This window comes from Lepisma saccharinum, chromosome 30, assembly GCF_977018435.1.
Source record: "Lepisma saccharinum chromosome 30, izLepSacc3.1, whole genome shotgun sequence".
In the NCBI taxonomy this organism is placed as follows: Eukaryota; Metazoa; Arthropoda; class Insecta; order Zygentoma; family Lepismatidae; genus Lepisma; species Lepisma saccharinum.
The window spans coordinates 10688202-10760290 of NC_139258.1; the positions used below are offsets into that span (position 1 = coordinate 10688202).

A 72089-nucleotide genomic window follows, 5' to 3' on the forward strand; every position below is an offset into this window, starting at 1 on the left:
CATGCGCACTTCCGTCCATGGTCTCAGCTAAGGCAGCTAGACAGTACATTCTGACTTGGGAGCAGCGAAAAAATCTTAACACTAAGGGGCGCGGTGAAACAAAAAAGTGTGGGAACCCCTGCTATACTCTATTCCGGGAATCTGTGAAGGAAGGCCGTGCATAACAGTAGAGAAGGAGAGAAAGCGAGTGGGCCGAGCACTACACGCTGCTGGGAAGGCTAGTAACTGCAATCGCTCTCCCCCTCTACGCAATCGCCCGACCCTGTGGCCGAGTGGTTAGCACATCGCGCTGCGACGCCAAGGGTCCCGGGTTCGAATCCCGGTCGGGCTTGGTTGTTTGTGAATGTCCATTCATCAATTTCATCATTTCATCACTCATCCCCATCTTCGCAAATTAGCCAAGAGGCACAAAACGCGAAGTTAAATAAACTAAATCAATCAATCAATCAACCACTACGCAATCCCGTTCCCTCTCAAGCATTCATAGGTCGATCCCTCTGGAGTCGCTACTTGAGCAGAGACTTGCGTTATGTGTGTTGCATAAATCTACGGCGACTCTTCCCAAGCTCTTCCGTCCGTGGCAGTGTTGCCAACTTATCTCTCTTGGAGCCAGATCTAGTTCTTTCGTGTACTCGTTCGGCTGTGAACTGGGACTCCCACCCCAGTGCCCCACTGTGATGCCATCACTGGTTCCGGTCCCCATAGACCAACTTTTGCCATGATTATACATTTTGCACGTGACGTGATATTGTTATATTGGCTGCGTCGCCCCATCATCCCCTCTTAACTCCCCAGCTACTTCTTTATATCGCCGTGTTTGACGTGAAATTGACATAATATTGTTATCAGGGAATACTTAATTTTCAATTTCATACGACCATCCGTGGATTATTGAGATGGGCGATGCCGCCGGATCTAGATGTTGAAAACCAAGAATAAATTTTCATCAATTTAATGTTAACGATAATAGCAGTGCTCTCACCCCTTTGACAACGAACATTTCCCTAGGAGGCACTTTATCCACCCTTCGTAAATCTAGCTCCTTGAAAGTCAGTTTTAACTCCATTTAAGATGAATTTTAGTTATTTTATGCGCATCAGATTTGGCAACACTGCAAGGTCAAAAGCATTGATCATATGGGAGTATGATTTGATTCGTTCTCTTGGGAATATAAAACGTCCGTTGGAATAGAAAAAGATGTCAAAGGGAAGAGGGCAGTTTGAAGATGCATTTCCCCAGCGGAAAAGTTGAAACTTCCATTTGATTAGCCGTAGCTTGATGTTGAAGTTGATTCCCCATAAGGAATACATGGGATTCCAAAAATTCTTATTCATCATATTTTTGAAACATTGTGCCAGCTTAATAATCAACATAAGAAAAACGCTTCCACTTGCAACATGGAGAGAAATTCCTACCCTTGGCTACACGCAGGTTTTTTTTAGTAGCAGTGCCCATTCGGGCGATATTGAAATAAAGATAACAGTATGGTATAGTGAAAACACATTTCACTCGTTTATTTCCTAATTATTTACATTTGTACTTACCTGTTACGCATAGCGGAACATTTCTCAACGTGGGAATTTGCTTTTTCACTGAAAAAAGCGTAATTTTTCACATTACAAGTATTTATTGTTCGTTGCTAATTCGCGGTCAAATCTTGACTCACGTTATCTATCGTCAGCTGATATGCAGTGTTTCCAACTTATTAACCGAAAAATGCCGCACAAACTATTCACAGAAGGCTTTTAAGCTAAAATTGATTCACAAACCATTCACGGAAGGTTAGGTTAGGCAAACAGAAAATTAAATTAAAAAAAAAAAAACGCTCACACGTCATCTTGTAAAACTACCGCGTGGTTGCTACACTGACAGGGGTTTATATAATCGAACGCACGGAACATTTGATACACGTAGTCGACGATAATGGTGGCACGAGCTATCGTGCATCGGAGATACATTAATGTCGAAAAATACATGATTTACCGGCCGAATAAGTTGAACGAAGGAGAAAACACTTCCACCAGCTTCCAAAGTCTACAGAAACTCAATTCCGTAAGTAGTTTCTCCTGTAAATTTGAAGAAATGTGTTTTCACTATACCATTCTGTTACCGAAATAAATGCACAATTGGTGCGTAACTGTATCTCCTCCCCTTAATAGCAAATTTTCAATGGCACCGGCCTCATCTTGTCCAGGCGTGTTTGACCCTGAAATTATACTTCCCCGCATGAATCCCACAGGATGTTATGGGACCAGCCTCTTAGATTTGCGGTATTTACCGATGAACTGCAACTTTAGTTGTCTTGTATGAAGCGTCCTTTAATGAAATTAAGTAATAAAATAATCCGTGTGAGGCTTCGCCAATGATACGTACATAAGTGACAAATTAGCCTTTGTATAACTTACTTGTGCGTTTAATTTTAAACCTACCTTTCGGTATTTATTGCGATGTGTAACCGGGTAGTCAAAAAAAAGGGCAATGAAATGTGAAGTTGGCACCTTCAAAGCAATAATCTTGCTACAACTGGAATTTCAAACGTTCTTCAGATGCAAAGAGCGGCAAAGAGCACAGAGAAGTAGAAAGTAAAACAAAATTGACGACTCCTCTTCTGTCGTAGTTATTTTCCAGTGCTCTGCATTCTTTCCAAAAGCCTTATTCAACTAGAGAAGGGCCACGCCTCTCCAGGTCAAAGCAAAAACCTCTAAAAGCGAGCAGAAGCCGGCCATAACTTTGACAACTCTGATATTTTTACAGCCGTTGTTACGTCCGGTGAAGTGGGGACACGAGTTTTTTCTCCTCTTTCTTCCCGGACTTGGGATGAAGCTATGTGACGTGTTTAATTGCAGCGCACGCTTTCGCTCAGCGACTGTTGGGCGTGTTGGATGGACCCAACTCTTGTCATGGGCTGTTAGGCCTTGAAATTGCACAACAGCCGCCGTATAGGGCTATGCAAGGGCAACAGCAATCATTCAGGCTTCTTGGGAAATCTCCGAGCAATATTGTCCACGAATGTTGTGCAACAGTGGACATCAAATAAATTCGTAAATGAAGCTAAACGACCAATAGCCGTACATTTTGATTATAGACGTCGAGGGAAGCGTGCAGTAGAAGAACGGACAAGAGATAATTTTGAGCTCTATTAAGTTAGGGATGAAGCAGGGTTGCCGACACAGCATGTTTGTTACCAGATCTTTTGAATTCTGGATAATTCCTAACGAATTCCAACTTCCATTATGATCTAACTTTCACAGTAGGTCCCACGTTGTGCACATGTTTTGGAATAGTTTTCCTGTTGCTTATTTCGACATATCATTGAAATATACCCATAATCGTTGTCATGAGATCTGTTCAACTGATGCGTAAAGTTACCAGGAAAAACCATGTTCACATCACTTTATTTTACGCAGCGTGTGGTTCGAGAATTAAGAGGAAACGCCATTGACCATTTCTGCTTAACATCAGAACAATTCCATTCCCTTAAGGAAATGTATGTAAGGGAATTATTAATGAAAATAACGATGTACGATTTGTGTCATAATATTTATGCATTTTACTGTACATGGAGTCCGTGTCGCTTGCGCCGAGGTTTCTTATCGGTTCATTTCCGCCGCGACATATGTCAAGACCTTCCTTGGTGGGTTTTCCCACAATCCGGAGTGTCATTACCGCCGCGCGCACAGCTGCAGCTGTGTTTATCTTCGATTGAAAAGGAAGGTGATTGTAAGATGATATGAGGGATCTACATTGGGAAATTAGTATTTATGTAAAACTGAGACTTGTAAGAGACGACAAGATGGCTGAGAATATGAAAATACCAATACATCGAAATGGACAAATGTGTTGAGTGTGTTCTTTCATAGAACAGAAGCTCAGGCGATCTTCGAGGATGCCTTCGAGCATTTGCATACCTACAAGAATTCAAATAACGTTTGTACTGTTCTTGTGCAAGTGTATCGAAATATTGTGTTTATTTATACGTTTATATATTTATATATTACTTATATAATGTTTGCAAAAAATAACACTGTATTTACAATGTTTTTTTTTGACGATTAACGATAAATGATTAATAGTTAATAGGCTGATGCTGATTTATGTATTTTGTGTTGTGGAATAAAATTGATACAAGTAATCCTGTGTAACGTCTTTTGAAATAAGTAAACAAAAGTCATATTTGACTCTGTGGATAGGTTTAACATTTCAGTGTAAACACAGCTGTGCATGTCATAAACACACGTTTGATTTTATGTTTTAAGTCCACTTTATGCACTATGCACCATGTGCCCATAAACACACGTGCGCGCGGCGGTAATGACACTCGGGATTGTGGGAAAACCCACCAAGGAAGATGCTTCTGTTCACTTAGAAATTTCTCAGTTGATGTAGCAATGTCACCGTCAGAGGCAAAACCACGAATATTTGTCTGGTATTTGCAAATACCAGGATAAACGTACCAATAATAATAATAACAACAATAAGAATGGCATTATTATTATTTATTATTACTACTACTAGTAGTAGTAGAATCAAAGACGTTATTATCTTCATAAATTACGCAAAAATGGGTAGAAGTCTGTGCTAAAGCATTTGTTTGGAACAAACTACTTGAAATATTTTTTCAACATCGTCAATTTCACATTAGCTAATAATGGAAAACAAGCATAAACTGTATTTTTGAATGGCAGAAAATGAATGATAAATGCATTCGGAACATAATTCTTTTTTGTACAAATAACATGTAGAACTTTAATGTACGACATATGTTTTACACATACGAAACATGGAGCGACATAAAATAAGAAAATACATATGCAACATGCTAACACTAAATTGTGCACGTATTCAAAGTTTATTCAATACATATAGCCTATACAAAACATATTATTTAAATACATTATATTACAGAAGCGAGCAAGAAAATATTTAGGTCCAATTTTTGGAATTGAAAACAATATTGATTTAAAAGGGCGGAAATAATTTCACTGGTCGCCATGGCAACTTGTTTCATTTAGATTGCTCGACATCCATGGCCGACTCCCACCGCCCCCTAGCTACGGGTCTGAAGTTGATGAGACTGAGAAGAGGAGGCATTGCGAGCGAAGCTAGCAAGAAAATTTTACGAAATGTATTTTTATTTACATAAAATTTGAAATCGAGGGGGGCAATTGCTCCTCTGTGCCCCCGCTGCAGGTGCCCTTAGCAGTCAATGATTTGAATTGACTTCCCTCGAAGGTTGGGGGGAAGAAATTCTCCACTGTGGTTGCGCCACTGGTCACCGTATGCCAGAGACAATAGAGATAATAAATTTATGGTGAATTTTTATTTGTACCTTTTTATATAATTTCTATATCGCAGTATTTAAACAAAAAAGGTTTCATTTCTTGTCTTATCGGTTCATTTCCGCCGCGACATATGTCAAGACCTTCCTCGGCTGGTTTTCCCACAATCCAGAGTGTCATCACCGCCGCGCGCACGTGTGTTTATGGGCACATGGTGCATAGTACATAAAGTGGACTTAAAACATGAAATCAAACGTTTGTTTATGACGATGCACAGCTGTGTTTACACTGAGAAGTTAAACCTATCCAGAGAGTCAAATATGACTTTTCTTTACTTATTTCAAAAGACGTTACACAGGATTACTTGTATCAATTTTATTCCACAACAGAAAATACATAAATCAGTATCAGCTTATTAACTATTAATCATTTATCGTTAATCGTAAAAAAAAAAACATTGTAAATACAGTATTGTTAAAATATTGGAAGCATTCTACAAGTACTACGTAAATGTACACTTTGGAAGCAACATAAAAGTGCCAGCCTATTACACTTAATTATTATACACTACATAAAATCGTCAAAAACATTATAAATACAGTGTAAGTTTTTGCAAACATTATATAAGTAATAGCTACGTATATATAAACACAATATTTCGATACATTTGCACAACAACAATACAAATGTTATTTGAATTCTTGTAGGTATGCAAATGCTCGAAGGCATTCCACGCGTTGTGTCTATCATTTCCGTATTCTCAGCCATCTTGTCTCTCCCAAGTCTCAGTTTTACATAAATACTAATTTCCCAATGTATATCCCTCATATATACTTTCATCTTACATTCATTTACCAATCACCTTCCTTTTCAATCGAAGATAAACACAGCTGGTGCTGGGCAACGTGATAAACACACATATGCGCGCGGCGATAATGACACTCCAGATTTTGGGAAAACCCACCAAGGAAGGTCTTGACATATGTCGCGGCAGAAATGAACCGATAAGAAGCCTCGGCGCAAATGACACGGACTCAATGGAGTCTGTTAGACATCCATGCCCAGGTCAGGATTCGAACCCGGGATCCCTGGCGTCGTAGAGTGATGTGCTAACCACTCTGCCACGGGGGCCGGCAATGATATGTAAAAAAAATTACTAAAATATGTAAAATACGAGCCAAAAGCTAATATATCTACAAATATGGAAAATAGAAACTGAATTTTCTGAATCTACATGCCATGATGCGCAAAGATAGTACAAAATATAACTGATTTCAGCTTCGTCCATAAATATGTAATTACATATAAATCTGTTCCTTGGTAATAAGATATAGAAATCCACGAGATCTATTTTGCCCTGTCAACTACGAAGAAAATATCATCATACATTTCAAGTGTTTGCAAATCAATGTGTGGACAATTTTCAATCCACACTTAGATATTTCCTTAGAATATCAACTTTTAGAGAAATTTATTCAAAAACAGCATCATGATCAGACTACCGGTGAAATATTTTTCTTATTCATCCTGCAACACAATTACATGGTAAGAGTTAAGTTTCAGAAAAAAAAAAACAATAAACTTATTTCAGTATTGTCTGATGCAATCATATAAGTCTTTCGCGACTTATTTTGTCCATTAAAATTCATAAATTCATACATATATAAATGAATTATTTGCAAAAACAAAGAAAGTATGTTGTTGCAATATAAGAACAAGATTAAAATTTAGTCTAATTGCATGCACGTATATGTTATTCGAACAAGTACATTCGTCTCACTTAGACTCTGCAAGTTTGTATCTCTATACAGCGTGTTTGCAGAAGATACAACTCAACCTACAAGTGTATCAATACGCTGTATAAAACACACACGCCTAATTACTAAATTCGTTGACCCTCTACAAACATGCAGAAATTGTTTGCGATATAATATCTAAAATATCTTCGTTTTCTTTATTGTGAGTAATGTACTGCGGTTCTTTTCTTCAAACTAAACTTTCTTCACAGATCATAGTTTGTAACTCTGAGTGGTTAAACATCTGAAGAAGGCATCGAAAAAAGAACAAAAGCATTTTTTGCTCAATTGGTGGTTTGTGATGGCACAGGAGGTGAAGAGGTTGTTCTGCCGGGGGAAAATAGCCCCAAGAACCGTCATTATTAGATAAGCAGGAAAACTGCTGTCTCCAAATAATATCTGTTTGCACAGCGAACCGCTGATGTTACATTTGACCCCCGGTCACTGGATTCCCACAGTTGTAATGGTTGGCGAAAGGATAGTGGAACTGTATCGGTGAAAGCCGGTAGAAATATTCTCACACTATCCGACTTCCTCTCCCCCATCATTCTTCTTGCATTCTTTGAGGGACCCCGTGGGAAACTATCCACGCGGGGGAGGATAGCATTCAATCAGCCCCCCTCCCCCCACCATGAGCCTCACGTAACCCCCTTTAACCTAAAATCATGTCATTGCCTGAAGCTGCGATCCTTTAGAGCTCTGTGATTATGGGCTTGTAAAACAAAAAACACGCGATCGGACGGCAAGTGCTGCCACCTCTCCCTCGGATTGAAGTTCCGAGGATCGCTGCGGCGGGCCTTTCCTTCCTACAGAAATCATTTTCTCATTACGGGAGGTCGTTTAGGAAGCTGCTTCGGTTTTTTGAAATTGTTACGTTTCCTAAAACGGAGATGGACGTTTGTAATGTTGTTAATCCTAATCGCTAATGTAGACGTAGGCACCATGTCTGTGTTGACTGTCGCATCAAGTTACAGTTGAGAGTTACTGTTGCAGGAAAAACGAAACAATTGGATTGTCTGCATATCGTCCGCGTTTGCATTATCTGCCAAAGCTTTACATATAGAGTTGGGGCTCGTGATGTGCTTTTAGCGTTCGAAAAATATCGATAACCAGTTTTGTTTTTGATGTAGATTCGAAGTACATGAAGAATTATGGAATGCCTCTCTATTGACACGCTTTCGCGAAATAATTGGAAATCAACGCATATCTGGGAGATTATTATAATTACAATATGATTACTTCTGCACTTACTAATACTTTTAACAAAGTTAAGCAGAAATGCATTAACCGGGATTAGATTTACTGAACACTTTAGTTGGTCGACACCGGAAATCTGATCTGAGGCTTGTTAATGACAAAGCAATAACGTTAAACTGTTGGACAAAACGAGGTCATTCTAGGTGTATTTCACAAATTTATACTAATCCTCTCACCTTGTAATCAAGAGTCATTCTTGCTTATACTCTGTCCCGGGAATCTCTGGACCGAGCGAACGAAAGAATATGTCTGCGCAAGTAGTGACTCGAGAGGCCTCAACCAATGAACACGTGCGAGTGAACGAGATTGCGTGGAGGGGGAAAGCGACTGCAGCTCCGGCCTGTTTGTATCAGCGTGTACTGCTTCGCTCCGCCCACCTCCGTTCTATCCTTCTGCGCCTATAGGCGCCGACTCCATGGGGCTTGGGGGGCGGGGCTCGAGCCCCCCCGATGGTAACGATGAGGGTGCAGAGCCCCCAAATAATTTTGCTTAAGAGGATCTAATGTATTATTTTTGCTTCTCTTGTAAAGTTTACTCTGAATTGTGCCACACGAACTTAACTTTAAATGCACATGTGAAATGTTCTAGATCTAGACCATCAACTTTGGTGGTGGGGGGGGGGGGCTATGACCAGAGACAGCAAAACATGACTTAGGCTATTACTATATACTAAAGTCTATAATTATGAGTATTGTTAACATTTTTACTAAAAAGAGTTTCAAAAGACGATGTGCATGAACTAGGGGAGTGGATGGGAGTTCGGGCTACAAATGGCTCTCACATGACATTCAGAACGAGATCTGTTTTGCGCTCCGTGGTAGCAGATATTAAAAGTTGGGAATATTTTGCTAGGTATTATGGTTGACGAAACTTGTGACATATCCATCCGTGAATAATTGACATTCTGCATTCGAACTGTGAATGAAAATTTTGATATTTTTGAGGAATTCATTGGCTTTTACGAGATTCAGAACACTAAGGCCAAAACTTAAAAAAGGGAGGGAGTGAGTCATTCATTAATTTATTTCAGTGATGAGACCCTCCAATAATTTTGACAAGTCCGCGGCCCTGTCTGCGCGAGACGTATTAAGCCTATGCAATAGTTCGAATTCCCCTTTGAAAATCTAATTTAAGTACAGTCACGGACAGTTCTGGGTTGTAATGAATGCATTAACTTTCAATGGAATCGTTACAACCCAGCAGTGTCCGTGACTGTACAAGTTGGACCGAAAAACGTACCTTTATGTAATTGTTTTGAAGTGAATATTACACACACGCGCGCGCGCACAGAGAGAATTTAATATGGCGAAAAATCACATTATATTTTCAGTGTTAAATTTTATCCCTCGCATCATATTCTGTGCCCCTCAGAAAAATTCCATATCCGCCTATATGCTCTGAGCCGAATTCGTGAAAATTAATTCGCGATTGTTATTCTTCTGTTTCCCAACAAATAATTTCTTGTAAACTATTGACTGTTCAGTTATCATGATGGACTCGCCTTTATGCGCTCCAGCTTGGAAGTAGCAGCAGTTTGTCGACTTCCGGAATTGTATAGACTTAGTGCAGAGGTTAATTGAGATTAACCTACAGTTTTAAGTTAAAACTAAACTTATGTAATATGTCCATGGCTATACCAAGAATCAAATTTAGCAAATACAAGGGCGAGATCGAAAGATGTTTTTTTTAGAGGATTTGTATGTGTGTGTGTGAGAGAGAGAGTAAACTTTTCAACATTTCTTGGAATCATATAACAATAGGTGGGTTTCATGTGACCTCAGGATCCACTTAGCCGCAATGTTTGCGGCCAATTTTGTTTGTCGTTTACAAGGAAATATCCACCACGTAGCGTTCGTTACAGCTGCATGAACTATACATTTGTTTCAAATAACGAATGTTCATATTGAATTCCGTATTCCTACAAGATCTGACCTCAATCATGGCGCCGTCACCTTGTAATCAAGGGGTTCCGGGTTCGATACCCGGTGGTGGCACATAGTGGTTCGGATCCTACTTTAAACTGCAGGTCCAATCCCAATTAGCCTATCTGCATAAATGTAGACTAAAACGATACTCAAACAAACTCAATCATGGCTGCTCGAAGCCAGAATGTAACAGTTTGTGACGTAAGTGAAACACACATGTACTCATTACCACATACACGATGCAATCAATTAGTTTGAACTAGTCTGTGACACATAATGACATCTTTCACAACGATTCAAGAAAATCCTTGCAAACTTTTTTTGCTCAATCATTCTGAAAGTTCAATAAAATTTTCATACGAAATTTGCAGCACGTTACTACAGTTTGTCCACTGTGAATCCTGCATTGAAAGCAGACACGAAGATACCAAATTAGGTCTAAAGTATAAAACCACCATAGACATTTGTGTGGGATGCTTTCCTCGAGGGTATTTAGCACCAGGAGTTCTGCCACTGAAATCGATTCCTCAGGCGATTCAAAGACCACACAATTACATGTCCTGAACAAAATTGTGAGATTCCTAAACTCAAGGTTACTGTAAAAACTGACTTCTTTTACTACCCAACATTTCTTGGACTTCAAATGTCTACTTGCTCATTATTAACGCACGACAAAACTTCCACAGAACAAAGCCACTTCTTTCTTCCTTTTCTTTCTCCCTCCCTGTTCACTGGAAATAACACAGGGAGAGCAGTTTCACTAAATTATGAAGCCAGTAGTCAGTCTTTATTCCATTCGGCATTTGGGTTCTTTCTGAAACAAAATGTAACAGTTTAACCACAGGTTAGCTCAGGGGACGCTGGAAAAAAGGTAGATGCACTAATGGCCAGCGCTTGAACATTATAACAGGGTTCGGAAAACGGCCACGTTAGAAAAAAGGGAAAAGTAATAACATACACATATAAATATATACTAAATGTTAAGAGTAAGAAAGTTGTGGATCACTGACCTACTGATATTTGGAACGTCCCGTGCCACAAATACCACGATCAACATCGTAAAAAGTGTATAATATCTTATCAGGTAAAGAAGCTTGGGAAAGTGACATTTTCAGTCCCGCCGCTTGGTGTCACTACCAGAAAATACTAAACTCACAAACTTAGGACTCATTCACCGTATTAACGCAACACACTCGGTTAATCTAGCAATGTCCATGAGCACTGCAGAAGTTTCAATACATAACAGAAGTTAATTCTGTTCAGTATGTCTTTTCTAAATAAAATATCAGCATGCCCTGAATCTATTCGATTAACAGTCGTTTCTGTCTATATTTTCCATTTAACTAACGGTAAACACAAGGTAACTACAATAACAGAACCAACCACTATCTCTGACGTGAGTAGTTGTGCAGTGCAATGCATAAACATTACTAGTCAAATTGTCTATTATTTTCATTTTCCTTGCATCGTGATTCAGAGGGATGTAGTTGTTCGGATGCTAGATGCGTCAAGGAAATGTTTGGCGTTTAGTTTCAAGTTTTTGAACAACGCACTGAGTACAACTAATTGAATGAGAAATTAATGATGGATAATTTGTTTGTTAATATTTTATGCAATTTCTTCTGTACTGGTCACAATAAATGGTAATAGTTGCTTTTGTCTTCCTGAGTTGAAATTCTGATGACGATTTGGTTATCTTTCGATTTGTATAGTTTAGTGGAATCCGATGCGAACTGATAAATATGTCATTACGCCTGTGCATATTATGGCTCGGCAGGTCCGTTCTCGAAAATCCGAAAAACCGCTAGGATATTTCAAAATCTGAAGAATTGCATCTGCCTAGAATTCCATCTACAAGGTGGCCCGTAAGTCTCTACCCATTCATATATCTTATTTATGTAGTGTAGAGAGTTTTCTGTGTGCTGTTGCGCATAATATTATGCGATGCCATCTTTTGTGAGACATTTTCCGCAACATAGCAGGATTATTATGTTATGTTATGTATTCTTCGGTTAGTCTCATTATGCCCTCTGCGTGCGTGAATATCCCAATGACACTTTTCCTAACAAATGGATAGGTCGTGCTTCTGAAATATCCCCGGCGCCTATGAAATGGCCCGCAAGAAGTCCGGACTTGACAACGTGTGATAAGTCTCTTTGGGGATACATAAAGGACATTGTGTCGAAACAACGTTATAATTCCAATGATGAGTTGAGGGCAGCTGTTACAGGGCATTTGGAACAATAACCCCCTGCTATGTTGCGAAAAATGTCTCACAGAACATGGTGTCGCATAATATTATGCAGCGAGAATGAAGGACAGAACACAGACGCACTGGAAACACAAAATATGTGAATGGGTATGGACTTACGGGCCACCCTGTAGAGCATTCAAGTGAATCTTCGTATGGTTTGTACAGTCACGGACACTTCTTGGGTTGTTGCGATTCCATTGAGAGTCAATGGGATTGGTCCGTGACTGTACATACGTACGACATCCAATTACCAAATAGTCATAAAAAATGTTGAGACATCCACGGTATTTAAAAGCAAAATTAAAATACTACTTTTGGAAAATATATTCGATTAAAGAATTTCAGAGAATAAATCGTTTATCTTGTAAATTTATGCTGAGAACTTTATGTAATTTTGCCACAAAATATGTTTTTGTGTAATTATGCATTGGTTTTGTTATATGATTGTATTGATACGATAACAGCTATGCGCTGTCGAAATGTTATAAATTCATAATCTACAAGCAAAATGTCCCTCAGTGCTGTCCGTGATATTTTCAGTGTTACAAATTGTAAATAAACTTGAACTAATTTCTTTTGTGTTTCTGCAAAATGTATGATAGTGCTAACTCGTGTATAGATTACAAACATAACGCCCAACGTAGCTGTAAAAACATGACCTGCTCATCTGACAAAAAAAGCAGATTGGGTGACGAGAGAAAACAGGAAATCAAGCTGTGATTGTTCTTCGATTGGCACCACTGTGTCTGGTCCGATTCCAAAACAAAGAAACAGAGGTAACAATCCACTGATGTTATCTGTTTAAGCAGTGTTTCCACCTTGCACATACACACAAAAAAAAACGTAACAAGACAGGAAGGAGATCATTCCATTACGACCGTAACTGTTCATTTCTTCCCCCACTTCTCAATGCGAGCACGGGCCAGAAAGATATCTCGGGGGCTGACGACTAACACGCAATCAGCTGCGGTTCAATCGAATGATTGCATGAGCGAGGACAGCAATTTTAGCAGCGGCTCGTGCATACGTTAACACCTGGACCCCATTCAGTTGGCTTCGATTCACGTTCCCTCGGGAAACATGAATATTCAGTTGCGGTGTAAGATTTCGTCCCAAGGGTGGGATAACTACAGTGTACTCCTAAAATCGCCACAGATAAGCTAAAAGGCGTGACGCATTTGAATATGTGAATCGCCTTCGAGTTTATTCCTTATTTGCTTAGTAATTTAAAACTTGTACCTCCAGAACAGGGTAGTCTCGCTGAGAGTACATTTCAGTGATTTGGAACTTGTAGATCCGCTGTGGAATTAATGAAGCAAGGATTTCCAGGTCTACGTCCTTCAATTCTGTGATTAACGTGAATTGACTAAACAAATCAACAAATGAACCAATAATAATTTGGTATAGCCAATCACAGGGTTTGAACTTGCAATAACTTCCGTGACGGAGTGGTTAACACAACGCGCTAAGATGCCAGGTTCGAATTCCGGCCTGGGCATGAGTGTCCTTAGTGAGTCTCCGTTCATCAATATCATCACTCACCTTCACGATTAGCCAAAGTGGCAGAAAAGCTAAGTAAAATAAATCAAATCAATTAAACTCGCAATATTTTCTCAAAATAGTACAGTCTAATGCACCATCATGCCTATTCAGTTAGTTTTATGCCACACAAGGTTAAGTAATTGGAACATAGAACTGTCATTCTGAGTTGGCAGCACTGCATATCAATTCACATCGTTCAAAGAATAAACGTCTGTTCAATTTTTGTGATTTTTTAACCCATTTCTTCAGCACTGTTACGTTAATGATGATATATTAGACCAAAGGACAGACGCAATGACGCAGTGAAACGAACCTGGAACCTTCGATATCAAATCGTGAGTCGAACACTCAACGAATGAATAGCTAGGCTATAAATAAGTTTGAAAAGGGGGAAAAAATGGTCTTGCAAAACTGTTGTTTCGGTCTACAAGGATGTCTGGAACTCTTGTCTTCTGTCTATTCGGGATAAGTTTAAAAGATTTATAAATCTTGCTATAACGGTACTTTTTATACTATGATTATAGCTTTCGTGCCGTATAATCTTACTCCAGGACCTTGATCAAATAAATCACAAAGAAATCTGATTGGTTTGATTTTTTCTCGTATGAGCTACTCTCTTGCCGCACTTCAAATCATTATTTTTATCTTGTGCAACAAGTATGAGTGATTTAACAAGATGTTTTCTCTGAAGTCCGCGCTCTCTTTGTAAATAATGAATGGATGTTCTTTTTTCTGTTCACATGTGCTGTAGTACGTGTTTCTACGTGCAGTGGCTGGTCGTACGTGGAACCTTATAATGAAGGTGAAATAATGAACGCTTCATGATGACGTGTTCAGTGATGGTCTAATGTGGCGCCACGCGTCGGCTAATAACTCAACTTGCCTTTTTCGCCGATCGAGCGGGCAGCTGGCCTAGCCATCCTCCCACGAAATGGCGCCAGAGTTTGGAAGTCGTGAGCACAGTTCGAACACTGAAACCGCAAACGGGTCAAAGGTCGATTTGAGGATAATAAAACCACTCTTCACATGTACGCAATGGAAGTCGAAGCTTTTCCTGTTTCCCCGTAGAGGAAGCACGGTAATCAGAAGTTGTAACAACAGGGGGTGATGATCCGAGCGAGCGTTTCGGAAGGTACCCCCAAAACCAAGAAACCCACCCTTGGTCTTTCATTGAAGGCTTTCCTAGAAGTCTGCGGGGAAATGTCTAATTATTGCTTTCGGTGGCAAGACTCCGTAAAACTAGAAATTCCCACGGAACGTAGCCCTAGTGTACCTGTCTGGGGTTTGGTCGTAAAAACCGCTGTTTTCCTACAAGTAACGGAAAAAAGAGTGGGGGTTTCGAACAGAGGGATGAAATGGCGAAATTATCTGTTACTGGGGCGCCTTCGAGGCGTCAGCTGAGACTTTCAACCTTTCCCGAAGCGACCTTGCTAATCCCGAAAGGAAAGACGCGTAATTCTATACCTTAAAGCGCCTCTTCGTTTAATAGTGTGGGAATCATGCTCTTGCGAGCAACGTAATGATTTCTTTTCATAGTGTGATGGGGATTTATGATTCGTTCTTTCCGAAAGTAGAGCTTGCGAGGTGAAAGATCCCAAGTTAGGAATGAGTAATAAACGGGGAAGAACACGAAATCCAAAAAAGTTCTGACGAAACGGGTCAGGGTCGTTGGGCTGAATTTGCTCTTTTCATAAATTTCTCCTTCAAGTGAAAGTAACGTATTCCCTATCGAACCCCATCATTCAGTGACGTCACGTGAGACGATCCCAATGTTAATAATTGAGTGTATGCAACTGTGTATGATATTTATCAGTTACAAGAGCGTTGATGTAATATTAATGCAAATGATATAGATGATTATGGCTGAAACTACCAAAGTGAACATTACATAATTCTGCTCTGTTTCATCTTGTTGATGAAACAAATGAATTCAATTGTAATTTAATGAACTCTTTCTTACGAGTGGGGGTGATTTTTATTTCATTAGAACGAATACATTGGTGTTCAAAGTACAGTGGGATCCATGAGTATTACCGTGCAAATTGTCCATGACTATTTTCATTAATTTTTCTCTTACATCCTATGTGTTTTTAAACGCTGGATTTTTATGTATGCTGGTGCAGAAGTTATCAACAGCTTGCTTAATTTTTTTTTAATTCTTGAAGCTCTCATTGCCTCAAATAAAATGCACGAACATGGTGATGGACAATTTGCACGGTAATACTCGTGGATCCCACTGTACAACTTATACAATTGAATCTTCCGTTGGGTGTTGACTCTGCATTAAGAATATGAAAGCTTGTGCTACTAGATGCATATTAACATATTTTGTTCTCCTTATATTACTTAGTTCAGTGCAAAGTTATTAGAAATATAGAGGTTGGGCAGATGAATTGTTTTTGGTAATGTAAGGACGGTTAAAGGTGAATGTATGCATGAGACTTGAAAATTTGTGACGTGAGGGAAAAGATAAATCTGACAACTCTCTGTGTCTTCTTTGGATGATAAGGTTAAAGGATTTTTGCTGATTCGCCTAAGGCAAGGAAGCCAGGCTTCGTTTGCATGCTAAATTTGCACGCTTTGTTGCAAACGCAGTTTCTAAAATGGAACGAAGCACTGAAATATTGAACAAAGAAGACTTCTTTGTTTTGTTTCGCTTATTTTCTTGTTGTTGTAAGGTAAAGGTAAAGTTTCCACTGCGTATAGCACCGTGTCATGAAGGCACATTTAGGGGATGTGTGGGTGGGGGGGGGGGGCACGCTCCGGCCGCCTTTATCCCTCCCCAGGTACCCATTGATTTGAAGCTGGGTGAGCCCAAGGGTCGCTCTATGCGGGAACAAGGTAGGAAAATTCCGACGTTGTTGTTGTAATAATATTAACAAATGGAGACTTGTATAGTGGGATGCACTAAACTCCGTACCAGCTAACTGTAGACCAGGCGAACGAGAGCAAGTCTCTGCGCAAGTAGTGACGCGAGGCGGCTCCACCAATGAACAGTGAGAGAAACGGGATTGCGTAATGGGCGAAGGGAGTTACCCGATTTCCTTGCTTCGCTCTGCAAGTGTTGCAAACTTTTGTAAATTATAATACCGAACGCACATGGCAAACGGACCGTATTTTTGTCTCCAATTGGTTTAAGAATTTCTTAGGGAAATATTAGGGATAAAACTGCAAGAGCAAATTTTGACAAGCCGTGCATTTAGCGTACGGATTAAGGTCTGGATCGTACGGTTGGCAACACTGCACTTTCACCATTCGATTTTCCACCTCCTGCTCTGCCGATATGCGCGGCCCTGCTCTGCAGATAGCTAGGACAGGGTATAGTATTGCTCGGCCAATTGTCCATGGCTACTTTCAATAGTTTTTCTCTTGTATCTACAATTTTAAGGAATACATTTTAGAGTATGATATTACACAGCCTGTCAGCAGTTCGTTACAATTCTTCAAGCTCTCATTGGGTGAAAAACGAACTGCATGAACATGCTGATGGACAATTTGCTTCGTAATACTTATGCAACCCATTGTACCATAGACATAAATAAAACACTTGAAAGTCTTCATGTATTCATTTTATTAAAATTAATGATCGCTGCTTCTGTGTAATTTTGTTTGTAAGGAAGTTTCCAGCAGAAAGTAACTGTAACTGAGTTAATTTTTTAAATGAGTAACTGTAACTCGGTTACTCTTTGAACCGGGTAACCCTGTAACTCAGTTACTTCCAAAAAGAAAAGTGCTTTTGTTCCAATCTTTTGAGCAGGACGCTACTATAAAACTTGCGCCATCATCCCACGCAGTGGTGTCAACTCCTAGCAACCCGCTACCGCTTCACTACACCCTCTACCGCCCTCAGGATCATCAAAAACCTGCAATTTCTAAAACAGGACGATCAGGGGCGTGTCTGTTTCGAGATGAGTTCCAGCACCCACGGACACCCTGTGTGTTGAAGGTCGCCGCCTATTCTTTGTTAATTGCCAGATTTTTAATTATTCCCCCACCCAGAACTTCTGAAAAGCCACACTGGTTAAAAATCTACAGAATAGATCTTTCCGGACATGTTTCGTCAAACCCACCTTCCACTCATTTACTCTTTGGACGCTGACGTCATTCTCTTCCCACTTCAGTGAAGGCTTTTTCCAATAAGGTCCAGGCTGGCTTCTTCCTGACCCCAGATGATCCCTTGCATTAAAATGCAGCAGGTTATTTATGAATGGGTGGATTCCTTTATGGCCATATTGTTCCGTCTGCCGCGCGAGACATTGGCAGGGGTTGCTAAGCACAACTTGGTAGGTCATACGGGGAATTACAACGGCAATAAATCGACTGCTACATAGACGATTCGAGCTAGTGCTGCAATAACGGAAGCTTCTGTGATGTGTGTACAATAGCGTAAGATTTCGTTTCAGGGTTGTTTTCTTTCACCTCTCTGGCCAACGCCTTCTCATACGTAACCAGGCCTGCGCAGATATTTGTTCCTACGCAACGTCATCAGTGGTAGGTCACGGCACTGAAGAATGAATAAATCCTATTACATTCAATCTCTTCTCGAATTGCCTGTATTTTTCTTGAGTTTTGTCTTTCTTGAAATAATGAATAAACACCCTTAGTGTGTCCGAATCGTGAGTAAATTAAGCGATGGGAGGGGGGAATGCCTTCTCGGAAACGTCTAAAAGTAACAAAATCACTATTTAATGAAATGTCTTTTTTATTGTTAATATTTTTGATATAAGTAAAATACCAATGACTTATTTCGCTTTCAAATATTAAAAACATATTACATATAACCTGCCTGGATTTTTGGCGTGACGTCAGTGATCATTTTAATACATTATTTTCATTCAAGAAAGTGCTTAAATCTGAAACACGCCTACCTACATTGCAACATTGAAGAACATAAAAATTCATTTATTCGTTTTTTTTTTATTTATTTCGTTATACAATACACTTGTTTATACATTCACACCTTCCTCTTTGTTATAAACTTATAAATATAGCTGGTGTTTAATATGTCAGTATTAAGCCGCCCTTATAAATAGACAGCTGATGCTATTTTGTTTTTCTGTCAATCGAAAGTGGCGCCCTCCACTTGGTAAAGCTCGTGAATACCCAAAACAGGTCTGATAAGCCTTTCCTAAAGTCGCAACCTTGGTGCCAATGACGTCACATTCAGTCGAAACATTTTATTGCAAAGGGAGAGATTTCTCACCCCTTGAACATCCAGTCTTCGTGTGCGTTAAGGGATAATTTGGCAGAAGGCTCGAGCATTTCTCGGTAGACCAATTAACGCGTCTCACCTGTTTTCCCACGGACAAAGTGAAATTTCTCCCCCTTCCACCTCTTCCTGATGGAAAGAAGGGAGCTGCTCACATTTTATTAAACTAATTCCCGAACGAATGGAAAACCGCAACTTAGTCGCCTGCAAACTCCCCGCAGCCTTGTTATTAGGGGTCGTAAACCGGAAGGGGGAGTTCGCATCGCCGTGTTTGACCGACAGTGGCTCCATTCCTTGATTACGGCCAAAGACATAACAGGGAGATTTTAGTGTCTCTGACGTTTTGCAACATTCGGCTTCAGTGCATGAGAAATTGCAACCTTCTTCCATCTTTTTACTCTTTGGATTTTCTCTTTCTTTTTTACTCGCTGTTGCCTGGTTGATTGCAGATGTTTAAGGTGAAATTTGTACAGGTGGATACGTCCCACTGATCTTGTAAATTAGCACTGAATGAACACCAGGGGGGTATTTTATTTAGAGGGCGATTGAGCATTAAATTGAGGGGGTATCCAAATCATTTGTATTTTTTGTAGAATATAAATATTTTATTTGTATTTTCCTTGTGAGAGCTGTACGCACTACATAAATTTTACTTTACACACACTTACTCTTTCCTTACAGTCATGAATTAATATTGTACCCTCTTTATGTTAGTAGTTGATCAGATATAATAAAATTAGACATAATAAGTATAGTTTAGCAATCAAATGAAGTTATGTGTCTGGTTTCTTTGGTGTCCAGTCTCTATATACCTCTATTCCAATCTTTCACTTCCCACACAAACTCACCCTTGCACTATTTCTCGGGCTGCCTTTCACACTCCCATTCTCCCCTCTTCTATATGTGATAAGGGGTGTTTACACTTTACGTTACACTATTGTAACAAGTTAAATTTGCACTGAAGATAAAATCCACGTAATTATTGTTATGGTTTACTAAAATAATTAGCTATATTTACCTCAAGAAAATGGGGGGGGGGGGTGAGTTCTTTGAAAGGGGAACCGTATTATTATCGCCCTGGGCTTAAAAATTTCTAGCTAGGGTTCTGTAATGTCTCGTGAAACAATAATTGAATCGATCATACGGCTGGAGCATGTTATTTCGTTTACCAAGGTTGAATTGTTTATCTTAGTTGTGTAATAATTTGTGTTAGTCTCAAATTGTGAGTTTTTTAAACCCACTCACAAACACTATTTATATGCATATTTACATAATTTAACACCTACGATTCACAATTTCTTCTTTATTTTTGCTACCTATTGCCTCTAGTTACAACAACCACATATCCGTGATTGTATGTACACAGTGTTTCTTTAAATTTTCCCCTCCATACCACATCCTACACCCAGCACTTGCTTTAGGAAGCTAGATTGTATGGAGTTTACGGTTTTCACTCCCTCCATATTTGGTCAATTTCCTGTGGTATTCCATGTTTGAAGCACTTTTTCTTAAGATAGAATTTTGACATTTTATACGATTTCAATTGTATTTTTGCTCCTGTTGTGTTTTTGAGGTAACTGAATTGTGAATACTCTAAGAAACATATGAAAGTGTAACTGTATATTATTAAATTCTCTCTAATTAGTTGAATTTGCAAAAAAGAAGGATTTCCATAATTAGGCACTTTTCTCTAATAATAATAATAATTAACATTAGGTATTGCAGTATTTACAAAATACCCTTAATATCCATTCATAATGTTTTACACACGCACAACCCGAAACGTGTCAATTGACATATTTTGACTCCAATAACACATTAACGTGCATAAACTCAAATGATGCACCTTTTAGTGTGTCATAGATAACAAAATTACACATTTAGATGTGTCAGTTGATGCATTAAAAGTGAAATACCTATCAAGAAATGCTTTGAAATCCATGAAAATTAATCTGATAAATTAGACTTGTTTATGAGGATCAATGTCAACGAACGATGCGCTCAATTCATTCGAACAAACAATAATGCACGGAAAGTGGCTATGTTGGATAATACTCTTCACTCACTGGAGTAACTAACTTTATGAAAAGCATTAGCCTGACCTAGCCACACCTAACTTGAGTGGAAAATGTGTTCACGGAAGTTTCTGATACTAACTCAGTCTTGGATACGAACAAGCCTTTATTTCCCTCGTCGCCTGTGCTTCTGACCTGTTCCTTAATTAAATTCGAAGGAACGTGGAAGCGAGGTTTATTACGAAAGCGGGAAGGACGCCTCGAGTCGTTTGTCTTTGGTAATAAGACGCCAACCGCGTCCCCGCCCTCCAAAAGCTTCCACAAAGCAATGTGGAGACCCAATCCGCCCCTTCGTCGTTGATTTCTGACTGTGCAGTGGTGCCGAAAGTAAATAAATCCCATCGTTGTTGGTCAATTTATTTATCCAGAGAAGGCAACGATTATATTGATGACACAGATAACTTTAAAGTTGGAAAATAAGCTCGTGGCCGTGCGGGAAAATCTCTTTTCATTACGAACTCTCCGCCAGGTGGCAACCTAATCGATTAAACGAATCGCAATCATTTCGTAATACTGGTATCCAGTATGACTTCAAAACTAACTGGGTATAAAACTAGTGTATCAAAAGATAAATTTAGGGAAGCTCTTTCTTCCTAAATAACACGATAAAGATAAAGTATTAGTTATATTTGTTCGAAATTTGTATTTGACTTTGTGTATCGGTGCTGAAAGTAAAGAAATCTCGTAATTTTATATGCAAAATATTATATATATTGATACCACAGAGTACTGTTCAGATGGAGAACTTGAAGCTTGAAGCTCGTCATGCGGGAATTTTTCTTCATTTCAAACTCTCCGTCAGATGGCAACCGAGTCGATTACACGAATCGTAATAATTGTGTGATAGTGACATCCAATATGACTTTAAAAACTCACTGCGTAAGATTATTGTATCGAAGGATAAATTTATTGTATAGCGATGAATATTTAGTAATGAAGTTAAACGTTATTCAGTTTTTGTTAGCCTAATGGTTAACGATGTCGCTTTTTTTTTGCAAGCGGCCTATATCCTTGCTACTAGTTACTATTTGCACGCTGATTAGATGAAGGTACTGAACGACGCACACACGTACGGACAAGAGACAGAATGCAAACTCCATAGAGAATTAGATTGACTGTTGGTCAAGATACCTGAAGAATGCAGTTTACTGCGTGGAAAGGTGGAGCGAGTAGCTTCACCAGTGGCGTCGCCAGGATTTTCGAAGCGGGGGTTACGTATACCTTTGTTTTTAGTAGTCAACTCTCATTTTGCCATATTTTCGTATACCTTTGACTCCTTTTATTTTAAAGAAATAGGGCCAGAGGGAAGGCTTATGACCCCCACCAACCTCCCTTGGGCACGCCACTGGCCTTCACCATATACTCCCTTGTTGCGATAATTCGTGAGATAACGAAAAGCCTGTGGTTGGTTGCAATGGCCAGTTGGACTAAGGATTTCTCTCACAAAGATCATGAAGCAATTTTTTTATTTGTATTTGCTCATTTTTGTGTTGTATTCAAAGTAAAGCTATTAGATGAAATTGTTGCACGCCTCTAACCCAAAACTTTAGATGGGGGAAATCACGAGTCTTAGGGATGGTTTCGTGACTAGGCCGAGAATATTCTCCTCAAAATCGAGACGAGACGTAAAACAGAATAACAATTGAAAATTTTACCTAAATTGTACCATCATTTTATCGTGGGTCTTATGCAGACAAACCAAGCATATATCTACCTGAGATGTTGTATATTTTGCGTATCGTAATTGTAAAATCAACTTAATAGTGACAGCTGTTATCCTGTGCAGCGCAGTTGCATACAGAATAAAATGCGGTTTTCTCTAAAAGTTATAGTTATTTGTTGTATATGTTTGCTTATACTATATTTGAAGCCATATTTCGACGCTACGAACTCTGAAAAACAGCAATTTTATCCTGGATATGAATACAGCCTCTATACACCACAAGTCAGCACAGGTCACAATTGTCGGTACTGGATCGGCTTTGTAATACTGTAAACAAAATATATGACTCCTTGTATTGCATTAATCTCTCAGACAAGAGCAGCCCTCGAGCCCGAAATACGTCCGCTCTAATAAAGACAATTTTATTGTATTATTGTTATTATTACTATTCATAATTAGTCTGGTAGATATCTGTCTAGTGCACAGAGATTAAAGTTTGTTTGGAGTAACTTAAAAATAGTTTCTAGTTACCAAACAGTCTCGATTTTACAAAGTTTGATCTTGTTCTTGGCTTCTTCACAGCACCTCGAAAGATCCACACACAGTACCTGGGAATATAAATATCATGGTAACATTTTCATAAATGTAGATGGATACACTGCTTAATTATAACGTTGTTATTATCCTCTTAGCGCATGTAAAATTAAGAAATCAGAAACCCCGAATCGTTTCACATGATGAATCGCAATGTTGCCACTGCATTTCCACTGTGACATTTGAGAAGTGATTCCCTCTGAACCGAAAGGTCAAGGGTCGTTAGGGGGATTCGTTACGCTGCAAGATATAGGCCATGGAAACCAAAAGCGCTCGGGAAATGAACTGTGGAAGATTTATGAAGCTTTGTCGGATAGCTTCTGAGTAAAGATCGGTTCGCGAAACTTCCATTAACTACAAAATCTTACCTGTTCCATTAGAACGAACATGATAGAACAGGAAACGAAGCAACTCTACCAAGATGACTACATGAAAGGTTGGTCCTTTCAGGATATTCAACGAATACGAATGACGTCACTTGGAGGGTTACGGCTCAAGGCTTCTGCAAAATGGCTTCCACTGGGAAAATTACTTTCAGAATAGCCAGAAATGAAAGTGATATATGATAAATATATTGGAGAATTTAGCAAGGGACAAGTACTACTCAAGAGCGCCGACTTTCCAAAATTTCTGTGGGTGCATATAAATGGCGGATAGATCTGTAATTATCAAGTATTGTATACTTTAAACAACTTACATACACAATGATTGCAAGAGGCAATGATATTATCAACACACTACTAAAAGAAAATACCACATTCATACAAATTAAAATGAAAAAATCTGCATAAATGCAAATAATTTTAATTGTATTGCAGAATGAACTATGCAAGGATTTTGTTGTGAACAGAAACTACAAAATGACTAACTTTGTGTACCAAGTAATAATAATAATAATCATGACATCTTAACTTTCAATATAAAACACATTCCTTCTTACGTCATTTGCACTTATGAATTTGTTTGCAATTTTGGTAATGTCAATATTTTAGTCATTTCTTTATGAACATGCAAAACTGCCAAATCATTCAATATTATTTGGGTCATTGTTGACCGCAAAATCGTTTTCAATCGTCTAAGTGCTGAAAATGATCGCTCAGAGGTACAAGAAGTAACAGGTATAGTTAAAATCACCCGTACAAACTTCACAAATTCTGTGATCATTTCACGCATGCGACCACTGTTTTCTCTACTTGAAATATTTGTAATGTCTGACAAGTTGTCCACTTTTTCTTTGTTCGTTCTGCACACATCTAGAAACATGTCCCTGTCCAATGTTAGCTTGTCTTTATCAAAGTCTGTCCCATCTCAATGTTTTAATTGCTTATTATTTTTTGATAATGGCAAGTGAGAAATATTTATTTTATTTTGTTTTTATCAAACTAAAAATCTTGTGGGTGCGGCGCACCCACAAGATTATTTATGTGGGTGCTCGAGCCCCGGAGCACCCACGTAGTCGGCGCGCATGGTACTACTAACTAATTAACTCTCTAGCCTTATCAAACCCGAAGGTTTATGCCTTCAGCAACACAAGCCTTCCACCTGTCCCTATCCTGGGCAAGAGCAATTTAATCTTACCGATTTCCTTTAGGTCCATCTCAACGTTATCCCTTGCGTCTTGGCCTTCCTACTGGTCTCTTACCATCAGGTTTCCCAACAGGCTTCCTATCCCATTCTGCTTGATTTAATTATTCTAATAATATCTGGAGATGAATACAAATTATGCAGTTCTAAATTATGTAACCTTCTCCACTCACCTGTCTCCTTATCCCTTTTAGGTCCAAATATTTTTCTATGGATTTTATTTTCAAATAAAACAACAACATTGAAAATCAACTTAAATTTTGGAGAATATCTATAAGTTTTTTTTTTAATATTAGGGTCTTTTAAATTATTGAACTAGACAAAATCAATGTTACGCGACTCAACAGTTGCTTCATACAGCAAAGTTTCAACCGCTGGACCGTGGTTTGGTACCGTAATCTGGCATCTCTTATATCGGGCCACGAGAAACAGTTTTCCTACAACCAACATTACTAGAATCAAATTAATAATTTAGTTTTCCGAGCATAAAATTTCCCAATTACACTTGATTGCAATTTTTCTGTATTCAAAAATGCAACATGCCAAACAAAATAGCACTTACCAGATTAATTTAATGATGTTGACCTGAAAATACCAGTAGATTTCATTAGATCAGTGGTGGACAGTGCTCGAAGTGAGGGGGATCCTCCTAGGTAGCAAAATTTTCGCAACGCATCCCCTCCTCCCCAAAGCTGTAACATGTTAAACCATAGAAGCATACCCCAGCTAGCTCCTAGGCTTGTCCAAACATCACTCCAGTTAAGAATTTACTCTTCAAGCGCTTAAACCCAATTTTATACTTCTCGACAAGCCTGCACATAATAGAACTATTACTCTTTATGATTATGTCATAATTCATTTTTTTTCAAATCTCAAGGGTACATATTAATTAACGTATATATGTTTTTAAAAATGGAAAGGCTGCCGAGTAGAAGGTTGAGAGCCACTGTTACAAGGGGCATGCATGACACAAGACTATGATATTTAGCAAAAGAAGGTTCAACAATGATCGAACGTTTAGATTCTAAATGAAATTCCAAATTTCTTCAAGTTTGAGCTTGATAAATAATTGTTTATCATCTGGTTTACGTTTATGGATCTTTTATAACACTGTGTTCCAAAGGCGATCATTTATTCGCTAAATCGTTGAACCTTAGATAATAACCTCTAATTCACATTAAAGATTGGACAATTATTCCATTTCACCGATCCACACTGTGGAATTGTATTCAGCTACTAACAGATTATTTCGTCGACTGACTTCATTCCACCCTTCACAGGAACATAAAGGTTTGTTCTAATTAACTAACTAACTCTCTAGCCTTCTTGAACCCGAAGGTTCATGGCTGCAGCAACACAGGCCTTCCATCTGTCCCTATCTTGAGCAAGATCTATATACTCTTTTCCATCCCTACCAAATTCCTTTACGTCCATCTCAACATTATACCGCCATCTTCGTATTAGTCTTCCTACTGGTCTCTTACCATCAGGTTTCCCAACAACAATCCTGTAAACTCTTCTTTCCTCTCTTCTTCATTTAATCATTCTAATAATATCTGGACATGAATACAAATTATGTACTTCTAAATTATGTAACCTTCTCCACTCACCTGTCTCCTCATCCCTTTTAGGCCCAAATATTTTCCTAACGATCTTATTTTCAAATACTCTCAATTTATGTTCCTCTTTCAATGTAATGAACCAAGTTTCGCATCTATATAATATTACAGGCAAGATTACTGTTTTGTATATTTTAACTTCTAGTTTCTTAGATATTAAACGAGAAGATAAAAGTTTATGAAGAGAAAAGTAACATGCATTTCCTGAATTAAGCCTACTTTTTATTTACTATTTAATATCATTGAATTTGGAAACTGGTTCAAACGAGTTATCAATATTTTGATTATTCTAACACTTGGTTTCGGCCTGTAAGCATATATTTAGTTTTCTCTTTGCTAACTTCCAAACCTATCTCTTTTGTTGCTTTGAAAAATATTTTAGCATTGTTCTTAATTGTATTTACATTAATTAAGAATAATGCAAAAAATATTTAATATAATATTCTAAATTACATACAACAAACAAATTATAAATTCATTTTTCCTTTGGTAGTTCACACCAATTTGAATTACTAAATAATTACAAAATGTTCTCAAGACTGCCACTGACATCCATCAGGAAGATCATGTCAATAAAACCAAAATTACACTGTTATCTGTCAATTTATGCACCAAGAGTGCATCAACTTTGATTTAATGCCTTTCCACTTGTGATTCTCAAAAAGATTAACCAAATCTGTCTTCTGTGATGGTGTTGGTGACAGTTTTGCATCATTGAATAATTATTTTTATGTAATACCAAAGTGTGCAGTCTTCAGTTGCCTTTGTAACATAAATATATCTACCTAAAGGACCAATTAAAATTTATTATTGAAGTATTCATTCTCGAAAATGTTGTTTTCTTTTATAAATAAAACTCGTAAATATATTATTTATACTTTATATGCAATATTTTCCTTCACAATTTCAATACATGTACATTATTTACATAAATCGAAATAAAATTAAATATACAAGGAACAATACATATTTTACAAGCATAAGTATGAGATCTTTTCATAAAACGGTTCATTGTAACACTGGAAATTTGTAGCTGTACAAACAGATATATACAAAGAAATATGGCACATTGAATTCTAGACCTCGCATTTCACAATCATCCATAGGATTGAAGTCTTACTTCTGACCGAGGCTATTAAATATACATCATCGTCTTTATTGTGCTGTCATTGATTTTGGTAGCTTTTCACATTATTTTGAATTGAATCTTAATCATTTTCTTATAAATCTTGTTGTAAATTAAAAAGTTCAGGTTGTTTTGTTCAAAAATTCGATTCAAATCTTCCAACTACATGTCGTATAAATTACATTTTCACTCAAGTACACCCATGTTAACATCTCTGCCACCTTGGCGCTAGTTACCGGTTTATGTTGTCTGTGACAATTTCGCAAACGGCAAAATGTTCTCCTGGGGCTTGAAACTTTCGCTGAAAAGTAAAACCTATTTTTCCGTTCTTTAGTCATAGCTTGCAATTTGTTAGCCGTTAATTTTAATGTTCAAATCAACTAAATAAGTTTTACCCAATGTACTTCCTTTGCCAGTCAAAGCACTGGACTTTTAGCTTCAATACCGTGTTCTGATGCTTGACGACGAAACTGCCTGGCCATATTTGTACGAGGAAACGTTCACAAATTCAGCGGTTTTGGTCTATTCACTTGAACCCGAGAACAGGTTCAAGCACTGGTTCCACAAACGAATAATAAATACAAGTAAGCATTTAGTTAAGACACAGGAATAGCTCAAATTACCGACTCATTATATCGTCAATGCTGAATCCTGGCCTTCTGGGGATATTGCACAAGTTCTGTCCTGCAATGTTGATCATGGGAGGAACCCCAGATTGACCGTGGGCTTCCTGAGGGCTGGCGGCTCTCGAAGACGGCGACAGGTCCAAAGTGGCTTCCGTACCATTGTGGATGAGCGTGTGACGTCTCAGGTCGCAGTTTCGCCTGAAGACTTTGCAGCAGTTGATGCATTCGTAAGGTTTATGCTCGGTGTGGGTGAGAAGATGCGTCTTCAGATTACTCCTTTGGTTGAAGCTTCGGCTGCAGACGGGACACTTGTGGGGGGACTCCTCCATGTGCAGGATCTTGTGGACGGCCAGAGTCCTCGACTGGCAGAAGCCCTTCCCGCACTCTGAGCATTTGAACGGCTTCTCTTTGGAATGGATGTACCTGGAACAATACAAGATACTTCAATATAATCCATCACACAACAGCAGAAAAAGTAGATCAAGTTCACATAACGGGCTGCTTGAAAATTGGGAACAGAGTATGCACGAATAAGATATTACAACCCAAACAATGTGGAGCAGTTTTGAAAGACATATGGTGCCAGACTGGAATTGATGCGTTCATAGTTATAGCAGTGCATCTTGTTGTTCGCCCAAAAGACAGTAGAATAATTCGTCGAAATAAAGATCTCTGTTAGATATCACGAGGGAACTTAAACTAATAGTTTGGATCATCCAGGCTGGACTTGAAATTTACCAATGCTAACAGAATAATAATGTTTCTAGATGTTATATGGTAGAAATCCATGCTCTGGCATTATCTCTTACAGCATATTCTATGACCATTTGTGAATTTGAAGCCACAAAGTAGAGTGAGATGTATAAGTATTACCAAGCAAATTGTCCATCATCATGTTTATTCTCTTTGCTTTACGCAACAATAGCTTCAAGAATTTAAACAAAAATGAAATAAGCTGCTGATGCCCTCTGCACCAACATAGTAAAAATCCAATTTTTAAAATAAAATAATCATGGACAATTTGCTGAGAACTACTTGTGCATCACACTGTAGCAGTTACACTTCAGTGGCTGTATGTTTCTGATCAGTATCCCCTGGTTTGTTATTGGTAATTTGTGACTTTCTATTAATTTGCACATCGCTGCCAACTATGCACTTTTTTTTTCCGGTCTGGCACTAGATGTCTGTGGTTTTAAGAAATATCATGATGTTTTCATCTTGATAATATTAGTTAAACTCGGGGCATGAAATATGTAATCCAATCCAATGCAATGTTTTTAAATGCAAAAGTTACTCTAGGTTTCGAATTTTAAGAAGAATTACATTTTAAGTGAAACATGTAGGCCTAAACTGCAACAATAAAAGAACTGACCAGGGAGTAATGTTGTAGTTACAGAGAGTTGATGAAAAAAAAATCGACATAATAATTCAACAATGTATAAAAAAAGAGAATCGAGAAATCAAAGATACCAAAGGAAAGAACACACACGTGATAAAACACATTTACAGAAAAAGTTAGATTTTCTATATAAGTCCACTTTATGCACAGAAAGGCTAATCGGATCAACATGACTTCAGCTGGTCGAATTCGAACCACCGTGTGCGTCCACCGGGTATCGAACCCGGAACCCCTTGATTACAATGCGACGACGTTACCACTAAGACATCGGGGAGGCCAAGTAGACAGATTGAAGAAAGAAAAAGCTGGTCTTGAACTACCACCAAATGTCAGCGAGTCTCACAAAGTTTTGATCAAGGATACAATGCTAGTCCAAAGATATAAGGATAGAACTTAGTTTTCAAATAGGTATGTTGAAAATAATGATCGTAAGTTTGAAATATTAATGTAGCTACTTTCAGTAGAACTAGTCAAGACTTCTAACTGTACACTAGCACAATCAAGAACTGTTCTGCGAGGTTAGCTCTTAGTAGTGTCAAGAAAGATCCCGGTTATTCAGGAATTCGCCAAGATCTGATTTCAAAATTTAATAATTCGTATCAGAGGACAAAGACTAACTACTGGAGCAAATTCAACATACTCTAAAGGTGACAAAAAAGTAATTCTTACCTGTGGTCTCTGAGGTGGTCCTGTCTCCTGAAGGCCTTCCCGCAGATATCACAAGAATAGGGGCGTTCGTCCGTGTGGGTCCTCTCGTGGATCAGGAGGTTGTAAGACTTGGTGAAGTGTCTGCTGCAATACTTGCAGATGAACTGCTTCTTGGGGCGCGTGGATCGCCCGGGGCCCCTCAGCAACCGAGGATCGAACTGCGACGGGTAGAATGCCGGCAGTGCGGTCCTCAACCAGTGGTTCACCAGAAGCGGAAGGCCGTAGGTTGGAAACCCGAGGGAAGCGAGGTCCGAAGGGTCTCCGGAAGCGGTCGACGGTGGCTGGATGGGGGCGTCGGCTCCGGACGCGCTGGGTGAATCTTCCGGACACCTCTTCATGGAGTAATCCTGCGCTTCCTGCTTGGTGACCGGACGGAAAGCTGACGCTCGCTTCTCCTGTGTCTCTTGCAACGAAAGCAACGAGTAGGGAAGGTGGGGGGCGAGCCAGAAGGGATGCAGGAGGTTCGGGAGGAGGGGCGCCTGGGGCGGAGTCCTCGGGCTGCTGCACTCGGGTGGTGAGTCGCTACGCTCGAAGTTGAAATCTTGCTGCTTGTTGTCCATGGAGGTTGGTGTGTGGGGCGGCGTCAGAAGAGGAGTGCATCCATCTTTTTCAGAAAGTCCTGGAAAACAAATAATAAACCAAAATAAGTAAAAAAACAAAAAAAAACACCAAATTTTACAATTACAATCCCTTAACAGGCGTAACTTGGCGGGGGCAAGTTGGGGCACTTGCCCCCCAATTTTCAGGCTATTAAATCTCAAAGTTGATGATAGTTTTGTTAATCTCCTGGGATCTGAATAGTAACGTATTGAAAGTATTATTTTTATGCTTGCGCAAATGTAAACTATTTAGTAAAAATGTTTTGGACGCTTTTTTTATGGGATGGGAAACTTATTAATTCTGCCTCCCCGCAGTTGAGGGTAGCAAATGGTACACTTTGCGAAAATTTACTTATTACAGTAACTGTAATAGTTATGATCTTGATAATTCAAACATATTAATTACCAATAAAATAATAATATTTTAATTACTGTTTAATTACGCGAATACACTTCAAGAAGCGCGACTTTCATAGGTGAGTCGCATATCTACAAATATCTCTAATTTTGGTATTTTTCATGAAATTTCCCTTTTCAGTTACAATTTTGCATCTTTTTTCCCTCCACATGTGGCAACACTGACTCTCGAGCACAAATCCTCCAAGTATTTCCACTTAAAGCGCTGTCTACAAATATGCAGACGACTGAAACGCGTAATCATATGTAAAATAATAAATTACTGAGTGTATTTAGTCAATATTTTAATTTTAGGTTTTTGGTGTAATTTCGATTTTTGTTGTTAGCGTCGCTTTTCTTCCACTTTTACCTAACCGCGACGATGAGGATGACATTGATGAAGAGACTCTTGCCCAGGCGGATTCAAACCCGTGAATTCTGGCGTCGTAACCACTCCGTCACGGTGGTCGTCCATTTTAGATTGTTGCGCTTATTATGTAATTACATAAAAGTCCTGGCTCTACTTATTAGCTACGCTTTAAATAAAGCTCTCAATATTCCCTTTTTCACTATTTTAAATCTGGAGAACTTTAAACTTTTCTATGTACAAAATGTTCATTTTTTTACTTTGCATTTCCGAGAAAATAAGGGAGATATAACCACATTAACCCCTTTTAACCCTTCCAGGTTTTGAATTTCATTCAACAAGGGTTGGTCGCAAGGGCGGCTTGTGAGGGCTGGACGCATCACGCTCTGCCAGCAAAATCAACAACTTCCTACGCGCTTTCTCACGTTCGATATTTGTCCCCGGGGCAGATATCATGCGTGAATTTAACTCCGTCCAACCTTCTGCCTAATAAACCTCCAATAAAAGCCGGTAAAGTATGTGGGAAGTCGAATGCATTCCGCCTTATTCCCTGCAGGCAGAGGATGGAAGAGGGCAAGCTCCAACGTGCACGAATGACGTACCATTAGCCAGGGTGCTGTGCCTTATGAGTCTGTGTTTTCTACACGTTATATTCTTGCCTTCTAATTGTCAGAAAGTATGGAATTATTTGCAATTTAGTCACTTTTTCCTATCCGACAATTTTTATTGTACAGTATTGTTGCTTATATTGGATAATTACCATAAATTACCAAATTAACGGCATAGAATTCAGTTCCTTGGTGTGTTTCTTGTAAAAAGGATTAGCTCAGTTGATATAGTGAGAACAGTTGATATAGTGAGAAAAAAAGCCGAACGTGAGGAAGACCTGTACGCCGCCTGGTGTCGGACGCGAAACTAGAATTGAGGATTCAGTGGAAAAGAGACTCTTGTGCTCAACGCTTTTGCTGACGTCATTTTAATAGCCTAATAATTGCATAAATAGCTGATTAGAAATGCCACACAAGGAGAAATACATACTGTACAACACGACGGTGATTTTCCCGCCAATAGATTCGAGCGCATTTCAACAGAACTGAGACAAATCTGTGCACCTTATGTACAATTCTCCCATGCCCTTATAATTGATTTGATCCGTTATCAAGCACGTTCAAAAATTTCTGATCGCTTTCACCACAATCATGCTCAGGGAATTGTGATTTTCGTCCAAACCGATCTGCAAAGTTTGATGTGGAAATTTCCGAACGCGGCAAGATCGTTCCGTCTCAGGGTGCGTTCAGTTCGCAGAACGTTGCCCATTCGTCACTGAGCTTACGTGTGCGGTATGAATTGTGCAATTGTTCGGCGGCGATTTGCTGTTGAAATAATGAAAGCGAGACCTTGAGAACTCGCCTTCAGCTAAACTCCTAAAACACCGGTGTGATTATAGTGCCATGAAAAACAGATTGATGTTAGCATGCATAAACTTTGCTTCTTAACAGGCGGATATGTGTGTGCGTTCAAATTACTACTGACTCACCTTGCGTGGAATCTTGATTGCAACAGCAATGCGAGTGCTCACTAGCTCCACCTACACAGTGGAATGAATATTATATTCACTTTTATGGACAAGACACGATAAAAGTAGATAAAAAAGGGCCGACGACGCAAATGCAAGCACATTGGGTCGGCGAATGTTGGAAGTAAGATTTGTTCTTAGTATGCTGTGCATTTACTTGTGTCTAGAGGCACATATTTTCGGTAAGTAAAAAAGAGCAAAATTTCGGTGCAAGAACAGACTCAATTTCGAGTTCAAAAAGCGCGGTAAATAAAATAAAATTTAGGTGGTATAGCGGTGAAAAATCGGGTACGAAAAGCGGTATATAAAATTACATTTTGGTTTCAACATTGTGACTATAATCCTAAATTTGATTTAAAAACTGCACTTATTACACAAAATAAACATACCCCTTCTAATAGCATATTTATGTAGTTACCAGAGATTCCTGTGTAAAGGAGTCAATTTTTGCTTCTCAAATATTTACAGCAGAATTGATCAAATTTTCCGTGAATTTCATAACTCTCAGGATAAATTCAAACTTCAGAAAGTGTCGCGTCAGTAAACTCGAAATTTCGTGTTTAAGAGACTATTTCGTATTTTGAAGCTAATTTCGCATTATTTCGTGACAAAACAGGGTGGGAAAAAGTTAATATTACAATGTGGTATTTCACATTTCGTGTTTTCAGCAAAGAAATATGCATGCCTCTACTTATAGGTTATATATTTTGTAACTCGAAAAATTTAGGTCTGAAATGCAAGTAAAGTGGGTGGCAACCCAAGAATGCTGTTACGAAGGTAATTTATGAATATTTGATTTTAAAAATTCATGTGTAGTAGCCATTGATTTAAAGAACAAAACTAAGATGCAGAAATTTAAATTTATATAAAAATGTAAGTACCCTTCATAGTCTTATGTAGAGGGGCTCAAGCGTAGCCAAACCGTTAGCGCTCTCACATTTCGTGCCAGCGGTCCCAGGATAAAATCCCGACGGGAGCTCGAAACATTTCGGTCTTGAGTTTTGTTTTTAAGTCCACTTTGTGCACAGAAAGGCTAATCAGGACTGGAAATACAGTTTCAAGTGGGATCAGAACCACCAGGGACCCCTTGATAACATTTCGGTGTTGACTCAGCTTCCTGTGGACTCTTGCGGAACTGCTTGAAAAGAAGAAGTACCGGGTTTCCGGTCTCGAAATACAATCGAGAGGCCCAGAAAACAGTGGCAATGGGACTCGATGCTCCCAACGGAAAGACGCTTCGCTTCGCACGTCTTGACTCTCAAAGGACTGTTGTGCCACACGGTTTAGTCAGTCAGTCAGTCACACGACAGACACTGTGATCGAATATGATTCAAATTGTCACTCTGATAAACTAATTAATAAAGTTTAGCCGTAACATCGGATTTGCAATTAAACATAAAGACCGCTACACATATGAGATGATAAGAAAGAAAAGAATTTCAAAATTCCCGACTTTCCGTCGTGTCACATTGATCTTGCAGGCAATCTTCTGGCAACTCTGAAACTTCCTGTTGATTGCGTTTCGCGAAAATATTAGCCATACATCAATTCTTTATTATTTACACAATTTATTATGTGACTATTTGGACACAAGATTGGCAAACGTAATCTCAGAATTTTTTCCGACCTCCAAAGTCCGGCTGAGAATTTTTTGTTGATAAGCCCCGGGCAAATTAAACGTCCTATGTCTCCTAGCCACCCAGCGCCAACCCCTGGTTTCATTACTCAGAACAGTATCTGTTATGTACTGGAATTTATTGTCATCAAAAAGATACTGTCAATTTATTTATTTAGAATGTACTTCTTTAAAAACCAAAGCATATTTCGATAATATACAAAAAAATGCGAAGTCATGTCACCATACTGTACAAGAAAATAGGTACAGGTAAGTCTAGCGCAAAGGATGTATTACTTGCTTCACCTACGATTGATGACGTCAGATACTTCAACGCAGGCTTTCCTATAAGAAGGTATTGGGCCAATTGTAATACCGATTCCATAGCAAAGCAAAGAGGTTTACGTTAGATGCTTCATTCTATGCGCTGCAATCAATCGATTCTCAGCACCGCTAATATTTAGAAAAGAAAAGAGGTTTACATTAGATGCTTCATTCTACTGCGCTGGAAACAGTCGATTCTCAGGATCGCCATTAATTAGCAAAGCAAAGAGGTTTACGTTAGATGCTTCATTCTACTGCGCTGCAATCGGTCGATTCTCAGCGACGCCATTAAAATATCGGGAAAACTCACGTGAACTAAATTTTTGAAGTTTCGCTCTTCAGAAACCTTTTCAAGATTTTCATGCGATTAAGACTGACTAAATCGTGAGTGAAAGTAGATGTGCTCTACTTTTACAAATGATTAATTGCTAATTGTAAATACAGAGTCAATTCTGTCAATCTACTGACTTTACAGACCCCCCACATGGTAATCATTCACAAACATCAATCAGTCATGTACTGCGGGTGGCAAATTGCACTTTTATATTTTGTAAGGCAAAGGAGTTGTGTTGATGCTGGAAAATAAGTTGTCGTTTTCATTTTTCTTCATTTCCGGATCTAGCATTTCATAAAACAAAAGTGAAAGAATATGGCAATGAACAATTTGCCACGAGCTGTACAGTGGGATGCACAAGCATTGCTCGGCAAATTGTCCATGACTATTTTCATTAATTTTTCTCTTGCATCCTATGTGTTTTAAGGAAGTGGATATTTACGTATACTGGTGAACAGGCTGTTATCAGTAGGGAAAGGAACTTTAGGTAAATAAATGTTTTTTCTGCGATAAGATAGAGACCCTCATTTTCGCCAAAATTCTGATCATAGCCTTATATGTCAACACAGCAAATTTTATTTTACATAAAAACACATATTTTCCAGTTTTCCGTATGTAAATACATATTTTGCGAATTTTCATTTTAAATACATAAAATCGCTCATTGACTTCATCTACCTCGAAATCCTCGAAGGAAAAATGTTTATTATCCGCACCTCTTTCATATCGAGAGTGCTAGGTTTGTTTTGTCTTTGAACACCCTTGCTGGCAGACTTCTGGCACCTCACCTACGATCCTATTGGGAGAAAATAGCTGTAAGTAGCTGTGGCTGGCTACACGTAACGATAGGAAGGCTTTTTAATGAAGCAATGCAGCTATTGTGACCGGAAGGCATAAAATTTGACAATGTTCTTCTCCTCGTGACAGATGCTGCAGCTTACATGCAGTGGTCTTGCCGTTAGCTACCCCAAAATGGTGCACGTTACATGTGTGGCTCATGCGTTGCATAGAATATGTGAAAAGATAGAGCTCTTTATCCCAATGTCGATAAACTGGTTTCAAATGGGAAGAAAGTTTTTATCAAGTCGCCTAGAAGAATATACATTTTTAAACAAAAATGTCCTGTTACGCGATGCAGATGTTATGCCCAGAACTTTGAAAAAATTGTATCTGTTGTAAATGATCTCGACAAAGAAAAATTCTGCAAGAACTGTTGATGGAGCCCTCCTTAAAAGTCGAATTGGCATACATCTCAACAAACCTGTCCATTCTCTCTAATTCCATATGAAAGCTTGAATCGTCCGCGAACACTTTGGCAGCTTCCATTGGTGAAGTCCGTATAGTAGAAACGAAACTGAAAGAACTCACTGGATCTAAATGCACAGAATTTTTTGGGAAAATCCAAGGTTTTCAAACATTGTGCCAAATTGCATGTGTTTTGGAAGGAGGTGAAGTAGAGGAAGTGGAAGCTTTGGAAAACTTCAGCGTTAGTGACATTTCGTGCTTCAAATATGCAAGAATTGTTTCTTGTGACGTGGAGCGATCTTTCTCACAATATAAGATGCTTTTTAGAGATAATCGTCACAGATTAACAATGGAGAATTTGGAAAAAAACTATTGTGATCCACTGCAACTCTTCCAAAAAATAGCTCGCTAAGAGGTAATCATTTAGAAACTAATTTCAGGTGTTTAAAATACATGTTATAGTTTGTTTTTGTTACCAAATGTTTTTATTTTTGTCACATATTTTCCTGTTTTTATCACATATTTTCAACATTTATGACACATAAAAAATAAATATTTCTGATTTTTTAGCACATAAAGTTCCGTTCCCTAGTTATCAGCTTATTCAGCATTTTGTTTAATTTCTTGAAGCTCTTATCCTGAAAAAAGAGAGATTAAAAACGGCGATGGACATTAAGCCTTATATAGCTACACGTAAAAGAGAATGCATCATATTGTATGTAGGCTATGCCCGCAGTTCACATGTATCAAAGGATGCAATCACGCGCGTTATTGACGATTTCTTGTTCGTTATTGGCCGACTCTTCTATTTCAGCGCATCAGTGTTAAGCCCAGTGGCGTGCACAAGGGGGGGGGGGTTGGTGGGGTCATAGCCCCCCTCCTTTTGGCCCAGTGTTCCTTGAAAAAGGAACGTCAAAGGCGGGAAAGATAGCAAAATGAGGACTGTCTACTGAAAACAGTATACTTAACCCCTTCCTTTCGAAAATCCTGGGCACGCCACTGATTAAGCTGATTCATAATAGATTTTGCATTTGAATCAAAATTCAATGTATTTTCTTCTATCTCGTTTACAATTGCCATATGTTCTGTTTTTACAGAACGGCCTGAATTCTTAAAGTGCGTTTTTATGTTCTGTATTCTAATGCAATATACAGGCTTAATTATAATGTGTATTAGAACATATAAAATATATCACCTGTGTATTGTATACAAAAGCTGTTTTTTTTTACAATCCCGTTCAGTGAGTGTCTTGTGTTGGCAAAGGGAAAATATGGCAACACTGGTTTCATTTCACTTTAGTACATATGACTGGTTTACTTCCTATGTATTTTTCTATTATTCTTATTCATGTGTATTAATATTATTCTTGTTAATGTTATTCTGAAAAGGAAAAGTAATTCCAAACATCAGATGGCCTTTTCAGTTAAAATAAGTTTCTTTGGAACAAAGTTTGTAAACTATGTTATCCATATTAGCGAGTCGAGTAATGACAAATAATATTACTAATATGAGATGCATTTTAGTACATATCCAATATCTGATGCATCCTGACATTTGTTTGAGGCTACAGCGTTTACGATGTTTTTGCGTAGAGGAAATGATTGATTGAATTGGTGTTTCAAGTCCACTTTGTGCACAGTAAGGCTAATCGGGACTGGACCTACAGTTTAAAGTGGGATCCGAACCACATGTGCCTCTACACCGGGTATCGAACCCGGGACCCTTTGATTTCAAGGCGGCGACGCTACTACTGCGCCATCTGGAAGGCCTCTCGTAGAGGAAATGTATGAACGGATTCAACGTGATGCGTGAATAAATTGCGACCTCTGCTCTCACAAAAGATCGTACGAAGTACCTTGGGTGCAGCGCAATCCTAATTCCCAGTGTTTCTCAGTTACCAACGTAGATGGCAGTAGTGTTCAAGTGACCTGATGATAGTGTTGCCAACTATGCGATTTTGTTACCGTATCTTTGGCCCCTGAAACTGATGCACGGTAGGCAGATACAGACGGCTAACGCATAGGCTATGTTATTCGTCGCTAAACGCATGTAATGTTTTAAACGCCGTTGAAATTACATGTAACTTAGTACGTGTTGTAAGTTTAATAATATTGCATCGTGGACACCGGCCCGCACACTGCTTATTTATTTTACTTCGCTTTTCTGCCACATTTGGCTAATCGCGACGATGAGGATGAGTGATGATATGATGAAGGGACACTCGCAAAGAACACCTATGCGCGGGCCAGGATTCGAACCTGGGACTCCTGACGTCGTAGCGCGCTAGGAACGTGGACTAGATACACTGATTTCTAACAACATGCAATTAAAATATTTAATTCTTGCTATTAAAATAAACCATACGTGAAAGTAATAACAATAATGAATCTATTGATCATTTTCTGAACAATCTTGAGAGATGCTGAGGAGGAGGAGTGATTCGTGTTCAACTCAAATTTGAGAATTCAAGTCACATCTGCAAACTTGTGTAGAAAGCACACACATACATGCACACTAATTACGTCACTTAGTACTTGATCGTGTTGGAAAGAGAATCAGAACCGTTTATGTTGTAGTATTCATCTTCGTACGAAACTGGAAATACATAGCCTACGCATATAATTATACCACGTCTACATACAACACCGGTATACACTGCCCAAGTATTTAACGAGTATACCAGGCGTAATACTCGTAATTCGCTGATTGTTGCATAATTTCTTGATAAAACCCTCAAACATAACATGCCGCAAATGTGTTTCCATGTTAGCTTAATGTGTTGATAATAATCACTTATGCGATAATGTTTCGTGATGATTTTGCTGCTCGCAAGTTAGCACACTTTCACTTTTGATAAATCCTCTGTCATTTGTATCTGTCATAAGACAGCAGTTGTGTTTTAATCACGTTCGCCATTAGACATAGATTTTATCTACAGCAGGAAACGGTACGATTCCGTTCGTCAGTCAGAAAGAGAAAATTTGGCAACAGCGCCAATCGCGGGCGGCGGCTGGCGGCGACAACTTCGAGAACGTGTTCTTTTATGATTGATATGAAAGTTGCGAGAGCAATGTTCTCTCCCACAAGTCAGTACGAAACTCGGATCTTTACCGTAAATGGCAACGCAAAACCGTAAAAGTAATATAGCACGATAAATAAACATGGTTAAAGTATGCCTGCTAAAATGCTGTGAAATTAAGACAAATTTCCAGAAGAATGTTAGAGAATTCAATCAACAAATTTTAATTCGATAATACCACACTAGATGGCGCGGGTGTGCATGCATTCACAGTGATTCATCTGTATGATCTGTGGTGTGGTTGCATTTTATTTTTAACTACACTGCAAACAGAAATGTATAGGAAAGCAACAGTATGATATGTATCACCGTAGAGGGATAATTGATCTGACCTTTGACATATGTCAGCTTTGTTCTCTGTTCAGTGCAATAACTTTGGTTAATCGGGTAACATTCCGAATCCCGAAAGCACTCATGACTACAAGCGAACATCTGAAACTATTAAGCTACTATGGAAAGTCACGTAAACAATTCACATCTGGAAATTCTTGCACCAATAAACCTGTGCAATCCTATTTTCTTCTAACTAAATCATTGACTAAAAATTGTTACAGTTTGTTCTGTGTTAAGTTCAGTAATAAAATGGAAAGAATAGCTAGCACATTGTTACAGAAATGAAAGAAAATTATTGTAGTGTACTGTTCATGCTACAGTCGTCTTTCAGCAGTTGGTTTGCTCTCTTACTAGCACAAGACAAGTGATAATTAGTAATAAAACTTACGAGTTTAACATAACAGTGATTGCAAATTAATTGTTCAGTCATAGTCTTGGAACATTGTCCTTCGAAATGACACTAAATTTCTGTGACAAAAATGTCAGTTTTCCAAAACTCACTACTACAGATAAACCTTTGTAAGCCATAACTAAAAGGGGGCGGGGAGATAGTTTTAGTTATGAAGACACATCGGAATGTTCTAAACTGATGTTCTAAGATCACTAGATTCTAGTGTTGATTTCATAGCGTTCCGAGAAGAAATTTTAAAAAAGTGTTATTTTTACAGATGGTAGATTAGATTCGATTAGGTTGAAATGTAACTTCGCATTTAGATTTACATACTTCATGCAATAACTCTCGTTGCTGTGATTGTAAAAACAAAACAAGAACAGGAAAGAATTCAAGCACAGTCTGACTCACCTGCCTGTATCGGCGAACTATAACCAGAACGATGCGTATTGATAGCCGCGGCTGCTGCCATCTGTGACCGATTTCTCGCACGAACTATCCTGGGAAACTGCCGCTGATACTCTGACGTGTTCACTGGACTCGTCACGCGATCGTCGCTACGCGCATGCGTAAAGAATGGGCGTCGTACGCTGTCAGCCGTTTTTTGTTCTGATTGGACGAGAGCTTCCCCGTGCAAACCCACAAGTAAACACGCCTATTTACCAGGAAGAGTAACGTCCAGAGACGCAAACAGCGGAAGATAAAAGCCTGTGAGGTGCTACTCTCTGACGGTGAGGAGTCGAACTATTCCTAATACAAAACTAACTTTGGTTTATGTGTTCTCAAATAAGATCATCCAGTGTAATCTATGGAGAGAATGTCTGCGAATCCCAATATAATTCTCAAGCACAGTCTCTCATTGCACAAAATGCCTTTAAATTGAAATTCAATACATTTACAAGCTAATATTTAATAAGCTAATTGGAATTTATAAGAAACTGTATTGATCGTTATTGGAACATGCTAGGGGTGTGCGGGATCCCGAAAAGTCGGGAGCGGGATCGGGAAAAAATTTCCCGTCCCGATCCAGACTTCGGGAAATGACTTCTCGACTTTTCGGGATCCCGAGCAGTCCGGAAATACCTAATGGTCATATTAAAAAGTTGTTAATTCTCGTCGTTTTCTGCTTTGCAAGTGTCTGGAACTTATCGGAAATTGTTTGTTTTTATTCCAGAAATGCAAAAACAATCACTTAAGTTGAAAATGACGTGTAGAATTAGAGATTTTTAGACTTTGCCGGGAAATGGCGAATTTTTCCCGTCCCGAATGTCGGGATTAAAAAAAATTCCCGTCCCAACCAAAAACATTCTGTCCTGCACACCCCTAGAACATGCCAAGTGTGTGAATTAAATATTTTAAAACTCCATGAATTTAGTGGCGGTGAAACGCCCCCCCCCCCAAAAAAAAATGATCAACCACATGGGCAGAGGTTTAACCAGAATTTCCCATCGGTGGGGGGGGGGGTGTAAGGGTACATTTGGAACCAAAATTATCATAAATTGAACCTTTGTGAAAAATGTTAGGCCAGCAATTTGTGTACGAAGGCTCTCGAACTTACTTCAATAGTAGAAATAACAATTCATGGTTACTATTAATATTGTACAGCCAATTTATTCCAATTATTATTATAACCTCGAGGATACTGCTACTCGAAATACCAGATGAGTGAAGTCATGAAGATTGTGTTGTGTAACCACTCACTATGTGAACATATTTTTCGAATTTTGAAATCTCTGAAACCATGATAGAAGGACGTAAGGCACAAAAATTATTTAGCGTAATAGTTGAGATTAATTATCGTCAAAGTATATCGTTTTGGACTGTGTTTTAAGTATGTGTAATATTGGACTGTGCTTAAGTAAGTGTAGTGTTATGTATTTGCTTGTACGTGTGTAAGGGCAAAAATATGTATGTGTGTGTGTGAGTGTGTGTGCCCGTATCTATAGGTTAGATTACCTTTCTTATATGTAATTTCTCTTTGTATTTTTTATTTCTCTGTAATTTTTTATATATTTTTTTCTTCCTTTTTTTCAATATTTTAATTATGTCATATTCAATTTTTTTGTAAACATGGTCAAGTGGAAGAAAAGGCTCCACAGCCTTAACTTCGCCATGTAAAAGAAGACGAAATAAATAAATAAAATAAATAAATTTATTCTCTTGCCTAAATGGTATAATATGACATCATAATCTGGTTCATGTATTTCTACTCAATTCTTTTCCCGATCTAACGAAGCTTTGGTTATTCTGCTCGAATATTAACTGAACTTTTACTTCTGTTAGTAACAATCAAACTAACAATCCTTTTGTTTTTTTAAACTTGAAATGAACAATTTGAATTTCTAGGGGCGGTCGACGAACCTCGAACTCCCTTCCCCCCTCCCCATTCCGACGCTCATGTAAGCATTATGAGAAGTGATGATAAAGTTATATTCCAGGCATGTCAAACTTCAATCAAGTAGTGATCTACTTTTTATTGTCGCAACAAGCAGTGAGCTACTATTAATCGTTAATATTTGCAAGAATTTGTACCTACTCAGCCATTATACATTATAGAAGTTGAATTCAAATAACGTATATTCGTATAATTACAATAGATAACTGCGATCGACCAACACACGCCATCGCGTTCGACGCGTTCCATTGAACAAAAAATGTTTGAGCAACATACAACAGAATACGTCAATAGGTTCCTTCTAGACAGTCCGAGAATGAAAGAAAGTTCGGCGCAAATAGGGACTGGATGTACTGAAATATGACGCTAGAACTCGAATCTGGGATTAATACAGTACATCGGAGACTCAAAGAATTAGATAGTGAAAGAACGGAAGTGTTTTAGGTGAAATCTCCCCAATGTCGGCGACAGTTTCGACTGAGAGGCCCTCCTGATGGAGTTCTAATACCGTTGCCTTTTAATCAAGAGGTCCCAGGTTCGATACCCAGTATGCATAGTAGTTTGGACTCCACTTCAAACTGTAGGTACAGTTCCAATTAGCCTATGTGTGCATGAAGTGGACTTTAAAACAAGCATTGCGTTGAGTTGCGGCCGAGTAAGTACATTTTTAACATTATACGTCACAAGAAAACGGCTTAGGATCCCTGGTTCGATTAATTTGCACAGAATAACATTCTTATAATCATAATTTATGTTGTCTCAAGCACTTCAGCATCTCTTTACAATCGAGCCTTTATGTATAATTCCTCTACATACAGAAAACTCAATGCATCATACCCATTGATGCACCAAAACGCGTCGATTGATGCACCAAAACGCGTCGATTGATGCACTAAAGTGTGTTCTATGGCATCTGCGAAGAATCCGATTCACATGTGATGCATTTTAGTGCATTTTTGTATGTCGTAAAAGAAACACCAAAGTGCATCATGTGATGCAAGTGAGGAATTCTTTCAGTCGAGATTCAATATAATGCATCATTTGATGCATTTTGATGCACCTTCATGCGTTTTGGTGCACCTTCCTACATCTTTCTCGATGATCCACTTAGACGTTTCGTCTGAGCTAAATAAAATATGTAGCTCACACGAAACGTTTAAGTGCATCATTGAAAAAGATGCAGAAAGGTACATCAAAACTATCAAATGATACATTATAATGCGTCTCAACTGAAAGAAATCCTCGCTTGCATCAGGTGATGGATGCACTTTGGTGTTTCTTTTACGACATACAAAAATGCACTAAAATGCATCAAATGTGAATCTGATTCTTGCAGATGCCATAGAGCACACTTTAGTGCATCAATCAACGCGTTCTGGTGCATCAATCGGTATGATGCATTTATGTAGTTCTCCGTGTTTTACTGTTTAAGCCATCTACTGCCATATTTAAGTAATGTTTCTGTTAGGTTAATGTACCAACAAATTTAGCTGTGTCAATTGATGCATTAAAAGTGAAAGTTTGTTATCTTGTTATCTTCGAAATGATCTTGTGTGATCTTCCAAATTGATGCATTTTAGTGCATCACATGGAACTTCATCTGACAAAAATACCCTTTAATACATTTCTATGTGTGTTTTGACACACTAAAAGGTGCATCATTTGCAGTTTATGCACGTTAACGTGTTATTGAAATCAAAATATATGTGTCAATTGACACGTTTTGGGTTCTGTATGGAAAGTTTATTACAGCGAACCTCTGTGGCAGAATAATTAGCACAGCGCACTACTTTTCCAGGGATTCCTGGTTCGAATCCCGGCCTGGACTGTTCTTTGTGTGTCCCTTCATCAATTTCATCATATCATTCTCATCTTCGCAATTAGTCAAAGTGGCAGAAAAGCGAGGTAAACCAAATCAATCGATAAATCGAAAGTGGATTAGGGTCCGGAAATTATCGATTCGTGATCTCGCCACTGGTTCGAATCCCTGTCTGGCCACAGGTTGCTTCTTTATGCAAATAACTTCATCCTGTTCATGTAGGCACTTCATCGTTGCGAGACTGGTCTACGGATGCAGTAAAGCAAAGTAAAATAAGAAAGATACCAATTCTTGAACATTTTTGTTACAATACAATACGAAACGAAAAATTTTAGTTCTATTCGACTACTTGACATCGCCCACACGTCCGATACACATTTCCGATCTCTGAAAAGATCTGAAAACTACTTCTAAGCAACAATTCAAGCAAATGATTGAAAGAAGCCAAGAAATAAACCATAAGACGGTTGTATTGCGGAACCTGGACAATGCGTACGTAATATGCATTGAATAAAAGTGGTCAGTAAGGTGTTATGGAGCTATTTTCATCTGTTCATGATTCATTCTCATTGTCGCCAATAGTCCAAGATTTAGAAAAGTGGCGTAAAATTTGTCTATATCATTGCATTTGTCAATTGTTTTGAAAAATATAAACACAATTACAGATTATAAAACTTCATTACTAACCTTCAAACATGTATAACCTTCGAGGAGAAGATAGATTCGTAACCTTCTTCAGTTATATATTCCTTAATCAGAAAGTAAGCACTGAGTTGAGAGATAGCAAAAGCACAGTTTCACAACCGCGACCAGAGTTACACTGCTGTGTCGAATGTTGTTGAGGCTTTGAATGATAAACCTTGAAAAAGTGTTAGAGACAACCCGCCATAAATCTGGCCGGTTCGTAGCGGAACTTTACAAGCCAAATTTTCACGGTCCGCCATTGTTTTGGTTCCCTCGAGCAAAAGGTTTTGGTGTGCTTTGGTTTGCCTCGTGTTTGTTTGCAGCCAACATAGCCTGGACACAATGCAGAACCGGAAGAAAATTGTCAAACAGAAAGAATGTGATGGTCGATTTTGCCCACAGGCACAAGTGAAATCCGACGCTAGATGGCAGTAGCTAGAGGAAAGCGTGGGAACGTTTGAAGAGTAGTGACCGAGACAAAAGTACCTCAATATGCGTTTATTCACGGTGTAGAATATTTTGTCAGGTGAGGAAGTTCGGAATGAAACTGACAGCTGCCGCTAGGTGTCTCTACTTAATGGTGCACCGTGACAAATTTCACCTGACAGTCAATATTCGCACGTTAAAATACAAGATTTAAGCTCATTAAGAGAAAATATATTATGATATTTATTTCACGTCGCCTTACTATCTATTGTTTTAATCGACGACTGATGTCAGACAACAATGGATCATTTAACATTTAAAATGAAGAAAATGAATTTTCAACTTGCCACATTTCCCATTCATCACGATTATATCATCGTGTGAGAATCAGCCAACGTAACTCCAATTGATATCTCAATTGATCATTTCTTCTGTTCTACATGTCAACAATAGTTGCAACTTCTCTAAATTCAGATTGAAGCGACACGTGTCACTTGCAAACCAACTTTCAGAAATAAATGCAACCTTCCGTGTCGCCTGTCGTTTGCATGTAGCTCGGACTGACATGTTTTCTCAATATCGTGCATCGTGTCGCCTTAGTCTGTTGGTAGTGCATGCGTAGTGAATGCTTTTCTACAGACTGGATGGGACCCGAATGTCTCTTCGATCTGAAACTCCCTATTCTTCTTTATGCTTTTCGTCACAGCAGCAAGGAGCGAGGATCTGGTACTACTGGCGCGGAACTTACTACTATGGATGCAATGTTTAAAATTGATAAAACACCGTCCTTTATACAGCAATTTATCTAGACTCGTACAGTATGTAGTGACTCAAATGTATTGTTTGTATTAATAATCGTAGCAGCATGAACTTTGCTGTATTTTATGTTTGCATGGAAAAGTGAACATTTATGTATTTTTTTTATTGTTTTTGCTGCTTTTATAACTATGTGGGTTAGTTTTTTACTCTATTATAAAAAAAGTGCAATGTTAATACTTGTATAGTATTGTATACTAATAGTGTACAGTGGGATCCATGAGTATTACCGTGCAAATTGTCCATTACTATTTTCATTAATTTTTCCCTTACATCCTGTGTTTTTAAACGATGGATTTTTATGTATGCTAGTGCAGAAGTTGTCAACAGCTTGCTTTGAGTTTTCTTTTAATTCTTGAAGCTCTTATTGGGTCAAATAAAGTGTACGAACATGGTGATGGACAATTTGCGCGGTAATACTCATGGATCTCACTGTACAACGAAAATATATATACTGTATTGAAGAAGATCAGAAAAACGGAGGATTCAATATAAGCATAAAATTTACACCTTTACTCGAACTGTAGGAGCCGGCCCCCGTGGCTAAGTGGTTAGCACATCGCGCTACGACGCAAGGGATTCCGCGTTCGAATTCTGGCCTGAGCATGGATGCTGGTGGGTGTCCATTCATCAATTTCATCATATCATTGCTCATCTCTATCTTCGCAAATTAGCCATAAGTGGCATAAGAATAAGGTGACCAACCATACGTTCCGTTTTGAGCGGGACAGAGGCATGTCATGGTTGTCCCGTCGATATTATTAAAGAAACCACTATTTGTCCCGTTTTATAAAAGTCTAGGAGTTAACTTAAAAGCCAAATCTAAATTTGAGAGACATTCCATTCTAATATTAAAAAAAGTAAAAAGTTGATTGAATCTTTTGAACTAGCGGCATGGATACACCCTGGCAAATCAGATGAACTGCATTTAGAACACTTCACATCAATCAAAGGCAGGCCCGTAGCTAGAATTGATCTCCAGGGGGGCTCACGGGTTATCAGGGGGGGGGGGGCTTTGTAAACCAAGTCAATTTCTAAAAAAAATATTAAATATCTTTTAAAACATCTCTTGAAGTGTTAATTGTATGTCACACACAAAAAACGCACAATATTTAATCGCACTGCCTACAGTGCCTACAGTATATTCCACCCCCGGCCGAAGCAATTAAACTCCCTTTCCTTCCCAAAACTTGGGACCTGTTGTTGACCTTTGACGCAGATGCGGAGGGAACTTGCATGATGACATCAAAGTCACAGATTTCTGTCTAAGCAGGAGGTTGCAACAGGGACAGTGAAGGTACAGATAAAGAAGCTCCCCTATGAAAGAACTTTCTGAAGTCTAGCGAATATTCTAAATACTTGCAGCTACTGCTGCTCATAAACAAAATGAGCGAATGTAATAGATTACTGTTCATATTCTGTGGATTTATCTACATTTTCACTCTTCACTGCAAGCAAATTTCGCAAAATAGTTTACCTAATGTAAAGGGGGGCTGAGCCCGCCCCCCTGGCCCCTACCTGGCTACGGGCCTGATCAAAATGTTCCATTGTCATCGAAAACATTCGAGCATTTACTGTTTAAGTTATCTCGCGATGCGGATTGTATTGTTTTGTGTGTGTTCAGTAATTTGCAGAGCAATGCATAAGCTTGTACAGTTTCAATACAACAAGAATTTAAATTCCTGCATCTTGACACATACTTAAAACACAAATACTGACATTGTCAACATGAGCGTTGATGGACAAACATCAAAGATTGATCAGAACAGACCAGATCGAAATTATAAAAATTGATACCTTTTAACTACGGGAGATTATATTTCATCTATATTTTATGAAGTAACATTTTATATGATCAATACTTAAATAAATAATAATAATATGTTAATAACAATAATTTTAAAATTAGGCCTGATTTTTCAGGAGAGTAGGGGGTAAAACGACCTCTTTCAGATGCGCCGTTTTGGGATCAAAATATTATGGTCAGCCTATAATAAAGAAAATCAATCAACCGAACTCTAGATTCCAAGCCGCATGGATTGTTTTGCAAACGATAGAAGGATGGGGCTAATAGCCTGAATAAGTGTTGATTTGTGGAGTAACGTAAGAAAATGCCACTAGTAGCGTAAAGAAATATCGTTTGTTACATTTCATTGACTCCTTCTTGACGTACAAAATGTCTCTTCCTTGCACGGCTGCACTTGTCGCTCGCGCCGTCTAGCATAGTGTACAATTCTTTGGAGAAATCTGTTTAATTTTAAATGCGTCCAATTCTACAAATCATCGTTCTTTCCTTTTTTCCCATACTAAATCTTGCATGAAGATGCTATATTATCATAAGTAGTAAACATACTTCTTCCTTCTTTATCAGAGTTTGTTCTGTTCTGAGCAGAGAGACTGAAACTCCCTTCATTTTTCGTATTTTTTGCCTCGTGGTGGTATGCGGCCAGGCAGCAGGTGGCAGCTCTGTAAACTGAGCCGATTCGCGTCTGTTTCCTTTCAATAAAGCGTCGACTGACACTTGACACTCGCCGCATAAACACTACCGAATTCCTCGCGTGATGCCGTCAGAAGCCAGACCCTGGCCAGCGAGGCTGCTGACATTTTAACCACTGCTGCCTCTGACACAGATTGCCTGGGCTTCTTGAAAAATGTTACAGATCTCTTTGTCTCTTGTTCGGTCTGAGCTAAGCAAGGAAAAGTGTAATAGATACATTTGTAAGTTTTTTAGGGAGGCATTGCATGGCCACAAAACAACAATATTTCGTTACAAAAGCTGAGTGCATACCGAGATAGTCAAAGATTTAAATTTGATTACAATATGTAATTATTATACAATATAAAATTTCCATTCTAATAGAACATTCCTAACGCCATGTAGGAAAATGCGAGAAAGTTAATACTTGTGAAAACCGATGAACAATATACTTTTGTATCAGAGTTGAGTACTGGCATCCCGCCATTTTCAAATCAATCTTAAAAAGTGCTGTGCAACGTTTTTGACGATCCACATGAAACATCAATGCCAGAAAAGTATTGGAATATTATTTTTGCCAAATTTTGGATTGATGTACCAAAGTGTGTGTTATGATAGGGTTTACTTTACTTCGCTTTTCTGTCACTTTGGCTAATCGCGAAGTTGAGGATGGGTGATAATGTGATGAAACTGTAGAAGGGACATTCTTTGAAGCGAGGCGCAACCACGAATTTTTGTGGGGGTGGGGCAAGTACCAGTATAAACGTACCAATAATTATTATTATTATTATTATTATTATTATTGGTTGGTAGCAGTAGTATCAAAGACGTTATTATCCTCATGGATTACGCAAAACCATTTGTTTGGAAGAAACTATTTGAAATATTTTTTAACACGTTCAATTTCGCATTAGCTAATAATGGAAAACAAGCACACAAACTATTTTTGAGTGGCAGAAAATGAATGATAAATGCATTCCGAAGATAATGCTTTTTGCACATATAACATTTATACTTTCATGTACAGTCACGAACACTTCTGAATTGTAATTACTATATTGACTTTCAATGGGATAATTACAACCCAGAAGCGTCCGTGACTGTACAACATACGTTTTACACGTATGCTACATGGAGCGACATAAAGTAAGAAAATATGAAGCATGCTAACAATAAATTGTGTACGTATTCTAAGTTTATTCAATACATGTATGCAACGCTATTATTTAAATACATAACAGAAAACAATATACTGCATTGCGAGGGAAGCGAGCAAGAAAATTTTTAGATTCAATTTCTTCAACTGAAAACAATATTGTTTTAATAGGGGGCAAATAATTTAACGGGGCGCCATGGCATTCTCTGTTTTACGACGTTTTTAATTTAGATCGCTCGGTGTCCATGGCCGACTCCCGCCCCCCCCCCCCCCCTAGTTACGGCTCTGAACTTGACGATATGTATTTTTATTAACATAAAATTTTAAATCGAGGGGGCAATTGCTCCTCTGTGCCCCCTGCAGATGGCCTTGGCCGTCAATGTTTGCTCACCCTAGAATTGACTTCCATCAAAGGTTGGGGGAGGGGGGGCAATGATCCCCCTGTGGTTGCGCCACTGCCACCACAAAGTGGATAATAGCCAATTAACATTGCATTCCAATGTAGAACCATTGTCACTAGCATTCAGAGAATTATGTCAGTATTTCATGACCTTCACTGACGTAAGTGCAGTTCTCTCTAATCGTTTATGCATCGAGGAAGTAAAAGATACTTGCACTGGGAGAGAAATTCTTCTTCCTCCGCTTTCTGACTGACAGTAAACTGAAAATGTAGAAGGTTGTGCTGCTCGTGAACCCACAATGGCAGAGGTTAATAAATAAACACAGGCGTCGAAAAAAGATCTCCAGTTCCACGCAAAAGTCGAAGTCTTTCAACCGTGTCGCCCGATTCTGGGTGACCCGAGCAGCAGAAATCTTTCCCCTGGTGTCAAGTTCCTCCACCACACAAGTGTTGCCAGGTTGTGAAGATAAATTTTCCCTCTGTGCATAAATATTTCCCACTTTCGTTACAATTTTCCCTCCTTTACCGTGTCCTGAAACTTGGACAAAAAGGTTGTTCGAAGGCCAAAGCTTGCCAAGTGATATTTCATCACTGCTGTTATGTAGACTGGAATCATCTACTTCTTCTGAAGTAGAATAGAATAGAATAGAATAGAATTTATTTCCAGTATGAGCCTTTACAGCTATACATACCATACAGGTGAAAAATTTTCGTGCACTTTCCCTACACCCTTCCTCCTTTATAGTCTGCTTCCCCCTTCACCACTGCTTGGTAGTTCACAAACACTATTTCATTTCAAATCTTTCCCTATACTTGCACTGTTACCTGAGTGGTTCCTACGTTTCCTCAAACGTATTTATGAATTTATTTATTTATTTGGTACCCCTCCCTTCTTTCACACATGTTCGCTATCCCCACTGAGCTTCTTTGCTCTCTTTACCCAGGCGTAATGTAGGAAAGTTCCCAGATTCCTTATTTGCGTCTCCCCCCCTCTCGGTCTCTCCCTCGCTCTCCAATTGTTCTCACGATGCTGGATCCCCCATGGCTCGAACACAGACGGTTCGCACTATACTACTCGCGGTATTAGTATTTAGTAGTATAATATTCTGTATTACGTTTTCAACTTACGTGAAACTTTGCAAATCTTACTTTCAAAGTACAAAATGTCTGACAGAAGTGTTGAGAAGATGAAGAAGAAGAAGAAGTAAATGCGAAGATTGCCTGTGTTGATGTATCTTACTGTTTGGCACGTACAGTTTGGCATATCGTGCCATTTCTCTACCAACTGGGCTACCGAAGGTTCTGGTTTCGCCTGATTGGTAGCTGCATTAATGACACGGTATGACAGAAACCCGGGTTCGAGTTCTGGTTGAATCTGCATTTTTTGCTAAAATTTCCAGATAGAGGTTTTGTCATTGTACTATTTGAATTTGTGGCTGTAACATGGATTGATTTGTTGTTTTAAGTCCACTTTATGCACAGATAGGCTAATTGGGACTGGACCTACAGTTTAAAGTGGGATCCGAACCACTACGTCCATCCACCGGGTATCAAACCCGGGACCCTTTGATTACAAAGCCCGCTGCAACATTGAATTGTAAGTAGAAGTCAATATATGAATTTATTGCATGGATGTCCGCAGGATTTTTTCCAGGGAGGGGCAAGGAAGGTATTTTTTCCAGGGGTACAAACGAAGGCAAAATTTCCCCAAAAATAGTGTTGTTCCCTAAAAAAACATTGCTTAAATTTGAATTTATGGTGTTCATGCAATAATTAACACATATTATTGTGGCTAAAATTAAATTATATGTATGAAATACATATTTTTTGGTCGACTTTCATTTTCCAGGGGGGGGGGCACGGCCCCCCCTTGCCCCCCCTTCCGGACGCCCTTTGTGACTTTACCTCAACTTAGTTCTGCGTGACGTTTAAAGTTTCGAAGTAAATAATGCTGAAGTTACCGTTTTGTGTGAATTACGATTATTGCAGTGTCCAGGAGGGAGTTCACCAAGAAAGAGGTCATTTGATTTTAATTAACCAGTTCTAGTAAAAAATAATTTTCTTCTTGGACGTATCTATTTGTACCTTCTAATAATATGTACACTGTTTCTAAACTTGCATACTTACCCGTGTGTAGTAGGCTATGCTATAATGTTATGCGTATATATTGCTGGGCCAACACCGATATTTCGGTTCTCTTCTTGGAATCGAACCCAGGACCGCTCACATCTTATAAGATTTTGTGTGTGAACACACAATAAGACACCCGCCATCATCCGCCTTGCCTCACAAATTTTCTGTCTTCACTACATTACCGTAGACCAAAAGAATCTTTTCCCTTCCCACTGAGGGTGGCAACACTGATCGAAACTGCTTCCAATTTTCGAACGCGCTCCCTAATCTTTGGAAACTGAACTGTCAACTGACCAGTGCTCCGCCCTGACATGACGCGCAGCGGGTATCCATTTCGTATCCTCCAAGACAACTGAAGCCGAACATGTCTGACGCCATCCTCCCCCACTTCTGCTACTGTTGATGCCACCAACTGGAAAAAAATGACCGAAAAATATATAGGAAAATAGCTATAGGAGAGTCTTGTTTTGTCGCCACCAACCGAGCTCTCTGTGGGGTAGCTTCGCGCGCCAGGAATCCAGCCACATGTTTCTTTTCAATCAGCCACCCTCCGCTCTTCAGCCAGGTTGTTATTTGGCTGCGTAAGTGATCGCAGCGCCACCGACTTTCTTCGAGTGAGATTAAGGCGAAGAGGGACAATAACGCACCAGGCATGCATTTATTCCAATATCGTCGGAATGAGCAATGCTAGTAAAAAGATCTCCGCCAGAAATGAAGAGTATGAATTTCTCCCCATTTGGCAAGTGGAAGCGGTTTCTTAAGTTGATTATTACGCCTTATGCGGTCTTTGAAAAATATGATGAATTAGTATTTACAGAATCCCATGTATTCCTTATGGAGGAGCAACTTTAAATTCAAGTTACGGCTAAACCAATGGGAGTTTTGTATTTTCCTTCTGAAAATATAATCTTCAATGGATCCTCTACCCCATCATATGTTTTTTTCCGCCATCGGAACTTTGATATTCCCAAGAGTACCAGTAAAGTAATTCTCCCATATGCGTAATGTTAAATTTCTGCTTGTCTGCTAGCTACCCACGGCACACGCTTCACCCCTCGAGGCTCGTCGCGGAGGGCAGAGGGGGAGGGGCGAGAAGAGGTCTGTCTACTGGTCACCGAACGAGAAACACATGTTCGTTTTAGAGGAAAAATATTTCTGAAGGGTCCTCCAGAGTAAACAAGCTTGCAGGGTGGAATTCGCGACAGGCAAGAAGGCCCTGGAAGCTCTGAAAAGTAGAGACGGTAGAAAAACAAAGCAGACAACAGGGAATAGATTTCAGGTAGAAAATCAGGAAACATATTATACAGTTTCTTGTAATATGTAGTAACGTACTTGAACAAGCCTGGAAAATTACGGGCAGAATGCAGGAGAGGCATGGAGTTATTATAATAATTCTTCATGGATTTGTCTCAATGTATATGTAACCGAACAAATACAGTACATATTTACATTATATCCATATTTATTTGGTTTACCATTGTTTAACTATTGTTTTACTGTAACTTGTACCTCTCCTCATTGCAATTTTTCGTTTCCGCACAATATATATTAAACTATGGGACATCTCTGCTTCAAGAACGATGATTTATTAGTGCTGGGGTGGGAAATAAAACTGTGTTATTTTGTTCACAGGGCTTTTTTTTAATTTCCATGAACAAATTGTCCGGATAATTTTGGGATGCTCTGTGACTTCGGACGATAAATAGACAGGTTTTTGTGTATTGAATGTTTATTTTGCTTTTACTGAATGTGAATTTCACACTGAACGTATGTTTAAAACGAAAAAAAATATATACTTTACATTTCCTACTTTCAAGCATACTACTACAGAGTATTCCCTGACATTCGCTACGAGACTCGGCGCAAAGCTGCCCGGCATCAGAGCTTGTCTTTCCCGGTGAACGGGTCAGCGACAGTCGCTAGAATCGGCTATTAAAATTACAGTTTTCATATTGTGTACTAACCTTGACTACAGAAGGTGTTGAAAATGGTGTCCCTCTGCTGCAACACATTCCTGGCATCTCCGAAGGAAATTGACATTTACACGTGCAAGTTCGTCTACTGTCATTCTCCCGATTTTTTGTACAATACTATCTTTTAACTCACGGATGGTGTGCGGATTGTCTTTGTATACTTTATTTTCCCATTTTTCTTTCCACTTTTATTCAGAACTGACCCTGTTACTCTAAACTTTTTTACGAGGTTTAATATAAGCGACTGTCGCGGATCCATTCACCGGGAAAGACAAGCGCCGATGCCGGGCCGCTTTCCGCCGAGTCTCATAGCGAATGTCAGGGAATGCTCTGTATTTTGCCGAATTTACTTTCCATCATGGAAATGCTTTGGAAATGATCAGAATTCCATCGAATACTATGTTTACTTTTTCTTCGTACAAGGGTACTATTTCAAACAGATTCATACAGTGATCCACAAATAGACAAATTTTGTCAGATTTTTTCGTGTATTTTTCATACATTATGCTTTTCAAGGAGTACTGATTGTAGCCGCTTGTGCGTCATAACCGATGAGTCCTTGAGGAACAATCGACTAGCTAAGCGTGACAGTGCCAGTGACCTGGCTCCAGGTTCGATTCCTGCTGGAGGCACATGACACAGTGGTTTCGATCCTATTTCAAGCTGTAGGTCTAGTCCCGATTTGCCTACCTGAGCATAAAGTGGATCTAAATTGCACTTCAGAAAACTTGTAAGTGGTATGTTTTCCATCGAAGTTCATTCTCTATGTATGTATGTATGTATGTGTGTGTATCAATCCTTTTCTGAAAAATATCCGGTTTCCTTGCATCATTTATTCATAAACTCCTCATTTGCGAAGAATGGGCAAATTATCCAGGCATTCTCCAGAATCTAACGTTTACACTGATAGATGATACATATCAGTATTTTTGTTTCCTAACTTCTGTGACTGTAACAAAAGATAATCAGTTTCAATTTCCAATGCATTTACAAAATTAAACCCAATTTTCTTATGTTATTACTTAATTAACCCCTAATCTGTAAGTAATTATTAATATACTGTATATAGTATATATGTATGGGAGAGAGGGCCAAGGCCCTTCGAGGGCTGTTAAGCCATGGGTTATTTTATATATATATACAGGGCTCGAAGAATCCCTGTCGCCAGGTCGCCATGGCGACTAAAAAATTCAGCCTGGCGACTGTGATATTTTGCTGTAGTATTGTCGTTTTCTTTAAGTTTGCATGTACGAAATTTTAAAGATTCCAAGTTCAAATTGCAGTACAGCGTAAGTTAGCAATTTTTTATCAACGTATTTAGCAAATGATTTTTTTATCAACGTTGTGAACATTCCATAGAATCAGTAACAATTTCTTACTCTTTGTCCTCCAACCCCCCCCCCCCCATTTCCAGCTTTCTCACACGATTTAGCGATGTTTTAAATACGGTGATGTTCAGCTTCTTATAGATTGATCGATTTTTGATTGACTTCCTTTATTTTACTTCGCCTTTTGTGCCACTTTTAGCTAATTTGCGAAGATGGGGATAAGTGATATGATGAAATTGATGAATGAACACACACAAACATCCACACCTAGGCCGAAATTCGAACCCGTAACCCCTTGCTTCGTATCGCGATGTGCTAACCACTCCGCCACGGGGGCCGGCTCAGCTTCTTGTAGTATGCACAATTGCTAGTAGGTGGTTTCTTGGCGCCTGCTTTTCAAAGCTGGCGCCTAGCTCTGAAGAAGATTTTTCGAACACTGAATATATATATATTCACTGATACTTTATTTTCTAACTGTTGTCACTGTAACAAAAGTTACCTCTTTCTGATACATTTTCAAGGACAAAGGCAAGAAGTAAGCGGGGTGAAAGTTTGTTGGGGAACTAACATCCGGGACATTGGTTGCTACTGTAGGAATGTCAACATTTATACAGTAATTTGAAAATCATTTGTTTCCAAGAGTAAAAAGAGAGGGCGTCGTGCTAGTATAAGATGTTAGTAACGTCATGGGACTTACAGGTACGAATCCCCCTACATGTTTCGAACCTTCTGTATCTTTATTTACAAACCCAGGCCCGTACTTCAATTTTTTATACTTGGTTGGAGTCCCGCTTGGTTTTTAAAGTTTTGCTATTTACCTTTGGGTTTTTTTTGCCACTTTTTACTAATGTCGACGATGAAGATGAGTGATGATGATTCGCCGGCGGATTTTTGCATATTTTTTTCCTTGAGGAAAATCCACATGCTGTCAACGAATTAATTCATTTGACTCGATTTAAAACACTTGGTGCATATTTGGGTTTGATGTTCATATTAATTGCATATATTAGAAGACTTGGCAGTTTCGTACCAGGTGTACATTTATTTCTACATCGTCGGAATGGGTACTGCTAATAAAATATAACCATACCACATGATATAGTGTGAATTTCTCCCCATGTTGCAAGTGTAAGCGATTTCTAGTTCATTAGCAATACACTATGTTTGAAAATCATGATGAATAAATGTTTATAGAATCCCCTTCATTCCTTATGGAGAAAAAAACGCAACAACTTCACTTTACATCACATGACGGAAATATTCAATGTGATCAGTTCATATGCCGGCCTCCGTGGCGGAGTGGTTAGCACGTCGTGCAGGGTTCATCCCGGGTTCGAATCCCGGTGAGGGCATGGGTGTTCTTTGTGAGTGTATCTTCACATCTTCGCGATTAGCCAAAAGTGGAAAAACAGGAAATGAAATGAACTCAATCAACTCACATTGTGAAAGGATAGTTGATTTATTATATTATGCATCTCTGCGCCATTGGAAGTTTGATATTCCCAAGAGTATAATAAAAATAATACTCCCATGAGCATTTTATCAGATTCCCTACAACCATCTAACGATAGACCCCTCCCTTGCCCCAGTAAATTGTGTTGTGACAAATAGTAGTTAATAATAGTAAATAATATAACATTTTGATCTTTTTTCCGAAGGAAATATTATTGTGGAGACCTTCGTGGTTTAATATTCGTGAGCCCTAGATCATGCAATATGCACAAATCTCGATTTCTAGAACAAGAATATGTGCCGTTCAAAATGTTCTGGGTATATGGTTATATACAGAAGAGGCGATTGGGTGCCAAAACTAGGAGGCAAAGGCAGCGGCGGCGCCTGGATTTATCATCTAGGGGTGTTGAGGGGGTGCGTAAAGAAATTTAGGGAGTGCGATCAGGCCAGTACCAGGATGTTTTTGAGGCGGGCCAAGTCCGAAACCTTGGTTTTATATATATATATATACAGGGTGTATACAAACATGTGTCAGAAACTTTAGGGATTTATTCTTGACATCAAAACATAACAAAAAGTTCATATGAACATGGGTCCAAAAATCCTTCGTTAGGGAGGTATGAAAGGAAATAATATTCATGGCAAAAAAATGAGACATTGACCAAACAAATTTACATGTATGAAAGGATTTAATATTCATGGCACAAAAATGAGACATTTACCAAAATCATTGACATTTACAAAAATTGCTCGAAGTGACCACCTCCTGCTTCCATGCATCCCCTGAGCCTGCGTTCCATACTTTGCCGTACGTTGTGGAAAACTCCTGGTGTGTTCCGTATTTGGTCAAATCCATGTTGGATACGCTCCCTCAGAACATCAACATTGGGTACGGGAGTTGAATACACCAAGGATTTTAAATGTCCCCAAAGGAAAAAATCCATTGGGTTTAAATCTGGCGATCGGGCAGGCCATGCAATGGATCCCCCGCGACCAATCCATCTGTTCGGAAACTGGTTATCGAGACACTGGCGAACTATCCGTGTAAAATGCGGTGGAGCACCATCGTGCATAAACCACATTCGTTGGATGACGTCTAGAGGTACATCATCAAGTAAATGCAGAAACTCATGTCTGAGAAACTGTAAATACGTTTGTCCAGTCAGACGTTGAGGAAAGAAGTAAGGGCCAATGATCATGAATGATTCCACCCCACACGTTGAGGCTGAACCTCTGTTGATGTTTGTCTTGTCGCACTGCATGAGGGTTTTCATAAGCCCAGATGTGATTGTTATGAAAATTGAAGATCCCATCATGTGAAAAGCCAGCCTCATCAGTGAATAAGGTACATGCTAAGAACTGCAGAAACACAGCACACTGCCCTAACATGCGTTGACAGAAATTTATTCGTGGCTGAAAGTCTGCCTCATTTAATCCTTGCACCCGTTGAAGGTGATACGGGTACAGAAGATTTTCATGCACAATGTTCCAGATCGTCATGTGATTAACGCCTTCCCTTCTCGCAATTCTCCTTGTACTGGTTGATGGAGTTTCATCCACAGTTCGAAGAACCCGTTCTTCAAGCTCAGGCGTTCGTACATCGCGTGGTCTCCCACCATCTGCAACTCTCTTCTCAAATGTGCCTGTCTCTCGCAAGCGTTGGTGTAGTCGTACAAACGTTCGTGCACAAGGTAACTGCCTCCAAGGGTAACGTTCAGCATAACGTTGACGTGCTGCGTCCGCATTCCCATCTGCTAGGCCGTACATGTAGTGCATATCCGTCATTTCAGACACTGAATACATCGTTGTGATGTGTTGTGATGGAAGTTAATGTAAAACAAAACAAACAACAATGAGAAAATAAACAAAAAACAAATGCCATGCCCAACTGTACACAAGAAAGTGAGTACAAATGCACATTTGAGGTACATTACACAACCAGGAGTCACTACAGGGAATTCCTTTCATAACTCCCTAACGAAGGATTTTCGGACCCATGTTCATATGAACTTTTTGTTATGTTTTGATGTCACGAATAAATCCCTAAAGTTTCTGACACATGTTTATATACACCCTGTATATATATATATATATATATATATATATATAAATTGTCATGAAATATAACATAACCCACAGCTCTACAGCACCTTGAAGGGCCTTGGCTGACCTACCGACTGCTAGTCTCCCTCCCACACTGTTCCTCCGTCACCTGTTTATAGCGTGGAGGTCTCAGACCAGTATTGGGGTGACGGGTGATCAGCCCGACGAACCCCCAGCCGTTGTTGTAGGTCTTCTCGACCGGGTTACGCTCACTCACTCGTAGCTTCCCAATTTCCTCACGATGGTGGGTTGCCACCGGTCCTATACGTAGGCCGAATAAATTCCGACCAGAGCCGGATTCGAACCTACGCCGTCCCGCAGCGAACGATCTCAAGACGAGGGAACGCCTTAACCCGCTCGACTACGGAGGAGGACTGTCATGAAATATATGTCAATTATTAAATAATTAATATCATTAATTAATTCATTTATTTATATATATTTATATTTATAAACATATATAAACAAAATTACTTTGGTACATTTATAAACTAGCAAATTAATTCCTTTAACGACTGGTTCAAAATGTCAAGAAATTAGAAGATAGGTGAAATGTTTCACTTATTAAAAACATTTCACCTATCTTCTAATTTCTTGACATTTTGAACCAGTCAAAGGAATTAATTTGCTACTTTATAAATGTACCAAAGTAATTTTGTATTGCTTTTTATTAAAATGATAATTAAATTTTCATACATTTATTGTGTTATGCTTCTATAATGTTGTAAATCTATTAATGGTCTCTCGAAAGGAAATATTTCCTTATCAGAGTTGTAGCTAGAGATTTCAGTGTCCAGGACGAGAATGATTTTCGCATCCCTGCACCAAATTTGCACCCTCCCCTACCTAGACGTAGCTGGCATACTTAGACATTGTAGGAATTTTATGCACCTACTCTTTTCCGTTGAATTCGATGAAAAGAGAACATAGCATTCAAGAAATGTGACTAATAGAAGAACAGTCTTCATTAAAGCAGTATGGGTTATTGTTCACATCTGCAACATCGATTGCAAATTAAAAATAACTAGGTGGACGTACAAAAAATGAGAAACTTTAAAGACATTAGTTTCCTATTAAATTAACCTGTAATGCTATGTTTTATTCCCGACGAAGGGAGGTGAGAAATGTACGAGAAATAACAGGTCGGTCTAATTTCTATGATCCAGGGGCCTAGGGTGACAATGACAACAACCTTCGCAGCTACAGCTCCATTTCTTACTAGTCCAATTTGATATAATTTTAAAGTCTTATCAATGACTGTAGAAGTACTTTTTTACCTAATGCTGTTACCAGCCCTAAAAAAAGAGAGAGAGAGAGCAAGAGATGTATGCAACATTCACACACAGGCTGACATCATTCTTTGTCATTCCTTCTTTGTATGTATTCGTACCTTGAATGTATCCACCAAAACTATGGAATTATCCTAATAATGAAGAACATGTCTGAATGTGAATTAACCACAAAAAGAGAGCATTTTCTGAAGACTGCAGTTCGAAAAAAGTCAAAAGAGGGAGCAAATATGGTGAACTGTCCCGACCAAATTGGAACATTTACTAGCTTCGCAGAAATTGTTATAAAACTAAAATTACTAAGAAACTAAAATTACTAAATATAGTAGACTGCAGACTTCTGCATCTCTTTAGAGACAACCTATTCATTTATACAAGAAGAAAATCTAAATTGTTGCAAAATCTTAAAAAAAATTATCCATGTTATTTTTGTAGGTTTGCATCAAAATATTTCATGGTGATGGGGGTGAGCGGCTGCCACTTCAGGACCAAACGCACAGTGGACAGGAACTTCGACTTCGTTAAAATCCAATCTGCCACACCATCTCCAACCCAACAATTAACTGTAAAATTTCTTCGTGAATATTGGGCTTCTAATTGTCTCTGAACTTATTGGAAGACAAGGATTATATTGGGATCATATGGCTTGGAAGAACAAGAAGAACGTATTTAGAAAGGGGGGGGGGGGGTCTGGACGCCCTGAGAGCCTTACCAAGTACTAAAATGAAGTAATGAAAATATTAGCATTTGTCGATGGTTATTAATTTCCTCTGAACTTTTTAGAAGGCAAGGATTATATTGGGATCATACGGCTTTGAATGACACTACAAAGAGGATTTATGTGCACTACTACTCAAAATAATTTATGCAAAAAATATATATCAGAAACTCACTTTTCTCCAACTACATGTAACATCATTTTTGTTATTCGGTAAATATTCAATTATTTATCTATTTGACATAATTTCATTGCCAGGTCACTTGTTTTTATGTAAATTATTTCGATTTTAACTACAGATAAGCTACGTAATGAATATGCGCTGTTATATCTCTATTCTTATAGTCATTTTACCTAATCGTGTAATAATAATATAATATTAATTTATATATTGTAATTAGTATTAATTTAATTTTATATAATAATTTAAACATTACTGTTATTAAATATTATTATTCCTGAAAAACTTCGTTCGGACCCCCCCGAAACATATTTCTAGATACGTGGCTGATATATATATACAGGGTGGGCCAAAAGTCGCAATACATAGGACAAATAAATATGTTGTGATAAGAAACAATGTATTCATATAATATCCTCTACGTGGTTACCATTGGTTTGCAATACGTTTCTTCCACTCTTGATGAACACGCATTAGAAAGAACACTTTAAAAATAAATAAATAGAAAAACTTAAAAACGAAATGTTATTTTCCTATGTATTGCGACTTTTGGTCTACCCTGCGTGCATATATATAATGGTTGTACACACGCACACACATCTCTCTCTCTCTCTCTCTGTGTGTGTGTGTGTGTGTGTGTGTGTATTCTTCGCATTTGGCTGTTTTTTACTTTTCGGACGCTCTTTATAGCTCACATTTTTAGATTGCGATTTTCAAATCAGCACTGTTGGAGAAGGACAGGAAACTTATAATTCGGTAGAAAACGATAGTTTACCGGTTGACTGAAGGGCAGGTTTTGGCGACTAGTCGATCGAGACTGAGATGGCTGTTTGATATTCGATACCTGACTTTCAAGACTAGTCGGTATGGTATCTGACTGCCACGCGGGATACCCGGGTTCGATTAAGGTCGGAATTTTTCCGGCCTTGTCCTCACTTAAAAACGGATCCGGTTTTCACCCAGCCTCAAATCAGTGGTTACCTGGAGGAAACCGTGGGAGGTAAAGGCGGTCGCAGCGTGATGCTGATAACATCACCTCCAAAGCTGCCGAGATCGAGAATATGTGGGGCCCTATCCCCCACATCCACTAAATGTACCTCCTCGGCACGGTGCTACATGCACGGGGAACTTTTCCTTGACTTCCAAGACGAGACCAAAGTTGAGACGTGCTTCTCTAAAGACTGAAAACACTGAGACTTACTGTTCGACACTCTCGTCTCGTTGGATAGTTGGTTAATCAGAATGTGTGACCTTTGAAAAAATAACCTAAACCAAAGTCGCACGAAATCTCAGAACTCGAAGGGATTGGTACAAGTTCGTTACATCTTAATATTCAAAATTCCAATGAGAAAACTCTTGAAAATAGAGACAGGACCGAGGACAAGTCAAACTTTGTAAAATCGAGACGAGACGGAGACTTACTGTTCGATAATGTCTCCCCGTTGGAGACTTTGGTAAACTGTAATGTAGGCTATGGGGTTTGAACAACACCCAAAACCATAAATACATTATTATTTGATTTATCACATAAAAATAGGAGTAAAGTTAATTCATTTCATTCCTCAGACGACCTAGGGCACCCGAAGGACTTTTCTGCGGAGGGAGGAGTGACAGAGTAAGATTCCATGTCTTGACTTTCAGTCGTTAAGAAAATATGTATTACGTATATTAATATTATTATTTTACAAATCATAAAATTGTAATTGAATTCATAATAATTTATTGTTGAAAAGTTCATATTTGAGTCCATTATTATTATAAAAGAATCGAGGTCTTATTATAAAAGAAAAACATACGGAGATCACTTTCTCTGCTCTCCTTCATGGTATCCCTGATGCATAATATTACGCGTCGAAAGATCTGTAGAAAAAAATAATAATTGAAAATACCGTCGCGTGTATTGTCAAAGTCAGTTTCAGACTTCCGTAAATGATTTCTGCACTTTCTGGATACCGAAAACGAAAGTCTAGAAATGTCAGCACAAACTCAAAATTTAAATTTCATGAACTTGTTCCAGTTATCTCAGGGCAAGTTCTCTCTCTGGCCCCATCTGGTGGCTTCCTTCTCAGATTGCAAGAAAGTTGACCGCGGACTTGTTTGGTTGTCCCTCGCTCCCATCAACAGTCATAAATTGTATTGGGCGCTAAGTGGACGAGGGAGGCAGCTGTGGACTTGGCCTGCTCTCGCTGAGCCACGCCTCCTCATCCGTTCCCTTGGTCAGTGTTCCCACAAACCTCTGAGTCTCTAATTGTCTCCCTTCGCCTTAATGTCTTTGGTCGAAAACTGCTTGCCCTTGCACACACAATCTCAACTTTATGCTAACTTTTCGAGATGTTCAACGTAAAATTAGACAACTGCTATTTCGTATTTTACTATTTTAATGTTGTATTAGCTATCTTTTAGGTAAATCGAGGCGACAATGATGGATGATTAATTAATAATGGCTTAATAATAGGTGCGTCAGTCCTGTGGCTACTTGCACGCGTCTTATGTGAAACAATTGTTATACGCCCAAGAAATGAAATCACTACGTCATGCACTTGTGATCAAGAAGGTGTTTGAGTTTGGTGCGATAACTGAGACCCGTTATGAAACGGCACACAGGTGGACAAGAAGCATACGACAACCGTACAGAGGATTATGCTAGTCCAATCGCAGATCCTCGTTTGTCTCCAAAGATGTACTACGTGGAAGAGAAGAATATGAATGAATAATGTTTGGTAAAATTGATGAACAGATCAACACAAAGGAACACCCACAACCCGACAAAGAATGACTTCATTTTCGACTTCAAACATAACAACTTCCGTACAAGTTACCATATTTCAATACTTCAAATCACGTTGTATATTAAGTTTCAGCCTGCATGTATGCAACATACAAAGATTTTGTACAGTCATGGACACACTTCTGGGTTGTAACGATCACATTGAAAGTTAATGGGATTGTTACAGCCCAGAAGTGTCCGTGACTGTATATGAAATATGTCTTTCATTACGTCCCTTTCTGCCCATGTGGGCCAGTCGTGATGTTGTGGATGATGTAGACGAGAAGTTGATGAAGAGACCACATGAACACCCGTCCCCAAGCCAGGACTCGAACCCAGTGTCTCTTGGTGCTAGATTATGATCATTCAACGATCTCTATTTTGTGGTACCTATAAATTTTTATGCAGAATTGTACAATATTTCTGTATTTGTATATGTTTCCAGTATACAAAATCACATGCTAATGTTTTCTAATTTCAGGTCCTTGTTTGCGTTAGCTAGCCAGCAGTTGGTAAGTGTGACACTTTCTAATATTCTTGATATCAATGTCCAGTTCATCACTTATGGTGACTCTTTCAGAGGTGTTAGTGCTTATAAATCGGCTCGCAGACATTTAATACAAATTCACTAATTCAGGTATATTATGCAATGTTTCATTCACTAATAACTTATGCAACTCATTGGCAAGTTTAGAAGCAATTAGAAAACAAAATCAAGCCATTAGGATTATAGCAGGAATAAAGACTGAAATCATGCAAAACGTTGTTTAAGAAATACAAAATATTAACCCTTCCTTCACTGTACATAAATTAAATGGCATTATATGCGAGAAAAGATATTGCGCTACGAAGTTCGATAGAACATACATGTAGCACCCGAAACAAACAGCCTCTAAAACCATACTTCACCAGGCTAACATTAGTTCAAGAGGACCCAACAGATGGCAATTAAAATATTCAACCATTTACCAAATTATATAAAAGCAGAAAGTATGACAAGTTTCAAAAACAAATTAAAAAACTATTATTAAGTAAGGAATATTATAGCGTTAGTGAATATTTAGATTGTAAATTATAGAAATTTTGTAATTATATATATTTTATATGAACTGTACTGAACCCTGCAAATACCGATGTATATGGTTTATATGGAGTAATAAATTCAAATGATTCTATAAGTTTTCATGATTCCAAAAGTGAGATTTCTATGCGACATGTCATACAATGTACTAAACTTAAGTACTAAAAATTTTCCCCTGAGTTTGAAACACTTTTCTTGAACAAGGTTAATAACAAAATTGAATAACTGAGAAATGTGGAAAATAACGAAAAACAGCTACGCTGGATATTTCCTCGCCTGGAGTATGGAGAAGAATGTTTATATTCCTTACAATAGCTTATTCGTATTTGATAATTTCTAGATTTATTTATTGATATATTTTATTTGGGATTACTGCTTTTTTGCAGTTCTTTACCATATCAATGTACTGTACATAAACTTACAAATTTATTTTTTTGCTTTTTCTACATCATTTTTTTTTAAAATACCCACTGTTGATACAAATTACTCTTTCTATACTGATATTCCACATTTTCTAAAAGTAACAATATATATACTGACTGTAAGGTTAGGTTGACAAATCAACGATTCCAAACACTGTGGAAGAGGAATTGCACAGTTTATAAGTGTTCTGTAGAATGTCTCTATTGTATGTACGTATCTATTACACTAAAATGTAATATGGTGTATATCTTCCTTATTGCCACATATACAATTTTGGTATTGTACAATCCGAATCTTTTATAAATTACTTTTTGTTGTTGTATGTCCTGATCTAATGCGATTTAGTAATCCTACCACATTCCTTGAGCTTTGATGTAGATCGAACATAAAATCTCTCGGTGCCTTTCTCGTTGTTGAAATAGCAGATTGTATTCTAACTCCAAGACATCGCCCAATGAACACAACAGTCCTTGTACCTCGAAGCAAATAAGAGGACCGGTTCAGTTCTCAACACGGCGTGGACATCCAAACTGCTGGGGGAACAGTTGCGATCAGACATAGCTTGTAAATCTGACAATAAACGCAGCGCATCGAATTTACGACTGTGCGTAATTGCGTAAGAGAGGTAGGGATGTGTCTTTGTCCTTTTCTATGCCTAAAAGGTCCGAATCGTCATGCCTCTTTCATAACAGCTCTCGGCTGCTAACCATATCCTTCTAGCCTGCTGTTATCGACGTGCTAGTGGAATCCGAGGAACAAGTTTACACTTGTGTATTGTTCTCTCGAGTTACCTGAACCAGGGAAAGAAGGATTTTTCGGCAGAAGCGTAGAAAATGGCGTTAAAGCCAGCCTTGACCTAACTGTGGTGCGAAGTGGTTCCCACGGTGCAAAAGGTGGCGGAATGGTTATACCTGCTGCATCAAAATAAACCTCATTCATACAGTTATCTAGACAGGGGTGCCAACCCCAACAACATTCTGGGTTTCTAGTGTTGCCAACCGAGAATCTTAATTTCTGACCGAGCAATCCCATGAGATGCTGTACACCAGTCATGTCAAACTCAATTCGTAAGTAGGGCCGCATAACCATAATGTCAAAACTCTCAAATCCTAACCCCTTCAAGGGTCGCCCTCGAAGTACTCTTGCAGCATCGGTATATTATATAAATTATTAAATTATATATAGCAACCTCTTCTATAATTATTTTCTTACTTCCGCAAGGCTTAGGCAGCGACACGGTTGTCCGAAAGTTTACCAGTAACTGGCTTGGCAACAGAAAGTATGCATTCTCCTCTCCCCCAGCCAGAAATATATGTTTGTAGTTCAAAACTAGTCTGTCAATCAACTTGCTCAGTTGACATCACACCTACCCCTTAATGAAGTGCAAGATTTTACCCGTGTAGGGAATATAGACCAACCTGGTGAAGTTTGGATGAGTCGAGTATTGCTTCATGATATAAGGAAAAGTGGGATAGCTGCATATGTACAGAGAGTCTTGCTTGCATGAAATATACGTAAGACGAGGCTGGCCAGGCCGCGAGTTTGACATGGCTGCTGTACACGATCCAAATCTGTATGAGTCAAATCGATGCTATTTTGCCAACAAGGAAAAACTTCATGTTTATACAGGGCATGGAATCACTGAAGACTGGGGGAGACCCTAATTACACACAAATATATTATTATTACATGATATACATATTTAATATGCCATTACATATAAAAGTAATATTAAATAAATATAAACGAATGCATTTGTTACATTTATCATATATTTTTAAACCAGCAATCAAATTCAAAATCATGACTTGTTACAAATGTCAATAAAATAGTTGAATTGGTTTTATTATGTATAAGTTTTTGCTTTCTATTAATACAAATCAATTAGATTGTATACTCATATTTGTCTTGCGTTCTTGTATTCTTTTAGGACATGATTGTTGAGGGGGTTTTCCCCTTGTGCCCCAGCATTTAGCACCCTGTCGTGTGTATAAGTGGCCAATAATTGCACAGATTATCCACAACTTTCTATTTAGAAGGGAGTAAGTACGATTTTATGGGAATGGAATAATAAATTTAGCACCAAATTAGTCATGAATCATTAAATTTACAAAATGTTCTTTATCTTCACTCTTTACTATCAAGTAAACTTACACCTTTTAGCTCAAATACGATAAGCTGAGTACGAACTTAAATGAAAGACGATATTTGAGGAGTTTATATGCAACCAGAAACGGGTCCCAGGTACAGTGGGATCCATGAGCATTACCGTGCAAATTGTCCACGACTATTTTCATTAATTTTTCTCTTACATCCTCCGTTTTCAAGCGATGGATTTTTATGTAGAAGTTGTCAACAGCTTGTTTTGAGTTTTCTTTTAATGCTTGAAGCTCTTATGGGGTCAAATAAAGTGCACGAGCATGGTGATGGACAGTTTGAACGGTAATACTCATGGATCACAGTGTACATAGTAATTCGGATCCCAGTTTTAAACTAGGTTCAGTCCTGATTAGTTTACAACATGTGTATAAGGTGGCGCTACAATGTCAAGGGCCCCGCGTTCGAATTCCGTCCAGTGCATGGGTGTTCCTCGTGAACATCCCTTCATTAATTTCATCGTATCATCACTCGTCCTCATCTTCGCGATTAGCCAAAGTGGCAGAAAAGCGAAGTAAAATAAACCAAATAAAGCAATTGAATTATTCAACCTATATGTAAATCAAAATTTAAGCGGAAATACTAAAAGAAGAATGCATCAGAAATAAGCATTGGTATTACTGCATGACGTATAATTGCTGTTCTTGTACATTTTTAGCAGGCACGTATCTAGAAATCAGGAGCGTATATTCTATGCTAGCTAGGCTATTTGTGAAGCCTGAAGTCTAGAGAACAATATACAGGAGAAAAATCGATCAGAAATTGTAAATAATAATATTCATATCAGTGAGATGATGATGCTGATTCTGGAGTTGACAACGTGATTTCTTATTAGTTGGCAACCTGATTTTCTATGAGTTGGCAACCTGATTTCTTATGGGTTGGCAACCTGATTTCTTATGGGTTGGCAACCTGATTTTCTATAAGTTGGCAACCTGATTTTCTATAAGTTGGCAACCTGATTTCTTATGGGTTGGCAACCTGATTTCTAATGAGTTGGCAACCTGATTTCTTATGAGTTGGCAACCTGATTTCTTATTAGTTGGCAACCTGATTTCTTAGGAGTTGGTAAATTTATTTCTATTCATAGCCTAGGACCACGTGACGTAGTGAGATAGCCCACATCTTGAACTCAGTATAAACCACTGCAAGAAATGTATCTCGGGGGGGGGGGGGTCCGAACCAAGTGTCTCAAAATATAATAATATTTAAATGAAAATAATAATTATATTAAATTAATTAAATAGTATCAATTATAATATTCAAATTAACTAATAATATATTTTTATTAGATGAATAGGTAAAAAGACGTCATAAGCATAGCGATATAACAGCAGGTATTCATTATCTAGCTTCCGTATAGTTAAGGTCGACGAAATTTGTAAAAGGAACAACTGCCCTGGCAAGGAAATTAATGTCAAATAGATAAAAAAATTAATATTTATTGAATATCAAAAAAGGATGTTAAATCCAGTTGACGAAAAATAAAGTTCCTGGTAATAAATCTTGCAGAAATCTTCTTTGCTACTGTCATTCAGTTGTATGATCCCAATATAATCCTTAGCTTCCGATAAGTTCGGCAGAAACAAATAACCCTTGAATAAACAAGTACATTTTTATTATTTAATTATTTAATTTAGGTACTTAGTAAGTATTTCAGGAAGGGTCCGGACCCCCTGAACCCCCAAATCCGTCCATGATTTTTAGATGTTTCTCCCTTTTACCCCCTCCTGTGATTCTGTTATTCAAAATTCCCCATTCCTGGGGGAAAATTCCCTGCTGGGAAGATCACTGCAACTGTCCTGTAGACTACCCCGGTGCCGTCCCCCAGGCAGAACCATAAAACTGGATTAGAGTCTGTGTTTTGTCCTCGAATGCTTAGGTCGACACCTGGGGGCGACAGAACTGGGAGCGGGGTAGCTTTGTTTCCCTCGGTACACAGTAGCAGCGGAAAGAAAGGGACCGATTCCCCCCTCCCGTGGATACAGAGGACCTTTCGGGACTTCAAAAGGCGCCGACGGGGAGGAACAACATCGTTTATGACTTCATCTCTTATTGCTGATAAACCGGGGCATTAGCTCTTATCGACTCCCTCCCCCCGTACTGAACATACACGGAGAGCAGGGTGGGACAAAGAACCATGTTTTCTTATCTCGTAGGCTACTTTAATGTATCCCCCCTCGCTTGTATTGCGTGTGTGTGCGTGTGACGTGTCTTTGTTGCAACAGGTGAAGTCCCCGTTTCGAAAACCAGCTAGCAATGCTACCTTGTAATGTTAAAAATCTTATGGCATTTTTATTTCATTGCGAGGATAGAACAGACTCTATTTCCGTAGCATAACCAATCAGAAGCGCCCTCTAGGTCACGAGTGCAGGTGTAATGGCGGCTCAGATATAAACAATGTACCACTTCACATTTTTAAAAGCCGATAACTATTTCAACCGACTAGAATAAAGTTTCCTTTCAAAAGGTATTAGGTACAAATCAATGGCACTGCATATATATATGCTTTATAGCGTTTACTGTACACGTATGGAATAATATTTTAGTTATTTCAATTGTAAACAATGTGAACTCACCATAGATGTATGTATTATATATACATTGTATCGCAAAAGCTTATCGAAATGTAACATGAAATGCTTCCGTCTAAAGCCAACCTATGTCTGTTATTCGCAATGACGTACTAGAACAATGAATCGAGAGTGCCACAACATGCAGATTTTAAACAACTGAAGAAGAAGAATCTCTAGATACGGATGTTTACCATAGCCTACGAAAAAGCGCATCTGCAAGTCACTAGCGCCATCAAACGGTTGGCCATGGACAAGAAACAGGCTTGTGGGATTAGTCTGTGGCCGACATGAAACCTCATGCTTCACTTCTCTGTGATGAAACTCATAATATGATTTCATCAAATTACATTGTAGAGTGTACTATTATTTGTATTACCTTTTGTATTGTAGAATATTGAAGCAAAAGTATTCTTATTGCTCATTTTATACACCTCTCAAGGCTTTCATTTCATGTCATGTATAATATTTAACCATCAATATTTACGCCCAGTGTTCAAATTCAGGGGAGAAGCTAGGTAGAGGAATCTCTTTCTCTTATCCATTTTACCAGGATTTGTTCCCTACCGAGCAAAGAAAATGTCCTCCCCTCTCAGAATACATGCACTATCGTTACAATTATTAATTATTATCTATAATTGTTATTGGTCAGTGATGATTTTATTGCTGGTATTTCAAATCATTTTTTAAAAATAATCTGTTTCTTTTATATAATACTGTAGATACCATAACAGTACAGTTTCTTTTGTTATCGGTATTGTAATAACAACAATATTAGAATTTCCTTCTATTAGGCAGGTCATAATTAGACTGAGGAATTAAAA

The 72089-nt window shown here is 38.6% G+C and overlaps 1 protein-coding gene across 2 annotated transcripts; it reads right to left on the reverse strand.

Moving 5' to 3' along the window:
• Positions 1-27730: 27730 nt before the first annotated feature.
• LOC145982062 (uncharacterized) lies at positions 27731-45955 on the reverse strand. 2 transcript variants are annotated; one of them, XM_083115653.1, is made up of 3 exons: positions 45817-45955; positions 30618-31275; positions 27731-28972 (listed from the first exon to the last, which is right to left on the reverse strand). In XM_083115653.1, the coding sequence occupies exons 1-3, from the start codon at positions 45824-45826 to the stop codon at positions 28543-28545; spliced, it is 1098 nt and encodes a 365-aa protein (XP_082971779.1). In that variant the 5' UTR covers positions 45827-45955; the 3' UTR covers positions 27731-28542. The 2 variants fall into 2 exon arrangements, with proteins under 2 accessions (XP_082971779.1, XP_082971778.1); XM_083115652.1 differs by lacking the exon at positions 45817-45955 and adding an exon at positions 41327-41424.
• Between the last annotated feature and the right edge of the window lie 26134 nt (positions 45956-72089).

What these genes read in the sequence shown, in the direction of transcription:
- LOC145982062 (XM_083115652.1), bottom strand. Translation starts at nt 41,387, where the DNA reads ATGGCAGCAGCCGCGGCTATCAATACGCATCGTTCTGGTTATAGTTCG. An exon ending in TAGTTCGCCGATACAGGCAG is followed by an intron (nt 31,276 to 41,326) that starts GTGAGTCAGACT and finishes TTTGTTTTCCAG; the next exon opens with GACTTTCTGAAAAAGATGGA. An exon ending in GACCACCTCAGAGACCACAG is followed by an intron (nt 28,973 to 30,617) that starts GTAAGAATTACT and finishes GTATTGTTCCAG; the next exon opens with GTACATCCATTCCAAAGAGA.